This window comes from Haematobia irritans, chromosome 1 (assembly GCF_050003625.1).
Source record: "Haematobia irritans isolate KBUSLIRL chromosome 1, ASM5000362v1, whole genome shotgun sequence".
NCBI lineage: Eukaryota > Metazoa > Arthropoda > Insecta > Diptera > Muscidae > Haematobia > Haematobia irritans.
In genome coordinates, this window is record NC_134397.1 from 79,750,847 (window position 1) to 79,817,283 (window position 66,437).

The window sequence follows — 66,437 nt, forward strand, 5'->3', positions numbered from 1 at the left end:
TAAAAGGTCAGAACCTTTCATAGACCTATTGACCGAAACTTAAATTTCACATTTTAACCTATCTTATATAGATTATTCAGTGTAAATGATGTCAAATGATATCACGAGCACAAGGATGGAATGGCTGATCACATTGGAACGAGACTCACCTTGTACAAGTTGTTGTTATTGATGGCTATAAATTGTTCACGACACAATTGACCCATCCGTTAGCCAGTATCCAAGACACCAATTCAACCGGAGGAATTTCTTTATATCATCCGCGGACAAGGGATTTATAGTGGCTATTTGGTTTTCAATTGGAGTTTTAGGTTATTTGTGCCTTTTATTTATTGATTCGTTTTGGGTAGAATTTATTGTGGTGTGTTGTGCCGGTTTTTTTAAAATAATGTTTAGTTTTATTTGACAGGATCATATGTTGGATAGTGTTGGTTAACGTGTTTTCAAACATGCTATCTATAATCATCTGTTAGTGAACAGATGAAATTTATAGTACGCATGTGAACAAGGATTCTGTATGGAAAAGAGTAATAAAGATATGTAGAACCGACTAAGTATGATATCCCAACATACTAAGTCCCTACATGTATTTATAATGGTAAACCACCGGATCAACAATGTCTCTACTAATTTTCTAAAACTTGTCATTTAGGGATACAGATCGCCACCTGTCGGGAGTTTGGAGAACTTGAAATGTATACAACTTTCGAGACTCCAAAGTCGTTTTACGGCGGACCGTATTTAATCCTGAAGTAGTTTGTGTGACCTATATCAGAGGACACCACTACAGGGACAAATTGGTAAAATAGATGGCACTATATATATAGTTACGACTGCAAAAAGTGGCGTGATTATTCATAGTCTTGCCATTCGATAGTGAAGTTTATAACCTTTGAGAAGTACAGTGAAAAGTAATAAGAAGTGAAATCTGTGAAGGCTACATGTACTGTTACCAAGAGTGCTTGTTTCCCTGATATATATTTGATGTGAGGCATTGATATTGCATGAAAGGTTTTCCATAAGTGTGAGAGAAATTCATACTTTGGGATATTGTGGCAGTAGGAACAAAAGGGAAACGATTGTGGCACCATCTACACATATTCCGGGGGAAGCTATATTATATTATTGAGAGAAACTGTGAGTACACAAACCACAGGAAACTTGCTATAAAACAATAGTTAGCCAAAAGTACAATAGGTGGTAGCACGAATGGTAACGGAAAAACAACGTTTAAATGAAAATTGCAAGAAAAAGACATAAAATTGAGTTATAAACGACTAAAATTAGTAAAAAAAAAAATTATTTTTGAAATCATGGAAGACCACGTGGATACTTCAAAAAAAAATTAACTTAAATGCGTGAACATAAAATATTAAAGATATTAATCTAAATAAGAAACGATTATTACACTACAATTGCAACTAAACCTACAAATAATTGTTACTAAAAAAAACAAAGAAGCATAAGGAAGTAAAATCCTCAATAATAGTAAATAGTTAAAAAAAAATCACTTTTTTTTATATAAAGTATACGAAAAACCATATCCAACAAATATTCTACACAAATATCTAAAATACCATTTAGATTCTATTGCCTTCCTTTTTTTTGTTGTTAAAAGAAAAGAACAAAATTGATTTGAAATTTAAAACAATAATGTTTTGATTCCGTTAAAGGGTTGAGTAGGTAGTTGTAGAAGAAAAGGAGAATAATAGTATATTTTGGGAGATGTCTACAAAAGTAAGACAGGGCAATAGGCATCTCATAAGGATGGCCATTTTGGGTCATATTGTGGGCGGGCTGCCCAAGAGTCATCATCAACTGACTCTCAACTCGTTGTCAAATCTCTGTAACAAAATGTTGAATGTTTTGGTTGCTTAGCTCGTTTGAGGAATGTCCGTCCGTCACACTTTCCTTCGTTGTGAAGATTCAAATTCCAAATGTACCCGTCAACTGTTATTTGTGAAAAGTAAGAAACGTTATTATCGACCACCTTGGCACAAGAATTTATTTGTAAGTGGATATGAGCGGAAACGAATCCACGAATCCGGCGAGTTCAAGCCGCAACAAAATACAAAAGGTGCCACCGCTCTATCAACAAACCTTGTCCCTTAAAATTGTGCACATTATAAGTTAAGTCCGAAGGCATAATCGATACTCCTGCATGTTTATGGGATCGATAACACATTTACCGATTATTTAGTCATCGCCGACAAGTCGTATCGATCCGACACACTGTAAGATTCTTTACAAACACCGACATTCCGTCCGGAATAACTGATAATCTGTAAAGCGCATAAGATTCTTTACAAACACAAATAAAACAAGTTTATTTCATCTTTTTTCTCGACGTTTCGTCGGCTTTTTTCCGACATTTTCCAGAGAATTTTTTTATTTGAAATATCTGTAGAGGAAAATTCTATTTAGATTTCAGTAATTGTGGATTTTAGTTCTTACTTACAATTGTTTTACATTTGTTTCATTTATAAATTATTAAAACTGGACATCACAAACAATAATAATAACTAAATAAATAAATAAAATGTAAATATTGCAGCAAAACTTTATATCACAGAACTATGTATGTTTACTCTTTAAATTATTGCAATGGAATACTGTAAGTTGGTGTTATCTTTGTCTTCCTTAGTGTTCATTGACGTCTCTGTTCATTGACGTCTCTGTTCATTGACGTCTCTGTTCATTGACGTCTCTGTTCATTGACGTCTCTATTCTCTGTTGAAAATTGTTCACCAATACCCTGCTAACATTTCTTGAATTTGGGGCGCTTCTGAGAATCCCCACTACGTCGAAAACAGTCGTATCCCAATAAACACAGGATGAGCGTTTTTCAAATGCAACAACTTTTCAGTTTAAGGGTAAATATAATTTTCAACATAAATTCAACTTGACTTGAAATAGCTCATCTTCAATACATCTTCAAATTGTTTGCGAATTACTTCCAATTTGCCAAAATGTTGACGAAATCTTTGAAAAGGTGTTGAAGATAATATGAGAAAACTTTGACAAAACACTACCCTAAAATGCAACGAAAAAACCATGTGGTTTTCAATACTTATTTGTGCAACGAAGTTCGTGGTCAATTGCAAGAAATAAAAAAATGGAAAATTTTAAACAAATAACCAAATAGTTTATAAAAATAGGTAAGTGAAAATAAAAAATGAAATAAAACTTTAAGGAAGTCACTAAATGTATATCTCTTTGCAGAAAACTAAAATTATGGATTCTACGTTCTTGAAAACATTAAAAAGCTGACCGATGAAAAAATGGTGGACAATTAACTGGAACTGCTTCAAATAGTTTATAATAATGGGTACGTCAATATGAAAAATTAAATCAACACTTTAGAGAAGTCACTAAATTTAAATCTCTTTGCAGAAAACTAAAATCTTTGGATGCTACATTCTTGCAAACATGAAGAAGCTGACCAATGAAAAATGAGTGGCTTATCGTCAAGAAAAAGTTTCCAGAAACATTACAAGTGCAACCAATTAATATTGTTAAAAACAACAAATTGTTGAAATCAACAACTTCTGGATGAAAATGTGCATCACATCGTCAGTTTAATTCATATGATATTATCAGTTTAAAATGGATATTTTGTAAATTCCTTCTGCTGGAAATCAATTCTAACACGCGGTCCAGTACGTTCCTAATTTCAAATTGCCCGCATGTTAATAAATTTTAATGCTGTTTTATGGCACCAAAAGGAAGGAAATCGAATTATCAATGCAAAAGTGTTTGTTGTTTGTTTTTTTTTCTTATTTGTTGATATGTTTAATAAGATTATTATTTATCAATTGGTATTGTAGTGTATTATGTAGTGTAGTGTATTAATATATATTTTGTCTTGATGAAAATGAATAAATTATACAAAATTCATAGAATTTTGGCTTTGACTTTCTATTTGAAGTGGGGATATCATTCATACAAATTTAGGTTGAAAAGTATTTGCAACGATGTTCATTTTGAATTTGACTCGCATCGAAAATTGTTTGACAAATTATTGAGTAGCGATGCATTTCAATTTGAGGATAACACTTGAGATATTGTTGCTAATGTGTTGAATTTCACTGTTGAGGGTAATGTCTGTTTTTTGTTGAGAACGCGATTTTCCCAACAATTTCTCAACTTGAATATTACCCTAATCCTTTGAAAAAATGGTTGAAAAATTGTTGAAATTTAGCATTTTTCAAACGTTTGTGTTTATTGGGATAGTTATGATATCCAAAACTCCTCGGAAAAGCGCTGTCACTATTGAGAAGTTGTAACACGCAAAGTTACTACAAAAAAGTATCGCATGAGTGAATTTATTAGGTGCCCTTGTGGATATATTTAGAAGGACACCAATAAGAGCCCCTTCAAACAATCAGAGAAAGTGAATTTTAAGATAGTTGTAAAAGAATCATTGTGATCAAGTAAAACACGATTATTTAGATTAATTTTATTAAACATTTATAAATTTTCATAAATATAACATTTATACCACTATCACATTTAACATATTTTTATGCATTAATAAAAGATTGATGTTGAGTTACATGTTGTAGCGTCTATAAGTCAGTGCTTTTATTCCCAATGGAGGCAGCGTGTCAGGAAAAATATTTGAAAAACTATCACTTTATTCCATTTGGAAAGTCAAAAATTGTTCACCAATATACCTTTTACAATTTTAAGCGAAATAACTATGTTTTAAGCCCTTCATTTTCGTTTTTATTTAAATAAATTATAACAGTTGCGCTTGGCGTTTCACAAAATATAAAATGGCTCTTGTAACAACAGTGATGGCAAAATACTTTCATGCGAATAGTGATGGCAAAATACTATCACAGTTGGCGATTATTGCAGTGTCACTTACGAGTCTGTGATTGCGATGAGGATGAAATGGAACTTTGAAATGCTGGCAGGATATAACTTTCACAATTTTAAGCGTAATAGCTATGTTTTCAGCACTTCATTATCGTTTTTATTTGTATAAATTATAATAAGCTAGTTGTGCTTGGTGTTTCTCAAAATATAAAATGGCTCTTGTAACAATAGTGATGGCAAAGTACATGTACATTTTGTATTTTTTGATATGCTTCCCCCATCACAGTTGTTGTGTCCTTTACGAGTCTGTGGTAGCGATGAGTGTGAAGTAAGTATATTGTTACGAATTTGATATTTCTAGATGTAAGTTTATTTAAATTAGTTTCCGTTAATATAAATTCCAAATTGTAACGATAAGATTACGTCATAACTTGTTAGAGTCATTTCTTTATTTTCTAGTACTTTCCTAAACATCTTTTGTGTTCTTAGTTTTCCAATCGTTCATTGTAAAAGTAACGCCTTTTGTTTTACTGTTATAATCCCTTATGCCTCCACGACATCTACCAGATGGTAGAATGCACTAGCCAAGATGAGAATAAAGGTTGAGAATTAAAGGTTGCTTCTTAATCCATTTTTTTTATAAAAGGTTGACTTAGCACCTTTACACATTAAGCTAACGATATATATCTCATACATATCAATAAAAAAACATAATTTTTAAAAATTTTTACATCGAAAATTCGACTTTCTTCAGGATATTCGTGTATCAAAATTATATCAAAATGCATTACTTTACGGGCATTAGAACACATTTTCAGCAATACGAGTAGGATTTCACAAAATAATAAATTAAACTGATGGTGGGATGACAATTGAACTGACGTTAAATCCATAGTTAGTAGATATGGAAAAAGATATATGAATTATCCATTGGTTGTACTTTGAAAGATTTGTGGAAAATTTCACTTGTCGATAAGACACCATATTTTTCAAGCTTGACGAACTTAGAGGTTTTCTTAATGATGGAACATTTAGTCTATTTGCAGTTTCGGAATCGTGGCTTACTAGTGAGATCTCTATAGCTGGCTATAAGATCTTTAGGAATGGGCGCCAATTTGGTAGTAGAGGAGGTGGGGTATGCATATACATTGCAAACCGTTTACCGTTTCTGCTTGTTTTTAAGATATCTGAAACCTATTGTGAATCTCTGTTTTTAGAATTTTCTTTTTGTACTAATATGTTGCTATTTGGTGTAGTGTATCTGCCCACGGGGAATATAGAGCAATTTGAAATTCACCATTTTAACCTATTTCGTAGGTACAGCAATATTGTGATGATTGGTGACTTTAATTGTAATATATTTAATTCTATGCGATCTAACATACTTCGGCCCTTTTGTGCTAGTTATAGTTAATCCGTTGTTCATAACTCGTTACCTACGCATTTCGATATAGGGAGAGGTACTACGTTTCTTATTGACTTTATGTTAGTTAGTGACATTTCTTTGTGTAATTTCTCAAGTCAAGTTCAATGTCCATCTATATCCGACCATGTTCTAATTTTTGGAAGCCTTTCTTATGATTTTTTAATGGACCTATTTACGTTGAATACAGGGATTATAGAAATATTGACTGGGATGGTCTTTTTTCATATTTACAATCTTTTAACCATGATCTTGTCTTTAATGCTTCTGAAGTGAATAAGAAATGTCTCCATGTGTCTTCTCTTATTTGTCGTTTATTTTGTTATGTGCCTGTTGTGAGGAGAAAAATAGCAAGGGATGAGAATTGGATTGAGTCCAGGGAGGTTTGCTAGATCCATACGTGATTTGCTTACTCGGCCTTTGCTACTGATCGGTCGCCTAGAACTGCCGTGTGTATTGCTGATACCCCAATAGGGCGAATACTGTTATTCGTAGGTCGAAGCGTTGACATTTTTTTGCATTGTTTCGTAATTTGGATAGCTCTGGATTACGGAGTGTTCTTCGAGGTTCAGGATGTGTTGGTGGTGATACCGTATAGATTGACTTGGATGTTGACATTCTTAATAACTATCACCATCTATGGGCACTGATATTGATTTTGCGCTTTACGAAGGTTGATTCATCCTCTCGTTCCGTTGTGTGAGTGAAACTGAATTTATCGATGAGATGAACAAGGTTACGTCTAAATCGGTCGGTATAGATGAAATTCCAATTAAATTTATAAAGCCAATTAAATTTATACAGATGTAAAATTATCCACAAGCCTGGGGGGAGTAGTGCCTCGCTTGTCTTGACTACTGGCGAGAAAAGGGAAATCGGTCTGTACAATTCACTCTTGCTCGAGTCTTTTCCTGGTTTCAATAGTGGAATCACCCTACCCATTTTCCAGACATCGGGTATAATGAGCGATTCTAGGGACACATTGAGGAGTCTGGTCAAGTATTTCCAGATGCTTCAGCATTAGCATAGAGATTCCGTCAGGGCCCAGCGCTTTGGATGGTTTCGCGCTGTTGATGACTTCGGAATTGTGGTGTATAGTCGGCTCGGAGACCACGGATGCGACGAAAGGCTCTCCTTTTCGCTCTATCACTCTCGGGCTGCTCGACAAACAGTCGGTTGAATGATGTGGCGCACCTCTTCAGATCAGTCACTGTCACGTCGCCAAAGGTGACTGAAATACCATCATTCTTAGTAGCGGGGTTCGAGAGGGCTCTCGTCGACTATCTTACTAATCTCTAGATTCAGTTCCCTGATTCTAGGATCAGCAGGGTTAGCACGACGGCGTTCATCACTCTCGTCTGCGAGTCCCGCGGCTTCGGCTGGGAAGTTGGGCCTCACATCAAGCAGCCTTTAGATTAAGCAACGTACCAGGCAGTTTTGAACACGATTCATGAGGATACTGTAGCTAAAGCGGTGAGAAGCTACAAGGCTAATCCTGTCTCGGAGTCCGACCACCGCCCATAGCACCGGAGGAAAGAGAGCTCCCACGGCAGACTAGGCTAGTTTTAGCCCATTTAAGATCAGGCAAGTGCAGCCGCCTCAATTCCTACTTATCAGTGATAGCAGCAATGCAAAAAAATAGCAGCGTAGCTGACGTATGTCCAATTTGCAACCAAGCGCCACATGACACGCGTCATCTTTCCTCTTTCCCAGCTAAACCAACCCGACTTACCACCAGATCACTCAGGACACACCCCACCTTAGTTCGCAGAGTTCCTCGATATGGCTACAAGCTGAAGTACCAAAGCGTATAACATAAAAATGGTTGAAATCACAATAAACTGTTACAACAATAACAGCCTATTTCTGATATCCGAACGAAAGCAATTGCGAACGAACGGTAGTCACTCATTTTCATCTAGATTTGGGTTTCTCTAACTTCCTTTCGTTCGTTGGCATGGCTTACGTTACTGTCAAATACTAATATTACCAGATTTCAATTATTTCAATTACTTGAAAAAGGCCCATACATTTCACTCTGGCATCGCCGTTTATTTGGCAAACTTATCGCACTGTTGATATTTGGTTTAGCTTATTCGAAATGTATATGGTTTTTCGTTTTATGCGCCGTCCAGACAATAAGAATCTTACAGTGTGGCCAATCGATACGAATTGTCGGCGATGACTAAATAATCGATAAATGTGTTATCGAACCCATAAACAAGCAGCAATATCGATTATGTCTTCGAGCATATCTTATAGTGTAGCCAGTATTTGCACCCTCACAAAAAATCGCTTCTGTAACATATACTCCCAAACATAGTTTGCTTCAAGCATATACATTTTTGGGTATTGCCCAAACATTTATATGTCTGATCTCTACCAATACATAATATGTTTGAAAGCATATTGGTCTAAACAATATATGTTTGGGTAGTCTAAGTTCCAAACATTTTGTATTTTTGCATCCAAATTCAATAATGTTGTCTTCCAAAAAACAATATGTTATTATGTGACCATATAATATGTTTGGAAGCATTTTGCACCCAAAAATATTATATGCTTAAAAAAATTCTCCCAAACAATATTTTGCTCAAAATTTTATTTATTTATTTATATATTTACAATCATAATGAATTATGAAAATAAACAGGTAATATAGGTGCTAACAACATAGGTTTTCGACCTGAATGCCCAAAATTTTGTTTCTGCCCAATTGTATATTCCCCGACATCTTTCTCACTTCCACGAGATTTTTTAGTTCTTAGCACCTTTTTCTGTAATACAAACATTGTAGAAGAAATTATTCAATTTTATGATTTTTTTTATTTTAATTTTACCTTTTGCCGGACGGGGATTCGAACAGCGGACCACACAGTTTGTAAGGATCAAAGAAGTAGCTGATCAATTGCCCAAGGAAAAATAAAATGTTAATTTTGTAATAACAAGCAACAACCACCAACTTAATTCAATATCGCTCCCTGTTAAATAGCGCTCCAAGCTACTAAACACATATATGTTTATAGGCTATTTCTAAATTAATATATGTTTGCATCCAAGCATATTATATTTACAAACATTTTATGTCCCAAACATAATATGTTCTAACATATTAACATATATGTCCCAAACATGTTATGCTAGTTTATGAACATTATATGCTTGCACTCAAAAATATTGTGTTTAAAAATTTGTGTTCCAAACATATAATGTTTATAGCCAAACATATGAAAAACAGTCTTTTTCATCCGTGTGGGATATGTGCGACACAAACACTGTCGTCCGGATAAACTTATAGTCTGACGGCGCATTAGACTTACCCTTAAACGGTCAATATGGCGGTTATAAAGAAAACCACTTTTATCACATATTTGCACTAAAAGTATTTATCAATTAATCAAGCAGAAGCAGTTCTTGTTGTTCGTTTTGATGCATCTCCATTGGAACACTTCTAAATTGAAGCTGATTCATTTACCCCCTCTTAAGAGACGTCGGACGATGTTGAGCTCTATGATGATTTATAGATTCGGAATTGATATCTAGGATTATAATTAATATTCCTTTCAGGGCTTTGTGACGACTACTATTTAATTCCTTTTTATTATTTTCTTTAAAATTATTTTTGAGTTCCCATTGCATTTTCGGTTGAACTATTAGTTGCTTTTTTGAACAGTAACATTAAGTATAGCCATCGATAGCAGCACAACGGTAACGGCTAGATTTTGACAAGCGACGACGTTCGCATGGGACAGGGATGGTTTTCTTATTATAAGAGAGTCGAGTTGGGGACAGCTTTACCGTTGTGCCACTTTAGTGGCAAATTTGCCGCTTTTTTTGGCCGGTGCCACTAAATGTGATACTTTTTACGATTTTGCGCCACTTTCAAAAGTTATGGGAAGTTAACACCATAAATAGATGCGCTATTCAGAAAATTGGATATTGTGTACCAACCATAAACAGATGTCGTCCGTTAATTCTTAATATATGTGAGCGGCTATGATTCAATGTTGGTTATGTCAAATTTATTGATAAATATCGTTTTTATGATTATATGATAATTATGATAACGTTTAAGGTTTGTAGTGCAACCGCAAAGAATAATTGATGATGGATTAAATGGACTCCATCATTTGAGATGCCCTTGATATTAGCAATTTCACGCACTTTTATTCGTCGATCATTTAATACCATATCATGTACTTTGGCTATAATTTCTGTTGTTGTTGCTGTTTTTTGGACGTACACTACGTGGTTCATCTTCAATGCTTGTACGACACGTTTAAATTCAGCAACCCAATTTTTTACTGTTGCATATGAAGGAGCATTTTCACCTAACATATTCACACATATCATTATGAATTTCTTGTCCCGATAAACCTTTTTTATGTAAATATTTAATGACAGCACGCATTTCTATTTTTTCCATTGTAAAAAAATTGCGGATGCGTCTTTTTTGAACACCTGTTTCTATATGAATTTTTGTAATGATCGAATTGCAACTAACCATAACCCAGGGAGGGTGTGTTTAATTATTGAAATAAATTTCATATAAAAAGCGGAAAATAGTTTTTAAAGAATCGTAGGCCCACTTCATCGACGATCCTGCCAGGAGCATTTTACCTGTAATAAAGATCCATATATCAACAGAAAACGTTAAAGTCAAAACTCACCAAGCCTATTACAAATATCTGCAATTTGTGATATTAATTGGAAATAGTAATGTTGTTGTTGTTGTAACAGTTTTTAATGTAGTTTCATCCATTTTGTTCTTTGCTTGTGTAGTTCAGCTGGTAGCCAGATCAAGGAACTCTGCAACTAGGATGGGTGTGTCCAGAGTTGGTAGGCTTAGCTGGGCAAGCAAAAAGGTGACGAGTGTCATGTGGCCCTTGATTACAGATGGAACACACGTCAGCTACGCTGCTATCAATCACTGATAAGTATGAATTGAGACGGCTGCACTGATCTTAGTTGGGCCAAAACTACCCTTGTCTGCCGTGGGAGGTCTCTCTCCTCCGGTGCTATGGGCGGCGGTCGGACTCCGAGAACAGGATTAACTTTTTAGCTTATCACCGCTTCAGCTACAGTATCCTCATGAATCCTGTTCAGACTTGTCTGGTATGCTGCCTGATCTAGAGGCTCTCTTTTGTAACGCTGGATCTCGGGTTCTAGAAGATGAAGATCAACCCTTACATTCCTGGGTGGAGGTTGTCTATCCACAAGATGGTGATTCGGATGACAACTTCGATGGCAACCCAAGAGGTACTGCTTTGACAACATGTAGTTGTGTCGACGCACTGGGATGATCTTGGTCTCCGCATAAAGGTGATCCAGGGGTATACTGCGGAGACATCCTGTTGCGGTTCTAAGGGCAGCGTTCTGACAGGTCTGTGTGTTATTCCACTGTTCTCGCTCGTTTGAGGTGTCCACACTGGCGCTGCATAGTTTACCACTGACCGGCCAATTGCCTTATATGTAGTTAACAAGGTTTCTTTGTCCGCACCCCAAGTGCTGCCGGCAAGCGACTCGAGTCACATCAGTGTACGTGTACGTGTTGGAAATAGTAATTCCAACAAACGGTAAGAAAACACTTCCACCGCTAACGATGATCAATATATCTCTTGGCGTATAATAGTCTTACATTATATTCAAATTCTGCTTTATGGTATATGAATAATCTGGATTACACGAGGCACTTGAATTATTCAAAGTCCTGATTCTCAAAACATAAATGTTGCACTGATGTAAAGGAAATATCAACACAACTTGACCGTGTAATTGTATTCCAAATCAAAGCAAAATATCAACCAATATAAGAAGACAATCATACGGGCTATTCACTAAACAGTTTTAGATTAATTTAAATAATTTAGTTATGTATCTTATTGTTACGAATGTGATAATTCTAGATATAAGTTTATTTAAATTAGTTTCCGTTAATTTAAATTTCAAAATGTAACGATAAAATTACGCCATAACTTGTTAGAGTCATTTCTTTATTTTCTAGTACTTTCCTAAACATCTTTTGTGTTCTTAGTTTTCCAATCGTTCATTGTAAAAGTAACGCCTTTTGTTTTACTTATTGTTATAATTGTGGTAATATGACCATAATCATTTATGCCTGCACGACATCTACCAGATAGTAGAATGCACTAGATTATTAGCCAAGACAATGAGCATAAGCCTAAAAGTATGTGTGCCATATCACCTGTACAATAACGCCCGATAGAATGTTCTAGATAGCCAAGACAATGAACATAAGCCGATAAATATGTGCGTACCAGATAGTAGTAGATTAATCTAGAAGGTTGTAGGCCAATTGGCGAGAACATTCGAAATCGTCATATCTCGGTATATAAACCCCTAGCGGAGAGAGCTGTCATGTCAGTCGTAAGCTGAAGTTTATAAAGTACACATCGTAGAGCAAATAAGTGAAACCAATCAGTTAAACAAATAAACCGTCGTTATTTGAAAAGAACTGTGTTTTAATTATCGGGTAATTAAATACGCCTCAATATAAAAACGTAACATTATTATTTTACAATATCCACCTAAACCCTTGCTGTATCACATTTAATGGTACTCGCGTTCTCTTCTCTCAGAAACGAACAAACAACACCTACCACGTCAACTGAATTAACTAATTCCCATTACAACGCCATGATGGAAACTAACACAAACCAACCAATGAAGGCCCAAACCATGAATGTCCCGAAACTTGGTTTGTGCAAGTTGAAATCCATTTTGCATTAAAAGGAAAAACGGATGATTTAATCAAGTATCAATTAATAGTAACATCACTCTCTGAAGAGATTTTAATGAAAATAATCGATGTGATTTACTGCCCTCCTTCGGAAAATCGATATTCTCACATAAAAAAAGACAATTCTTGAGCATTTTCAATGAGTGAAGAGAGACGACTTGAAATTCTCATCAATCATTCAGAAATTGCTAACATCTCAAAGTTCTAACCACCAATGACTCTTTGATAAGTGAGGAATTGCTTATAAAGTCGTGGATGCATAAACTATCTCTCACTTGACATAGAAGAAATCAAAGAAAGGTATGGACAATGACATTGTGTTGGTACCATCGTAATTTTGGTAACAAAGCCTTGAAGTGCATTTCACCATGCGATTTCAGTACCAGACATAGAACCAATAGTTTAAACTAATAAGCCCCTCTAATAAGACGGCCAACGAGGGGACAGGTGATCAAAATTCAAGCCGTCTATTTATTATTGACTCTATTAATAACAACATTTTTGATGGACACTGGAGCTGCGGTGTCCGTGTTACCTGAATCATCATTTAAGGGATCAGAGGACACATGCGATATCAATTTGCCTGCAGCTAACGGTACAACTAGTGACACATAAAGGATAAAGACACTTACTATTGATTTAGGACTAGATCGCCCTTTTACATTCACTTTTATTGTAGCTAAAGGTGGGTATTAAGTTCGAGTATAGCCGCTAAAGTGAAAACTAAATCAGCAAAAAAGGCATAAAATTATACATATTTGTTGCAAAATTTATTATAACTTGATGGGGAATAGCCCAAAGCAAATTTGCACAAAGTTTGTATTCCTTAAAATGGATTATTAAAGAAAAGTAATCGTGAAAAAATGACGATTTTTGCGGTTAAACTCTAACTTAATACCCAAACCAAATTTGCACAAATTTTGTATTCCTTAAAATGGATTATTAACGAAAAGTAATCGTGAAAAAATGACGATTTTAGCGGTTAAGGGTGGGTACTACGTTTGTTGACTCGAAAAGAACTTCCCTTAACCATTCTTTCGCGTTGAAAAATGAGAGTGTTGACAACAGATTTCGAAGGAAGAAAACAGCCATTTTGGAACTATTCCGCGTTTATTTCTCCGTAATTTAATTGACAACATCGCCAAACGTCATAAAATTATTACATATGCATACGCAGCAGCTGATTAGATTTTTTACACACACGCATTCATGATAATTGTTTTGAAAAGTTTTTTCTACCAGTTTTTAAATTGTTTTGCAACCAAACGTCACACAGCACTGGACACCAATAATTGTTAAGAATAAAACGCCAGCCGCTCTACTCCTGGTGTCTTACCACATTCGGCAACAGCTTTAACGGCATGTGGTACACTGTCGTCTTCTTCAGCTTTTCCAAATGGATACCGTCAATTTGTAACACCCATCTAACAAACATATAATTCCGGTGTTAGGCTAACTTTTACATCATGCGCAGCAATGGACTCATTCATCAACAAACTTAATTCGTTGGTGTCCACAATATCCACACAATCGCATTGCAATACCAGCGGACAAGAGTGTACTTATGCCCATGCTGTTTCCGCCTTACTAGGTTAGGTTAGGTTAGGTGACAGCCCGATGTATCAGGCTCACTTCCATTGTGATACCTCACCTCATCTCACACTCCATTGTGATACCACATTGGTGAACTTCTCTCTTATCACTGAGTGCTGCCCGATTCCATGTTAAGCTCAATGACAAGGGACCTCCTTTTTATAGCCGAGTCCGAACGGCGTTCCACATTGCTGTGAAACCACTTAGAGGTGGGATAATCCACTGCTGAAAAACTTTTTGGTGTTCGGTCGAAGCAGGAATCGAACCCACGACCTTGTGTATGCAAGCCGGGCATGCTAATCATTGCACCACGGTGGCTACCTGCCGCCTCACTAGCAATTTCAAATCCAGTGGTCACCACCACGGTTCCCACAAAGGGTAATAACGTCATTTCATTTGCCAATGTTGTAACCCAGGGGGAACAACATCATGGAGTGACCAGTTAAAACACGCACACCATACAATAACTATAGTCAAAGTGAAACTTTTTGTTCAATCAACATAAGCCTATAACTCACGTTCAAGGGTATTTCTTAAGCAAAAGTCACTGTTCCCGACTTATATTTCGCAATATAATGGATAATTTTATAACTATTTCAGTCACGTTATAAAATTCAACCAGTGTTTTGAATCGATAAAATGAAAGATATATGCATAATTAATTTTTTGCATTTTATTTTTGGAACATAGCAATTTATTCTTGTGATTCCATTCGTAGCTACCATAGTACTGCAACATCAATCGCACTGCCTTCTTTATAATTACGATGCACGGCCAGCATTTGTGTTTATTATCCCTATACCCTGTAAAAAGAAACGATTGTAAAACGAAATTCACTAAATAAAACTTTATTTTGTTAACACTTTTCTATAAATTTCATGTTATGTACATTATTTCTATTCTATCATGTAGTAGGGATCGGCTAGATGGTGACTTTATTACGAAAACACCACTCCAAGTTATTTTTATTTTGTCAATCGATCTTATTGGATTTTTAAATAACAATGCGAACCACATTTGTATTGTAATTTCACACAAATCATTTGAATAAATAAATTATTTCTTAATTCACATTGCAAATTGCTCCATGTTTTGAAACTAACTAATCTCAACGTATGGAAGGATTTAACACTATCTAATTAGGGACTATGCGCTTTACGTCAGTTTTTCAACTCGAAAAAAAACAAAGTACCATAAATGAAAAAATATTTCGGTAGTTTTTCGCATTTTTCGTTTTGTATGGGATTTCGTTGGGGAAACCGAACATAGTACCTACCTTAAACTCGAACTTAATACCCACCTTAAAGTAAGCCATGCAAATTTGGGTGCTGATTTTTTGCCAAATTTAATATTATCGTTGACATAAAACACAAAACGGTCACACTGAACAAAAAAAGATCGCAAACTAAACAGTGTCACAGTTCCTGACAGATACCCACTGCCTCATATCCAAGACCTGTCAATGGAATTTCGTGGAAAACGGGTATTCTCGAGACTAGACATAACTAAAGCATGTCACCAAATACCTATGGCCGAGTAAGACATTCTGAAAACATCCACTACAACACCCTTCGGAATGTTTGAGTTCGTACGCGTGCCTTTTGAATTGAGAAACTGTTCTCAAACTTTCCAAAGGTTTATAAATGAAGTTTTCTTTGGGATCGACTTCGTATTTACTTACATCGATGATGTTCTGGTCGCGAGTGAGAACGTAGACCAACATTTAGAAAATCTAAAAAATGTCTTTACTCGACTAGAGAAATACGGTTTATCGCAGAAGTCTTCAAAATATTTGCTGGGTGTCTCTAACCTTGATTTCTTAGGTTATCAAATCACCGCGGAATGAATTAAACCAGCTAATGATATAACTGAAGCGATCACTTCATATCCTCGGCCAGAATAGATAACAAAGCTACAAAAGTTCATTGGTATGGTAAACTATTCCCATAGATATATGCCAATGGTGGCAAAATATTTAGCACCACTTCATCTATTATAGCGGCAGCCTCGGCAAACAAGTCAAAGATAATAATATGGTGCAAAGAAGCTGAGGAATCCTTTGAGAGTATAAAGAAAAAGTTTTCAGGGCGAACTCTATTAACACATTGCAATAAAGCTTCAGAATTGAGTTTGGCAATCGATGCGTCAAACACCGCTATAGGTGCAGTATTGCAGAAAGGAATAGGGAAGGACATCGAACGTAAGCTTTCGTATTTTTCCCGAAAGCTTACGTAAACTGAACGCAAATATTCTACTTTTTACCTTGCTATGTATTCCGCTGTCAAACACTTCAGACATTTCGACATTTCTTATGCGCTTTACAGACTATCAGTTATTCCTGAAGGAATTTTGGTGTTTGTAAAGAATTTTACAGTGTGTTGGATCGATACGACTTGTCGGCGATGACAAAGTAATCGGTAAATGTGTTATCGATCCCATAAACACGCAGAAGCATCGATTAGGCCTTCGGACTTGACTTATCATGTGCACAATATATGAGATATCCCAATAAACACAGGATTAGCGTTTTTCAAATGCAACAACTTTTCAGTTTGAGGGTAAATATAATTTTCAACATAAATTCAACTTGACTTGAAATAGCTCATCTTCAATACATCTTCAAATAGTTTGCGAATTACTTCCAATTTGCCAAAATGTTGACGAAATCTTTAAAAAGGTGTTGAAGATAATATGAGAAAACTTTGACAAAACACTACCCTGAAATGCAACGAAAAAACCACATGGTTTTCAATACTACTTTGGACAACTAAGTTCGTGGAAGAAATACAAAAATGTGGAAATTTTTTAATAATCAATTGAAATTGCTTATAATAATTGGTAAGTAAAATTAAAACACGAAATGAAAACTTTAAGGAAGTCACTAAAATCAAATCTCTTTACAGACAACTAAAATATTTGGATGCTGATTCTTGGACACATTAAGAGGCTGGCCGATGAAAAATGACAGTGGCTTATCGAGAAGAGAAAGTTTCCATAAATCAAAGTGCAACCAAAAAAACTTGGTATTTATGCTTTTCCATATCAACAACTACTGGATGATAATTCGCATCACATCGATAGTTTAATTTACATCGCATCATCGGTTTAATTTGTTATTTTGTGAATTGAAATTGCTGCAAATTTATTCCAATTATCTGGTCATCAAGTTCCTGAAAATTGCCAGTATTTTAATAACAACAATTTTGTAACACCAACGTTCTTGAGGAAATCACGAAGTACAGTCAGTTGGAAGAAATACAAATTGGTAAGTCAAAATAAAAAGTGAAATGAAAACATAATGGAAATCACAAAACTCGATTGTTTTGCAGAAAACTAAAATCATTGGATGGTATATTCTTGGAAGATGTTGGCCGATGAAAAACCGATGAAGGGAACAACAAAGAAAAGTTTTCAGAAAACTTACAAAGTGCAACCAATTAAAACAAAGTGCAACAATTCCTATATCAAGAACTTCTGGATGAAAATGTGCATTACATCAATTTACATCCCGTCATCAGTTTGATATTTTGTGATTTCCTCTTTCTGGAATCTATTCTAACACACAAGCCAGCAAGTTCCTCGATAGTAATTATTTCAAATTGCCAGGATATTAATTAATAGTTATTTGACACCAACATTATGGAGGAAATGGAATTATACATGTAAAAATGTTTAAGATATTTAAAGTTGTATTCATAGTTTTATTTATTAATACGTTTAATAAGATAATTACATTTTGATTGGTATTATATTATTATTTTTATATATTATTAATGTTATTTTTAAGATTATTATATTTGTTAACGAAAAAAATAATAAAATTTACAAAATCTCTAGAAATTTAGTATTGACTTTCAGTTAGAACTAGGATTGACTTTCATACAAATTGTGGTTTGAAAGTATTCGCAACAATGCTAATTTTTTATTTTTATCACATTGAAAACTGTTTGAGAAATTATTGAGTAGCGATGCATTTCAATTTGAGGATTACAATTGAGAAATTATTGCTATTGTGTTGAATTTTACTGTTGAGGGTAATGTCTGTTTTTTGTTGAGAACGCGATTTTCTCAACAATTTCTCAACTTGAATATTACCCTAATCCTTTGAAAAAATGTTTGAAAAATTATTGAATTTTAGTATTTTTCAAACGTTTGTGTTTATTGGGATGTTCGACACGAGCACTGTCCTCCGGAATAACTGATAGCCTGTAAAGCGCATTAGAGGGCAGGGATGTTACAATTTACACCGATCACAAGCCTCTTACATTTTGTTTGTCGTCAAGTACGGAAAGATCTCCTCGCCAAACGAGACACTTGGAATACATAGCGCAATTCACATTGTGAATCGAATACATTAGGGGTAAAGATAATGTAGTCGAAGATACATTATCCAGATTTACCGAAACGGACTCAGTATCTCCTTGAGATATTAATCTCGAAATGCTACGAGAGGAACAAAATAAAGATTATGAACTCAAGGAAATAATATTTAATAGAGCCTCGACAAACAATTTGCGAGAAATTTTGACGCCCGGAACCAACGGTAATATTTGGTGTGACGGTTCTGGAAATAAACCAAGACCGTTTATTCCCCAATCAATGCGCAGGATGGCGTTCGAAAATCTGCATTCATTTTCGCACCCGGGCATGCGCGCTACCAGGAAATTGTTGCAACACAAATATTATTGGCCACACGCAGAGAAGAAACATGATTCTCACAATCATATTCGAAGAGCAAAATAATATGATAGGAGCTTTTTGGGGCGACCATGTAAAATTTTCACCTGTAAATATGTTGGCTCAGTGAACATGGTTCTAAGAAAAATAAAATTGTCCTCATCTAATAGGACAATTTTATTTTTCTTAGAACCATAAGATAAAAAGAATTTTGTTTGAATCAAAATACAATGGTCACGATCTAAAATGTTATGGTATTCGTAAAAATTGTTTTTCTTCCAGTTAAAAGAACATGGTCAAAACCAAAAATGTTTTGATCTTTATGAAAAAACTTTTTTCGTCGTCACGTCGACGCCACTTGAGAAAATAAAACACAAAATTAACTTTATTTGTTTTTATTTATTTATAAACTAATTCATTGTTTATTTGTATTTATAATGTCGTGCAAGCAAACATCACATATTTTTACACACTCTATTTTTGTTCAATTTCAACAATAAGTAATCATTCCATATTTACTTCGTGCCCATCAAATGTACAAATGCAGGCATCGTGTAACTGCAAATAAAAATAAATTATATCATAAGCAAAATGCAGAACAAAAAACAGGTACATTTTTTCAATTACACTTCCCTGTTTTGTTCACATAAAACCACGTGCCACTTCTGAATAAATAAATTAACACAAAATACAGTAATTCCGTATTCTCCGTCCATTCCAAGAAAAATCAACACACGACTTACGCGCAAAATGAAAATCGTGTGTACCTGCTCAATGTTTTTATAAAATTATTTTCGTTGCAAAAAATTAGAAAAGTAAATGGTCACGAAGACAATGAACAGGGTCTTTATGGCCATGTAATGGTTCTAGACATGTCTATACGTAACCTTTAAAATACTTTTTTCCCTGCAAAAAAGTAAAGAAATTGAATGGTCAGGTACATGATTTGCCCGACAATGCAATGGTCTCAAATTCTATTATTTAAATAGTAGAACCTGTTTGCGGCATTTGAGTACCATTTAAATGTTTATTGCCAACATATATTTTTCTCCGCTCGAAAATTATTTTTACAAAGACAAAATACGTGGTTTTCGCGACAATTACATACTCCAGATAAGAATTAAATGGATGCGGCAACCATGTCCAAACAAGTTTTTTTCTGTGTGTGTAGGAGAAACAAATACATTTTAACAATCATTGATCGCTTCAAGTGATGGCCAGAAGCATATCCAATCCGGAACATTTCGTCAGAGACAATATCACACACATTCGTAAACAATTACATACCACGATTTGGGATACCGCTAAAGGTAACTGTCGACCAAGGAAGTCAATTCACCTCGACATTGTTCAAGGAGATAACAAGATTGATCGGATGCCATTAAATCCATACATCTTGCTATCATCCACAGGCAAAAAGGATGGTAGAACGCTTCCACCGACAACTTAAGGACGCTTTGAGAGCTAGTGGTACCATCAAAAACTGGTCCGATGTTCTACCAAGTCACTTTTGGGAGTACGATCAAATATTAAAGAAGATTTGAAACAGTCCGGCTGAGTTAGCATATGGACAAGGTTTAAAATCACCCGGGGAATTAGTAGCGCCTGTAAACAATTGCTGTGACAACACTGACATAATGATAAGAAAACTACGAGATTACTTCTCTTCAGTCAGGAGTAAGGTTATGCATCACAATAAAAATATTCCACACTACATGCCGGAAAGTCTTTTTAATTGTGAGTATGTCTTTCTGAAAGTTCAAAGACCTAGTGGCTTACACCCACCTTACGAAGGTCCGTTCAATATACTAGAGCGTGGGAACAATACATTCAACATATCATATGACGATATAATAAAGAATGTTCATGATAATTGTGACAATCCACCACTCGGGTTCCTTCTCCTTTGAACATGGCTACCTTCTGGTCCCGGATGTGTTCAATCTTGGGACAGTTCTTGTTCATCGGAGAAGGAATCGGATGCGACTCCATAAAAGAAAACTTAAGGTAGCTCTTAGTATAGGGAGGAAATAAAGAACAAACATAGAAAATAGAAAGAGAGGGAGAAAGAGAGAGAAGAAAATGGAATACAATCCTAATGGCTTACTTTTAAATTACATAATTACCACTGACCCGATGGTAAATATTATTATTACATCCCGTCGAAGACTCATTTACCTTTCGTGGAAAATACTAAAACGAATTAGTTTTTCATTTATAAATTAAATTAAATTAACTTGCATATATTTTATGGAACTCAATGAGAAATTAATGCGAATATATATGGATGGTATAAAAATGAATTGTAGCATAGAATAATAAATTATAATTAAGTATTAAAATGAATAGGTAAATAAAGTAATATGTATGTTAATAGACTATTTACATTGAAATTGAATTAGTGGTTATTGATGGTAATTGTTTATTCAAGAGCTGTCGCAAATGTACGTATTTAATATTAAAATTAATATTAAACAGGCCTGTTTCTTGATGTGAGTTCTATGTATTCATTTCATTGACAAGTAGTAATCTCAACATGGATAGCTCTGTACATAATAGTGTTGATGTAAGACGTTTTGTTATGGTAATTAATTTAAATAAAATATGATCCATTATTAATTCTTTGTGGCAATCGTATTGCGGTTTCGGTATAATCTCAATTGTGGTACAAATATTAGAACCGGGTTTAGCGTGAGGGATAACCTCTATTTTTATATAATATTTGATCCGGGTTTAGCTTTGGATATTATTAGTTAGTTGATCACATAGATGTAATAATTAGAGTTTACAACACTATTCCCGATGAGAACAATGCATGGGATACGTCGTATATAAGGAGTGACGGTAAAATTCGGGTTGTATTCGTCCGAATGTTCAGCCTAATTAAAAGTCATAATTATATTTAACTGACGTAAATAATTTAAATAGAACTTACCACTCCTTATCTTTACAAAATCTTTTTCGAAGATTAAAATATTGTTCTCGCTAGAAGTAAAAATCTTATTTGGAGATTAAAATATTGTTCTAGCTTGGAGATATGCGAAATCCTTGACTTAGGGGAGTTTCGTGGTCACTTCTTCTTTTTATTATGTATATATCCGTTAAAAACTGAATTTTACAATCACAAACTAATATTGTCTCTATCCGTTGAAAAATTTCAAATGAATCAAATTTAAAATTTTATTTATTTTTCAAGTTCCTATGGGAACAAAATTCCTATAGAAACCCTTTTCATTGGAAAGCTACTTAAACATAACTGCAGTAAAACAAGGTAGATGTATTGTTCCCCACTCCACACACACACTTACGTTAATTAATTATTGAATTTGAATGTATTTTATTAACTGAAAAAATTTATTTGTATATAAATACATATTTCTAACAGGAAAATCAAAAACATAATAATTAAATTTCTTATAAAACAATTTCAACACTTCCCCTTGTTTTATAAGTTAAAACAAATTGATTTCTTTACAAAGACTTGCCAAACGAACCTTCGGCAACGCCTAGTCATCATATCTCCAATTTGCATTTGCGTAGATATTTTAGATACTTGAATTTTTCCTTCAGAAATTTTTTCTCTGATGAAAAAGTGTTTGGTTCTTTGGTGATATTCTTGATTTTGAGTTAAGCGTAATGCAGCGTGTTGTGTTTTTACCGCTCAAAATCCATTTATGAAATAATGATGAACACGTAATGTCATATTAAAAACATAACTATTACTTTATTAAACAATAAAAAGACAATATGATCAATTAGGTAACGACGCTAGCTGATTGAGTGTTAAACATATACTGTAACGATTTAAAAATGGCTGCTATGTAACGCGAAGTTTAGTACTTAAAATGGATATTAATAAAAGTATATAAAAAGGATGAAGTGATGACAGATTGAAACCTGTATAACAAATAGAGATTCAAATGCAGATGTGAAAGACACTACAGTCTCCCACGCTAATAAAGGACATGCCCCCTTAGTTGTGGAGGCGGTCTCCTGATGCGGGCTGATCTTCTAAGTGGTGTTGACATTGTTTGCTGCTGTTCTCGACCTTGAGGGTTGTTTTGAGTTGGACCAGTACGTCGTTGTATTATTATCTGTTCTAGTTGAGGTTGCTTATGTTGTGAGCTGTGTGTGTTAGAAGTATTTTCAAAAGAATGTTGCACTGAAGTCTTATATAGTTGATTGATGTGGCGTTTAATAACGTAACCGTTGTCTAACTTTACTTGATAATGGCAATTACCAAATTTTTTCTGCACCATCTCACCTGTACCCTTTCTCCCACGCTAAGTTGGCGAATAGCAGGTTTGGAACTTTGTTTCTTAGCTTGATACTTCATTGGGCGTATAGCATCTAGTTTGATTCGAATGTCTCGTCCCAAATATAATTTTGCTGGAGTTTCGCCACATGATAATGGGGTTGCACGGTATTTCATCAGGATTTCTTGCACTTTTACTTGTAGTGGAACGTTTTCTTCTTCCATTGCCATTAGTTTTGTTTTTAAAATTTGAACATATCTCTCGGCTAATCCATTTGTTGCCGGGTGATCTGGAGCTATAAATTTTTGAATTATTCCATTTTCACTGCAATATCGCTTAAAAGTAGAGCTTTGAAATATTGTCGCGTTATCAGACACAATTATTCCATTTGCTGGAAAAATTGAATTTAATAATCGTATGGTGTTTTCTGGCGATTCTTTAATTACTCGTATTTCTGGCCACTTTGATTTCGCATCTACCAGTACTAAAAAATGATGATTTAAAAATGGACCAGCGTAGTCTATATGTACACGCTCAAAATTTTCTGTAGGCTCATCCCAATGATGTTGTTCAACTTTTGGAGGATTATTTCTCACCATCGCACAGTTTTGACATTGCTTCACCATATGCTCAATGTCTTTATCGGTCCCTTTCCAGAAACAATACCTTCTTGCTAATTGTTTCATTTTAACAATACCAATATGAGTCCTATGTAGTTCCTGTAGAATTTCGTCGCGGAGACTAGCGGGTATGACAACCCTATTGTCTCTGAATAAGACGCCATTTTGAATTGAGTATTCTGGATCTGAAACTTATCCATTATTTAATAACTTTTTTAACTGCGATAGTTCCATATCACGGTCTGTCTCATCTGCTATGGACACCGCTGTAATTGATAAGGTAGAAATTTCATTAATTTTTTGATCTTGAATTGCTTCTGTTTCTTTGTCCAGATAATGTTTCTTGATTGGTGGACTTTCAATAGGAGATCTTGATAGGCAATCGACGTGTACAATTTGATCAGCTTTTCTATGCTCTATTTTATAATTAAAACCTTGAAGGAATGATGCGTATCGTAATAATCGCGCAGATGTCATTGCTGGCGTTTTTGCTTCCGGGTGAAATATTCTTGATAATGGCCTATTATCTGTAATTAAGGTAAATTCTCTGCCATGAAGATACATAAAAAATTTATCGAGGGCAAAAACTATAGCCAATGCTTCGCGGTCGAGCTGGCTGTAATTTTGTTCTGCAGCTGTTAATGCCCTAGAAATAAATGCAATTGGGCGATCTTCAGTTCCAATCACGTGTGATAGGACAGCTGCCACTCCCGTGGGACTAGCATCACAAACTAAAGTGATAGGTTTCGTTTCGTCATAAGGTGTTAAAACTCGATCGGCTGGAATTTCTTTTTTGAGTAATTGAAAAGACTTTTCGCAACTATTATTCCAATAAAATTTTTGACCCTTTTCTAATAATTTTCGTAGCGCATACGTTTTCGTCGCCATATCAGGAATAAATCGGGAGTAATAGGTTATCATGCCAAGGAAACGACTAACTTCGTCTACGTTCTCAGGACGAGCGTGTCTTGAAATTGCTTCTGTTTTTGATGGGCATTTTGAAATGGTGTTATGGCTAATATTATAGCCCAAGTAATGAATTTGCTTCTTGAAATACTCACATTTCGATTTGTTTAGATGTAGTTGATATTTTTGTAGTCTTTCGCAACATTGGTTTAAACGTTGTTGACATTCATTTATAGTTGGTGCATGGACAATGATATCATCAAAATACGAAATTGTGCCTTTAAGACCTTGTAAAAGTTGATCCAGTATTCGGTTGAATTCGCTCGGAGCGGTTTTGATGCCAAATGACGGCCTGTTCATTCTATACGTTCCCCGGTGTGTTGATATGGTTTGCACATCTTTGCTTTCTTCATCAACGTCAACATGCAGGTATGCTTTGTAAAGATCCAATTTACAAAAATATTTTGAATTTTTCAAAGAGTTGAAAATTTCATCAATTCTTGTAATGGGGTAGTGTGCTGACTCCAATTGCGGGCTTAATGCAATTTTGTAATCGACACAGAGTCGTACATTACCATCTGGTTTCGGTATAACTATCGATTCGGTATAACTGGCGATCCCCAGTTACTTGTATTGATTTTTGAAATTATACCATCACGTTCCAAGTTGTCAAGTTCATGTTCAACCTTCTCTCGAAGAGCAAAAGGAACTTGTCTTTCCCGTATAAATACTGGTTTCGATCCATCCTGTAATTTAAGAGAGCAAATTAAATTTGGTATACAACCGACTTTCTGTTCAAATATGTCGGCATATTTTTCTACTAATTCTGTTACCATTTGATCTGTGTTTATTTCTTTGCAGCTGTTTACCTCAGTTCCATTGCAATCCAGGTCATTTAAATTGATTTTCAGATGCCTTATCCACACTCTTCCTAATAACGGCGTATGCTTCGGAGGCACAATGTACATTTGTTCCGTTGAACATTTACCTTTGTAAACAACTTTTACGTTGACAACTCCAATTGTCACAAAAATATCACCTGTATACGAACGGAATGCAATTGATGTTTTTTCGGAATGCAATTGATGTTTTCACTGTTGTGAAAAATTTCTTTAATTCTGGTGATGGTATTATTGTTTTATTATAAATGTCGATTATTTGATTAATACCATCGTCATCCGATGAATACGATTCGACATATGATGTTGTATATGAATTCTGTTTACGTTGCTGCAATTTTGTTGTTATGCACACTTCTTTAACATGGCCTACCTTCTTACATATGGAACATCGAATTTTGTTTTTATCGATTTTGCACTCGTTGAATAGGTGATTACCTTTACCACATCGTAGATATAACCCTTCTATTCCCAAATCCTTGTAATTGACTTTAGTGCTAAGTGGCAACGCCGACCGCTTATTTTGATATCGATTACCACTCTTCTGATGATCGATTGTCGATTGCCGATTGCCGCATATGATGCACATCACTGGTTGTATTTGATATTTCGTTGTTATTTATTTTTGCAGCTTCTAAAATTTTTGTTTTTTCCACTATTTGTCTGAAAGAGTCCCCCTGTTTTTGAAGCAACTGTTCCCGTATTGTATTGTCGCGTAGACCTCTGATGAACTGTGCTCTTGAAAAAATATCTGCAACCGACTTCTGACACACACACAAACTCACATGTTGATGCTCTTTTCTGCAATGTTGTAACAAAATCAGCAATTGTCTGGTTCTCGTTCTGCACCTCAGAAAGAAAATGATGTTGCTCAACAAGAATGTTTCTCCTCGGACAAAATTGTTGCTCTAGAAGTGAAATTATTTCCTCATACTTCATATCCGATACGGATATGAAGTATGAAATTGAAAATGTATTTCCAGTCGTTCTTTATAGGTTTGAAATGTCTCTGTATTTGGGTTGAACGGCTCAAAGTTAGAAATTATGTTGATGCTTGTGCTGGTCGTTGCTTGCTGTTGTGCCAATGCAGAAGTCATAGATGTTATTGCTTCTATCTGTGATCTATGAATTAAGCACTCCGGGTTTCAAACTTTTGCATAATACCGGTAACGATATAAATCGAGCATGTATAATTGCTAAAAACGAACTAAACTTGTTTCTGCTTCCTTCATTGAGCAATGCAGACACTGTCGTAGCAAGTCTAGAGATATCCACATGCAAATATTGGGTATCTTCGGTCTACATGGGACACGATAGGGAGATGCCACCCTGTGCCGTTAAGACCTTAGTTGAGGAGTCACTAAAAACAAAGACAAAACTCATTATGGGAAGCGATGCAAATGCACATCATAGTATTTGGGGAAGTAGTGATACTAATGCAAGGAGAGTCGCTAATAGAGTTTATTTTGCGTACTAACCTGGTAGTTTGCAATAAGGGAGATGCACCAACCTTCGTTACCAGGAACAGACAAGAGGTTTTGGACGTCACGTTGACCTCTCCGGAACTGAATGATAAGATATCTGAGTGGCAAGTTTTGAGGGAACATAGCTTCTCAGATCATCGCTACATCAGTTTCAGATTGGCTGTTCGTACTTCAAAGACCATATTTCCGCCAAATGTTAGGAAAGCTGATTGGAATAGGTATAGGGAATCGTTCAATTTAATGATACCGGAAATGCCGGAGACAAATATGAGTACTGTGCAAGATATCGAACACGCAGTGGAGCGGATTACTAAGGTCTTCAACATTTCACTGAAAGCTGCTTGCCCTAGAGAAAAGCCAAGGGGAAAAATCGGCCGCCATGGTGGACTACGGAGTTAAGTAATATGAGGAAATCCTGCAGGAAGCTCTTTAACAAAGCAAAGTCCACAAGAGCTCCGGAGGATTGGGACACTTACAAGATGAATCTGAGAGAATATAAACGAGAACTGAGAAGGTCTCAACAAAACTCTTGGGATGATTACTGTAGCAGCATTGAGAATACGTCAGAGGCTTCCAGACTACGGAGGGTACTAGCATCCACTAACACCGCTCCAGGTTTCATTAAAACATCGGAGGGAAATTGGACAACGTCCACTGAGGAGACGTTGGAGGTACTTTTGGATACACACTTCCCTGGAAATCAGACGGTTGAACAATGTTCCGGCGGTGTAACAGAGGCTCAGCGATCATTTCCTATCGAGGAAATTGTGTCGGAATCTAGAATAAAATGGGCTTTAAATAGCTTTGGATCATTCAAATCCCCCGGACCTGATGGAATTACTCCGGCGGAGTTACAGGCAGTGGCTGAAAGAATTATCCCCTGGTTGACGGTGATATATAAACGATGTGTAAACTTAGCATATATTCCAGAAAAGTGGAGGGAAACAAAAGTCGTCTTCATACCCAATGCAGGAAAAGCCTCTCACTCGAGTGCGAAGGATTTCCGACCAATCAGCTTATTCCTACTTAAGACCCTGGAGAGAATGATAGACATGTATCTTAGAACTAGCGTGGATTCAAGTTTGCTCTCGAAACGACAGCATGCATACTCGAAGGCCAGGTCGACTGGGACCGCATTGCATGAACTAGTCAGCTTTATTGAAAGCTCACTATCTGTCAAAGAATACACAATCGTGGCGTTTCTAGACATCGAAGGGGCGTTCAATAATGTCCATCCGAGCTCGATATTAAATGGACTGACAACTCTGAATGTTGATCCAGGTATACTTAGGCTGTTAGACGAGCTTCTAAGGAAGAGACGCATTTCAGCCACACTAGGACAAGCAAACATACAAAGGTATGTGAACAGAGGCACTCCTCAAGGAGGAGTTCTATCACCTCTTCTTTGGAATGTTGCTATAAACAACCTTCTGGTTTCCCTAGAAAAAGAAAGGATAAAAGTGGTGGCATACGCAGATGATGTGGCGCTAGCAGTCAGGGGAAAATTCCCATCTACAATCAGAGATATTATACAGAGAGCTCTCCGGATGACTGAGAAATGGGCGAAAGATAATGGTCTTGGTGTAAATCCAGCAAAGACAGAACTAGTCATGTACTGCAAAGATCGCAAAACTCCCACGGTTAGGCCCATTTCCTTGGGGGGTACTGAAATTCCCTTTGGTGAGTGTGCAAAATACCTTGGCGTTATTTTGGACAGGAAGCTGAATTTTAGGCTTAATATTGAAGAGAGGGCGAGAAAAGCCACGGTAGCTTTGTACTCCTGCAAAAAGGCAATAGGGAAAAAGTGGGGACTAAAACCAAAAATTGTGCATTGGCTATACACGGCAGTAGTTAGACCTATAATGCTATATGGTGTTGTAGTCTGGTGGCCGGCACTTCAGAAACCGACTTGTTTAGATAAAGTTCGAGCTTATGTATCTCAGGCGCATTTAGTAAGACAGGAACAGACTCCCTTAATGTCATGCTACATCTATTGCCTTTAGACATTTTGGCCAAACAGTCAGCTGTAACAACGGCTGTGTGGTTGCGCGAGCTATCGCCGTGGTCGGAAAAAATGTACGGTCATAGTTCGGTCCTCAAAGTAATGCCAGATGTACCTAACGTAGTGGATTACACCTTGGCAAAACCACTTTTCGACAAAAAGTATGAAACTCTAATTCCCAACAGTGAGGCGTGGTGTACACAGACCCCGGGGAATAAAAGATATATAGATTTCTATACTGATGGTTCCAAATTGAATGGACAAGTGGGGTTCGGAGTATATTCTAAAGATCTGGAAATTCGAATAGCGAAAAGATTACCTAATCACTGTAGTGTTTTTCAGGCTGAAATATTGGCAATAAGAGAGGTGGTGAATTGGCTGAGAAGTAATGTTCCAACAAATATTGGCATTAATATATCTCAGGCAGTCAACCTGCAATAAAATCCTTGGACTCTGTGTTCCTTAACTCGAAAACGGCCATAGACTGCCGCAAATCTCTCAACGAGATGGCTGAGCAGTACAATATTCACCTAATATGGGTGCCTGGCCATAGGAACATACCGGGGAACTGCGAAGCAGATGTGTTAGCAAGGCTAGGAACTACCTTACATATTCCAGGGGAACTGGAATCTGTTGGTATGCCTCTGGCCACCTGCAAGCTCTTACTGCGTGAGAGGGCTGTTAAGATGGCCAATGTTCGATGGGAAAATTGCAAGGGTTGTAGCGACACCAAGAAAATATGGCCCCATTTAAACTTAAACCGCACACTAGATATGCTAGTGTTCTCAAGGCGTCAGATAGCACTCCTGATATCTGCTATAACGGGTCGCTGCCTGATAGGCGAATTTGCAAAAACTATAAGTGCGAAGTATAATGACTATTGTATGAGTTGTCATGATGTGGAGGAAAAGGAATCAATTAAACACCTCTTGTGTGAGTGTCCTGCTTTTTGTGTAAGGCGTAAGCGAATTTTAGGAGCATATAGCTTTAGATTACTGGCTGACCTGGAAAACGTTAACTTAAGCAGATTGTTAATGTTTTTGGAGCAATCTGGTTGGTTCCACAAAAGTAAATAATAGAGAAGGTTCAGTGGTTAAGACTAGAAGTGCCCATATGTAATAGGTACTTTTAGTTAAATGTGGTATCACAATGGACTGAATAGTCTAAGTGAGCCTGAAATTTAATCGGGCTGCCACTTTAACCTAACCTAACCTATTGCTTCTAGAATTTTTTTCATTTGTTCGTCAGCCACTGTTATTTGATTTTATTAATTTTGATGAATTCGAAATGCACTTGATTATACGGTTTTATCCTCGTCGCCAATTGTTGTGTTTTTACCGCTCAAAATCCATTTATGAAATAATGATGAAGACGTAATGTCATATTAAAAACATAACTATTACTTTATTAAACAATAAAAAGACAATATGATCAATTACGTAACGACGCTAGCTGATTGAGTGTCAAACATATACTGTAACGATTTAAAAATGGCTGCTATGTAACGCGAAGTTTAGTACTTAAAATGGATATTAATAAAAGTATATAAAAAGGATGAAGTGATGACAGATTGAAACCTGTATAACAAAAAGAGATTCAAATGCAGATGTGAAAGACACTACACCGCGTTATTGTCAATATATAATATTTTAAAATCGTCTAAGCCAAATTAATTCTTTGCACGCTGCATTTGTTGATACTAGACTGATAGAACACCCGAAGTAGACCTCCTTATCTCCACCAAGAAAAAAGTGCCTTCGGAACTAAAGGAAAAAATGTTCATCAATTTATTTTAGCCAATTTATTTCCATTAAGTTAAATTTTTGTTTAAAATGATGACAGATTGAAACCTGTATAACAAAAAGAGATTCAAATGCAGATGTGAAAGACACTACACCGCGTTATTGTCAATATATAATATTTTAAACAATCGTCTAAGCCAAATTAATTCTTTGCACGCTGCATTTGCAGCTATAATTTCCGCTTCTGTAGTAGATGTTGATACTAGACTGATAGAACACCCGAAGTAGACCTCCTTATCTCCACCAAGAAAAAAGTGCCTTCGGAACTAAAGGAAAAAATGTTCATCAATTTATTTTAGCCAATTTATTTCCATTAAGTTAAATTTTTGTTTAAAATAATAAAATTTACTTGCTTCAGTAAAAAAATCCTAAACTTAAAGCAGTTAGGAATAGTTCATTAACTAGAATAAGGCATGGAATTTTTCTAATACTGTTTTCTTCGCTGGGTATAAGAATTTACTACTGAACAAGAAAATTTTTTTCACTGATAACAAAGCATTCGTAAAAATAAACAAAATATGAACTAAAACCAAGTTTCCTCAAATTTAGTAAAATTTCTTATAAAATGACAATTCTGACTTTCTTTATTATAGAAAGCTTATCATACATACGAATAACACTTGGCATAGAAAAATATTTTAGTTCATTCGTACTAAGAAGTATTCGATCCTTTTAAAACTTAAGGAGACACACTTGTTAGAATATAGGAAATTTTCCTATATTTCTTTTATCTACCTGCAATCGATAACTGTCATCGATGTAATCGGTATGTTTGCGCGTGGGTTGGTTTTTTAGTTGGAATCGCGTTGTTATGGTATACGGAGGAATTGTTAAAAAATAATATAGTAAAATAAATAAAATATATAAAATATTTGTTATTTTAAATTAGTGAGAAAAAACTATGTTCGTGATGGTGCATAAAGAAAGAAAACAGAATAAAAACCCTTTCATTCGTCTTCATTTTGGAATCTTCAATTAACAGGTAACATTCAGTGACGCTAACCTTTTGTGAAAAAATTGGTTTATGCACTCAAAAAAAAGTGAACTCTCTATTTCACTAAAGCCAATTTAACTTTATTTTAGTTCATAGAATTATTATGTTTGGAGAAAGTTTTCTTTACTCTAATAATTTTTTATGTACGTTAGTTAAATTAACTAAACCCGAGGAAAAAAATATACTCAAATGATGCATAAAGATTAACTAAATTCGTGTCTTCCACAAAATAGTTCAGAATTTCTTTAAATTTGTAAATTTTACCAAAAATGTGTCCATCATGAACTTCGTATGTCACTAAAGACATTCTTGCAATTTTGAACTCCAAGTTTTTCCTTCAAACTACAAAATTTTCTTTAACAAGTGAAAAAACTTAGTTATGTCTAATAAATTTTCTTGAATTTGTCGAAAAATATTTACTTATTTTTATGACATCGGCGTGATGCCAACGTTTGTAATACTGTTTAGTTAAAATTTTCTACAAATATTCAAAATTTTCTAAAATTAAGCGAAAGTTTTCTTCCTGGTGGGTTCACTGTTTTTTCAGTGTGATTTTTTTTTTTTTATTGAAATTGTAAAAGGAAAAGTGAAATGTACAAGAAGAAGGAAAAATGCGGTTTACAGTTGATGACACTACATGGAAATTGGAAAAAGTGGAATAATAAACTAATATTTCAAGGCCAGTCGATGCTGTTGATTTCAAATAAGTATATTTAATATATTAATAAAACGTGTATTTTATAGAAGAAAAAATTGCTTATATAAATAAATAAAATTGTATTTAAAAACGAAGGTAAGCAGTTCTAAGTTTGAAGTAAAAAGGTTTACCACAAATATGTAAGATTTGTCCCAATGAATGAAAAAATTTCAATAAAATCATTCCATATATGAATTCAATTCAGTTAAATTTTTTCACTCTGTAGTATAGTGGTACATAAATATAGGGAAATGTTAACTAATATATGGAATGCATTCTACCTAATTTAAACGAAATTCACATCGTTCAAAAAAATAAAAATGTCTTTGGCGCTATACGAAGTTCAACTTTCTTCACAATTAGTTCATTTTAACTTAAAGAAGGGGTCACTTTTTTCTTGGTGCATTTGCCTCTGTTGATATGTCCTTGTTTTTCTCATCATTTTCCTCTTTGTTTAGGTTCTGACAATTTTGAATCTTTTCGTCAAATTTAACGTCTCTTGAAACATCTACACTTTTGTTTTCTGGTATGTATATTCTGTATCGCTCATCTCCATCATATCCCACTAAGTATTCTTTTAAAGCTTTCTTGCCCATCTTTAAGCGCTTCTCTTCAGGTACATGGACATAACACTTTGAACCAATTATACGTAAATGGTTTATTCTGGGTTTTTGTCCGAACCAAGCTTCAAAAGGACTTATACCTGCAATAGAGGATTTCGAAGTCCTGTTCAAAATATATATAGCCGATTTTACCAATTCTGCCCACATAGAAACGGGATAGTTTACTTCTAAATTCGCATATTTAAACGTTCTTGCCATTTCAACTGTATTCCTATTATCTCTTTCACACCGACCATTTTGCTCTGGAGTATATGGTGCCGTTAACTTGTGAGTTATTGCAAAACCTTTTAAAATTCTATTCACTTCTTTATTTTTAAATTCCAACTCATTGTCACTTAGAAAAGTTTTCACAGTGTGACCTTGTGTTTTTGCATGAACTAATATTTCTCTAAGTGTATCTACCACGTCGGATCTCTTTTTAACTATATACCCATACCTGAATTTCGAAAAATCATCCTTATATAGAATAAGATATTTGTACCCTTGGAAGGATTCATAGCATGGACCACAAACGTCATCTGAAATAAGTTCTCCACATGCGGTTACTGTTTTCCTGTTTCCAAACGGCATTCTTGACAGTTTTCCATAAGTACATAGCTCACAAATTTCTTGTTTCATTTTGACTTGTATATGAAAATAAGAGAGGTGGTGAATTGGCTGAGAAGTAATGTTCCAACAAATATTGGCATTAATATATACTCAGACAGTCAACCTGCAATAAAATCCTTGGACTCTGTGTTCCTTAACTCGAAAACGGCCATAGACTGCCGCAAATCTCTCAACGAGATGGCTGAGCAGTACAATATTCACCTAATATGGGTGCCTGGCCATAGGAACATACCAGGGAACTGCGAAGCAGATGTGTTAGCAAGGCTAGGAACTACCTTACATATTCCAGGGGAACTGGAATCTGTTGGTATGCCTCTGGCCACCTGCAACCTCTTACTGCGTGAGAGGGCTATTAAGATGGCCAATGTTCGATGGGAAAATTGCAAGGGTTGTAGCGACACCAAGAAAATATGGCCCCATTTAAACTTAAACCGCACACTAGATATGCTAGTGTTCTCAAGGCGTCAGATAGCACTCCTGATATCTGCTATAACGGGTCGCTGCCTGATAGGCGAATTTGCAAAAACTATAGGTGCGAAGTATAATGACTATTGTATGAGCTGTCATGATGTGGAGGAAAAGGAATCAATTAAACACCTCTTGTGTGAGTGTCCTGCTTTTTGTGTAAGGCGTAAGCGAATTTTAGAAGCATATAGCTTTAGATTACTGGCTGACCTGGAAAACGTTAACTTAAGCAGTTTGTTAATGTTTTTGGAGCAATCTGGTTGGTTCCACAAAAGTAAATAATAGAGAAGGTTCAGTGGTTAAGACTAGAAGTGCCCATATGTAAAAGGTACTTTTAGTTAAATGTGGTATCACAATGGACTGAATAGTCTAAGTGAGCCTGAAATTTAATCGGGCTGCCACTTTAACCTAACCTAACCTATTGCTTCTAGAAATTTTTTCATTTGTTCGTCAGCCATTGTTATTTGATTTTGTTAATTTTGATGAATTCGAAATGCACTTGATTATACGGTTTTATCCTCGTCGCCAATTGTTGTGTTTTTACCGCTCAAAATCCATTTATGAAATAATGATGAACACGTAATGTCATATTAAAAACATAACTATTACTTTATTAAACAATAAAAAGACAATATGATCAATTACGTAACGACGCAAGCTGATTGAGTGTTAAACATATACTGTAACGATTTAAAAATGGCTGCTATGTAACGCGAAGTTTAGTACTTAAAATGGATATTAATAAAACTGTATATAAAGGATGAAGTGATGGCAGATTGAAACCTGTATAACAAATAAAGATTCAAATGCAGATGTGAAAGACACTACACAGCGTTATTGTCAATATATAATACAGATGTATCTTCTAAATTTGTTATTTCTTTAAACAATCGTCTAAGCCAAATTAATTCTTTGCACGCTGCATTTGCAGCTATAATTTCCGCTTCTGTAGTAGATGTTGATACTAGACTGATACAACACCCGAAGTAGACCTTCCTATCTCCACCAAGAAAAAAGTGCCTTCGGAACTAAAGGGAAAAATGTTCATCAATTTATTTTAGCCAATTTATTTCCATTAAGTTAAATTTTTGTTTAAAATAATAAAATTTACTTGCTTCAGTAAAAAAATCCTAAACTTAAAGCAGTTAGGAATAGTTCATTAACTAGAATAAGGCATGGAATTTTTCTAATACTGTTTTCTTCGCTGGGTATAAGAATTTACTACTGAACAAGAAAATTTTATTCACTGATAACAAAGCATTCGTAAAAATAAACAAAATATGAACTAAAACCAAGTTTCCTCAAATTTAGTAAAATTTCTTATAAAATGACAATTCTGACTTTCTTTATTATAGAAAGCTTATCATACATACGAATAACACTTGGCATAGAAAAATATTTTAGTTCATTCGTACTAAGAAGTATTCGATCCTTTTAAAACTTAAGGAGACACACTTGTTAGAATATATTTCTTTTATCTACCTGCAATCGATAACTGTCATCGATGTAATCGGTATGTTTGCGCGTGGGTTGGTTTTTTAGTTGGAATCGCGTTGTTATGGTATACGGAGGAATTGTTAAAAAATAAGATAGTAAAATAAATAAAATATATAAAATATTTGTTATTTTAAATTAGTGAGAAAAAACTATGTTCGTGATGGTGCATAAAGAAAGAAAACAGAATAAAAACCCCTTCATTCGTCTTCATTTTGGAATCTTCAATTAACAGGTAACATTCAGTGACGCTAACCTTTTGTGAAAAAATTGGTTTTTGATTTTTTTATTTGTAGGTATTGAAATTGTAAAAGGAAAAGTGAAATGTACAAGAAGAAGGAAAAATGCGGTTTACAGTTGATGATATTACATGGAAATTGGAAAAAGTGGAATAATAAACTAATATTTCAAGGCCAGTCGATGCTGTTGATTTCAAATAAGTATATTTAATATATTAATAAAACGTGTATTTTATAGAAGAAAAAATTGCTTATATAAATAAATAAAATTGTATTTAAAAACGAAGGTAAGCAGTTCTAAGTTTGAAGTAAAAAGGTTTACCACAAATATGTAAGATTTGTCCCAATGAATGAAAAAATTTCAATAAAATCATTCCATATATGAATTCAATTCAGTTAAATTTTTTCATTCTGTAGTATAGTGGTACATAAATATAGGGAAATGTTAACTAATATATGGAATGCATTCTACCTAATTTAAACGAAATTCACATCGTTCAAAAAAATAAAAATGTCTTTGGCGCTATACGAAGTTTAACTTTCTTCACAATTAGTTCATTTTAACTTAAAGAAGGGGTCACTTTTTTCTTGGTGCATTTGCCTCTGTTGATATGTCCTTGTTTTTCTCATCATTTTCCTCTTTGTTTAGGTTCTGACAATTTTGAATCTTTTCGTCAAATTTAACGTCTCTTGAAACATCTACTCTTTTTTTTCTGGTATGTATATTCTGTATCGCTCATCTCCATCATATCCCACTAAGTATCCTTTTAAAGCTTTCTTGCCCATCTTTAAGCGCTTCTCTTCAGGTACATGGACATAACACTTTGAACCAATTATACGTAAATGGTTTATTCTGGGTTTTTGTCCGAACCAAGCTTCAAAAGGACTTATACCTGGAATAGAGGATTTCGAAGTCCTGTTCAAAATATATATAGCCGATTTTACCAATTCTGCCCACATAGAAACGGGATAGTTTACTTCTAAATTCGCATATTTAAACGTTCTTGCCATTTCAACTGTATTCCTATTATCTCTTTCACACCGACCATTTTGCTCTGGAGTATATGGTGCCGTTAACTTGTGAGTTATTGCAAAACCTTTTAAAATTCTATTCACTTCTTTATTATTAAATTCCAACTCATTGTCACTTAGAAAAGTTTTCACAGTGTGACCTTGTGTTTTTGCATGAACTAATATTTCTCTAAGTGTATCTACCACGTCGGATCTCTTTTTAACTATATACCCATACCTGAATTTCGAAAAATCATCCTTATATAGAATAAGATATTTGTACCCTTGGAAGGATTCATAGCATGGACCACAAACGTCATCTGAAATAAGTTCTCCACATGCGGTTACTGTTTTCCTGTTTCCAAACGGCATTCTTGACAGTTTTCCATAAGTACATAGCTCACAAATTTCTTGTTTCATTTTGACTTGTATATGAAAATCCTTTTCCAACTTTTCTTTCACATGGCGTATATCTTGGGTTCCCCTCTTTCATGATAAAGCTGAAGCATAGAGCTGTCTGAAACATCCAAACATATATTTTGTTTTACCTTTGGTATTATTGGTTGTATGGAGGCTTTATAAAGGCTTCCATTTCTTGAACGACTCCCATAAAGTACGGATTGATTATTTACTGATAGCCAGCATTCCGTTACTGTTGAGTTGAAACTTCTGTTTGGATTTCTATCTTGTGTTGCAAGTACTTGATATATCAGGTACTCACCAAACATACTTTTTGAAATTATTTGGATAGTTCCCTTACCATATGCTTTAATATATTCTTTTCCTGTTGCTTGAATAACTTGAGGCTCTATGAAACTATTAAATTCAGAAAATAATTCATTCGAATTTGTTACATGTTTCGTAGGCCCATTGTCAATCCACCAAGCTTCTTTAGACACTGATACACGTTCTACATTGCTTTCAGTATTTAATGTCAGGTTGATATTTGTGGTGGCAGTCTTCTTCGACGGTTTTCCATCTTCAATCCATTTTCGGCAATCTTTCAGCCAATGTCCCTTCTTTTTGCAATAATGGGACACGTCCTCCTTCTTTGACACATTGCTACTTACTTTTTGCTTGTAATTTTTCTTAGATTTCACCATTAAAGCTTCTGGATTGTTATTTGAATCTTGAATAGTTTTCTTAAAGTTTCTCTCAAAAAGACAGAATTGCATTATTAGCTATGGATTTGTCTGTATCCCTCGTGAGCATCATCCAACTAGACCGGAACATTTCATAGGATGGAGGAAGAATGTGGAGTATTTTGCAGATAAATGGCATATCTGGTAATATATTTTGCCCTATCAATCGCAAACCAGCATTCAATTCATCCCATAGGCTTCTTAGTTTTGCAATATGTGTTGATGCGTCTAGATTATCTTGCCATCCAAATGATAAAATGTCCGAACAAATTTTAAATAATTGATTCCTTTACGAGACTGGGCCTATTGAGTTTGAATGTATTTTATTAACTGAAAAAATGTATTTGTATATACATACATATTTCTAACAGGAAAATCAAAAACATAATAATTAATTTTCTTATAAAACAATTTCAACATTAATTATTTTTTATTATATAGTATGAATTGACAAAAATGTTTTTAAATATTGTCAGAAAATAAAAAAACTTTTGAAAAGAAAAGAAGTGCACTTTGGGTTAGCGTTAGCCTACTGTGGACCCTGTCCATAGGAGAAACGTCGATTTTCAAGGGTCGGTATGTCGAAAGCTACGCTCTTCCGACAAAATTTTTACTTAATATTTTGTCTTTAAAATGTACTATTTTTACCAAAAATAAAAAAAAAAAACAATTTCATTCATTTCATGCTGCCAGAATTAACAAAAAATAAAGAGAAATACCGATTTTCAGGTGTCGATATCTCGAAACTAGCAGAATCTTTGGCCCACTTCAGTAATATACCAATTTTTGCCGGAAAGGCCTATTTTCGGAGTTACGGGCCCCTAAAGTTTTCATTATCACGTATATTGGATTTAGTATCCATGGCACATAATCATCCTAAAAGTAATGTCGAAAGCTACGCTCTTCCGACAAAATTTTTACTTAATATTTTGTCTTTAAAATGTACTATTTTTACCAAAAATAAAAAAAAAACAATTTCATTCATTTCATGCTGCCAGAATTAACAAAAAATAAAGAGAAATACCGATTTTCAGGTGTCGATATCTCGAAAACTAGGCTTTTGCAACAAATTTTTTACTTAACATTTTCGCTTTAAAATCTCTTCTCCTACACTGAAAAACATTTGTTTGTTTTTAACAACTTTTGCTAAAGTAGATTTGTTCCATTATTTTAAAAAAGTAATCCCGAAAATGAATTTGTTTTCAACTCGAAAATCGAGCATATATGTAGTGCCGACTAGAGTGATCAAAACCGGTCAGTGAAAATCGGTGGACCGGTTTTTCGTTTTGTACCGATAGTCGGTTTTGTATAAAATCCCATTTTCGGTGGACCGGTAGAACCGGTGTTTTTAATACAATAAAAACCGGTTTTCGGATTTTTTATTTTTAATGTAAAATGAATTAAGAAAACATCCCGAATGTATTTTCTGCGCTGTTTCAACCCGTTTCTGAACACTTTTAAAATAGTATTCGTCCAAGATGTAAAATAAAATACGTTGGTTTTCTAAAAAATCCCAGAGATATTTCAATGAAATATAAGCAAATCGTGCTTGTTCAATTAGGAGCGTACATTTTGTCAACAAAATCTATGATATTTCTTACGTTATTATTATTCCACTTAATTTGGTGTACATTTCTGAGCTCTGTTTGTGAATATTTTGAAAAGCATCAAAATGAAAGCCAACATTTTTGGTTGTTCAGACTCTTCAACACCGTCTTTAATATAACATTTCAGAAATATTCACAAAAAGCAAATGGAACCAAAAAAGAAAAAAATCCAACATTTTAATGTTTATCTTCAGTATTGTTATCGCAATCACAATTTTTACATTAAAACATTGAAATATTTTTCCTCCATTTATATTAAATTTAGCGTTTGTACTATTTTTGGGGAAAACCCGGTTAGACCGGTTATTTAATTTTCAAAACACCGCCCACCGGTTTTAAAAAATGGTCCGGTTTTTTAGAACCGAGAAAAACCGACTTTCAAAAAAAACCTGTTTTATGCTCACTCTAGTGCCGACCTTTATCAACGAATACTGCCCGATTCTATATGACAATGACAAGGGATTCCTAACTAGAGGTGTGCGCGTGACTGAAATTTCACTCACACTCACGCACATTCCCGAAGCAAAATATTTATTCACGCACGCTCACGCACGATACGTGTGGTAGCCAATCCCACTCACGCAGTTTCACGAAATGAAAACCAGTACTCACGCACGAATTACTTTTAAAGACTCACGTTCACGCACGATTCACGACAGTTCACGTGTTTCACGACAAATTCACGAGACTCACGATATTTTCCAAACGGAAATCAGCAAAGGTAACAAAATTCAAAAATATAATATAGTTCGAGAGGCAAATTAATTTCAGTTAACATACGAGTGTGAATTAAATCTTGATTATTTTCGTGAGCGTGATTTTGCAGAAATTTTATTCACGCACATTCACGAACCGATTTTGTTTCTCACGCACGCTCACGCACAAAATATTTATTTTAGTCCCATTCAAGCACATTCACGAGAGTTGCTTTGGATTTTGTTCACGACTCACGTGATTCACGCGTCTTCGTGTCACGCGCACACCTCTATTCCTAACACGTTTCACATTACGGTGAAACCACTTTACTACCCAATTGAATCAAACCGTACAATTCCCAAAATATGCCCTACGTGTATTACCAGCTCGTAGGGTATATGACTCGAAATCTAATAAATATTGGGTAACTAAATTCGTCTTTCATAAGAGAAAATCGAAAATGTCCTCGGTAACTTTTCCTTACTATGCTATTTTAAGGGAAGAAAACTTATTGAATTGATTGCTCCCTGTTTTTGTTTGAAAATTCTGTTTTTTATTATCAAAATTAACATGAAAAATATTCTAATGTCTCGCAAGATTCACCAGAAGAATTTTATAACAACATCATGCTGGCTTCCCAATCCGTCTATTGTTACCATGTCACTGACAAAAGAACCACTACCGGAATTTTGGGATTAGCCTACAATTGATTAAATTGATTTAAATTTATTCATTCATTCAGTCGTGCTTTTGAACATGGGTTCGCTACAATTGGGTACATCGTGTATACAACGAGATGGAAGTCATGTCTATATCATAGCTGAAATAGGACAAAATCATCAGGGTAGTTTGGAAATTGCAAAACGTATGATATTGGAAGCATGGGTAATTTTCAAATAAATGTAATATCTAGATATTTTTATATTTATGTATATTAAAACCACTTACTGCTTTGGAGACAATCTTCTAATTTGCACATTTATTGCAGTTAGCATAAATATAAATCTTATCATGTTTTGGTAGATCTAACCTAAGTTATTTTTATAATTAATGTACATTTCATAATAGTTTATTATTTATTTTATGCTTCCTGACCGCAGTAATTTCTCGCAATTTTCAAACTATCGGCACATGTGAAGAGCTCGAGAGTATTTTCTCAACTCTTCAGGATGGAAAGGGGACAACGTATCCCCGAGTTCGCAAAATTTTGCATTGCCGAAAACTAGTAAACAATTGCATTTTCTCTGCGAACTCTTTGTATTGTATTTCTTGTCCATCCGAAAAGCAACGTTAAAATTTTGTGGAGATACAAATTTTATGTTAAAAATGAATATTCGTGTGCAAACTTGAACATTAAAAAAAACAACTAAAATGCTAGTATTGGAATATATTAAGATACTACATAAATTAAAATAGCACTTATATATAAATTACTATACCAATTAATTCCGTATTTTGGTAGACTTGATCTGTATATGCATAAGCGTGGGAAGGCCTCTGGGGAGGAGGCTTAGACCCCCCCAGAAAAATTTTAGCCCCCCCCCCAGAATTTGAAACTCTATTTATGATTTTCCATTTTTCAATAAATGTCAATAGTTTTTTTTAATTTTTATAAAAATTAAACAAGTATATACAATCGCACAAATTTCCGCTAAAGACTTTCATGAACAATCGAATCGAAAAAGCGTTGCCAAAAAAGTAGTGAAAATGTTCTTTTTGGGTCTAGAAGTGGTGCAAAATTGGCGGAGAAGCAATGAATGTAATATGAGCTTGTCATAGGACAAATGTCCACCGTTTCAACAGCCGTTGCAATGAATTTGCATCACTTCTTAAGGTGAGATCCGAATTCAGTGTTTATTTTTATTTTATTTTATTTATTTATTTAGCATAACATGCTACTGATTTTAAACAATACTTCGTTAAATTATTAAATTGGATTGGGTAATTTTGACATTACATAACTTTTCAAAAATTTTCTTTTACATATGAAATGAGCGATTTTTTAAAGGAATGTATGTTATTTTCATTTTTTAATTCAATTGGCAGTTCATTAAATAATTTAAGCCCATTATATAACAATAAGTTTTGATAAAAATTGGTTCTACTTAAATTTAATCGAAAATCTTGAATATTTCGTAAATTGTACGGTTGAACGTCTGCTACATACGTTATATAACTGCATATACTTTGGAACTAAGTCGTGCTTTATTTTAAATATATATATCAATGCGTTCATTGTAAGTCTTTGGTTAACTGACATCCATTTTAGTTTATTCAACATGCTGATTGTATGCGTTAAATGATGACATTTTAGAATCGCTCGCATTGCTTTATTTTGTAACTTCTGAAGTCTGGCTTTCATAGCTTGATTTCCCATAAACATGATTGTTGAACAGTACTCAAAGTGAGGTTTAATAATCGTATTAAATATATTGATTGCTGTTGGAAGAGAAACTTTGTTTCGTATTCTTTTTAAAAAAGCAACTTTTTTTGAGATCTTTTTGCAGATATAGTTGTAATGTGCATCAAACTTCAATTTTTTGTCAATTACAATACCTAAGTACTTTATTTTCTCAACTTGATTCACTTCTTGTTCATCGATTAGAATATTTCCTTCAATGACTCCATTGACAACCATTACGTTAGTTTTGTTTATGTTGAGCTTCAGTTTGTTCATTTTTAAATACTTTTCCACTGCTCTTAGATCTTCATTAAGCTTTGATATACATTCGTTTGTATTTTTTCCACTTATGTACAACAAAGCATCATCAGCAAACAAGCATAATTTAGTATTTCTTAATATGTTTTTTAGATCGTTAATATATATTAAAAATAGCAGTGTTCCTAATATTGCTCCCTGCGGTACACCGATTCCTACAGTACTCCCTGATGAAACATAAAGGCCACATTTTGTTCTTTGTGTTCTCTCCTCCAGGTAACTTTTAAACCATTTACTTTCAACTCCTTTTACTCCATATTTTTCAATTTTCTGTACCAATAATTCTCTATCGACGGTTTCAAATGCACGTTTTAAGTCCAAGAAAACTGCTACGATGCAATTTTTATTCGTGACTTCAGATTTCCATTGAGTAATAACGAGATTCAAAAGGGACTCACAGTTGTGATTATGTCTGAATCCTGATTGCGTTTCGATAAATACATTATTTGATTCAAAATAGCTATTCAGTTGCGTGTATATTACTTTTTTCAATATTTTACTTAGAATCGGAAGCATATTTACTGGTCTTATTTCATTGGGGTTATCCGTATTTTTGATTTTCGGTATGGGTATTACATATGACTCTTTTAGACATTTAGGGAAAATTCCCCATCGCATAGATTCATTTATTAAACGTTTTATTGCTTCACCAAGCAAGTCAAAGTTATTTAATAGAATTTTTACTGACAGAAAATGTTGATCTTTTTTTGTATTCATTCCCTTTAATAAAGATTTCAAATCATTGGTATTTATAAATTTGAATTTGAAGTTCTCCTTTGGAATGTGTGTAATATTATTTTCATAAATGATCGGAGGTATACTGCTGACTATTTCTTCTACACTCTCTATAAAAAATTTGTTCATTTCTTCAGCTATGCGTTTCTCATCAGATATGAGGGATCCATTTACTTTTATTTTCTTAATATGGGTATCATCTTTCTTAAGTACAAATTCTTTTGAATGTGAATTAAAAAATTTGTTCCCAAATAAATAATTTTTATATTGTTTTTATGATTTTTAATGCATTCTGACGCTTGTTTGAAACGTTTTTCTGGAATAATTTCAAAAATTATCGATTTTTCTATAATGGATTTAGCAGTTTTGTGGCAAAATTTGAATAATTTGTACCAATTTATTTATTCTTACTCTTTTTTTAAACTATTTGAAAAAAAAGAAAACAAAAAATTACACATTAAAATATGAAAAAAAAAATTAAGTAAAAAAACTTCCTGTGTAGTTAAAATAATTGAGGACATTTTTGGAAGTACTTTTAAAGTTGTTCCTTTAGAACAACTCACAATTTTTTTGCTGGGAAAAGTGTGGAACGACTTTTAGTTGCTTTATTATAAATTGTTTGTCGAGTTATTTTGATGTCTAATTTTTTATTCAATTTTATGAAATAAAACATTAATTGAACCTATAAGTTCAGTCTACAAATTTTAGCTAGGGGGGCTATAGCCCCCCCTAGGCAAATTGTCTAGCTACGCTAATGTGTATATGTACATCTTATTATTAACCCCTTTTGTAGAAAGCCGGTTGTAGTTGTGTAAAATTCCAAAAATCATGCCTTGCGGAAAAATTTACAGAATCTGCTCTGCGGCGCAAATATGATGGTGCCAACTCTTGGGGAAGAACATACGGAGAACACAAGGCATTCTTAGAATTCTCTTTGGAACAATATTTAGAACTTCAACAATACAGCAATTCTCTTGGCATAGATTTTACAGCATCAGCAATGGATGAAGTAAGGATTTGAAAGACATACTTTTTAATCATAATTAACAATTATTTAAGGTTTCGCTAGCCCAATTAAATGATATGGACGTGCCATTTATAAAAATTGGTTCTGGAGATTCGAATAATTTCTTGTTACTGGAGAAAGCTGCCAAACTGAAAATACCCATTTTGATTTCAACAGGAATGCAAACATCCAAATGTATTGAACGAATTGTGCAGATAATGAGAAAAGCTAAGAAAACTAACTACGGAATATTACATTGCGTATCTTCGTATCCAACGAAACCAGAAGATTGTCAATTAAAGAGAATATCGTTATTAAGAGCACAATATCCACATGTAGTAATAGGATACTCAGGTCATGAAATTGGTTTGGAGATATCTAAAGCGGCAGTTCTCATGGGAGCAAGAATTATAGAGAGACATTTTACATTGGACAATACTCTTAAGGGATCAGACCACAAGTGTTCACTGCAGCCTAAGGATATGTCTATACTCGTTTCTGATATAAAAGAGTTGATGTCAAATTCTATTACCAAAACTGCATTTAGTAGTTTTGAAATTATCTCTATCCTTGGTGATTCATCAGATGTGAAGGACTCATTGAATGATTGCGACGAATACAAAGTTTTAGCACCCTGCGAAATAAGCTGCAGAAATAAATTGGGAAAGTCCTTGGTAGCAAAACGTATACTCAATACTGGGCATGTTATATCCGCAGACGATATAAAAGTAAAGGTATCTGAACCACACGGGATATGGGCAGAACATTTGGACGATGTCATTGGTAAACAACTCTTAATACAAATCGAAGCGGATGAACCTTTACAATGGGAACATATAAGCAATTTTAGCACTTCCTAAACTTCCAATATATCGACGAACAAAAATGTGTAAGATATGTCCACATGTATTTAACATTTTCAATAAAACTATTTCAGATATTTATCCAATTCAGTCAACTTTTTTCTGTAGTATAGTGGTACATAAATGTAAGACAATGTTAATATAGTGTTATGTTACAGGGGCGCCTCAAAGAAGTGTACTAACATATTATTTTATTCTCGGAAAATGATCCCGACAAACCTATTCTCAAACTATTTTACCAAAATTCACCAAAACACTTTTTAAAATTGACCACCTAGAGGTTTATGACATAAAAGTGTTAAATGACTGCAAACTTTTTTCATATTGAAGCTAATTCACAAAAGCCTTAATAGACTTCGCTAGGTGTTTCTAAAATTTGGTTTAGTACGTACTGAAATAAATGTTTGTATATATGTAAACTGTAAGAATTTAAATTATGTTATGCGCATGTCCTAAATTCAGTATGCATTTAGTTTTGATGATACATATATAAAATATTTTACCCAGCACGTCACAACAAAACATCGTATTGTAAAAGATACATAAACTTAATTCGTTGCTTCGTCAAGTGAAGATATTGGATATTAAAATGAAATCTTTTGAAAACACTTTCATTCGTGGGCCTTCGCCATCCTACTCAGAGGAAGTGAATTCCGATCATGTAACACTTCCCATTGGTCATTTTCTTGTCGACAAAGGACACTTACAAAAGGAAAAATTGACACCAACCAAAAGTGAAGGCCGTCGCCATGATTGCAACAGCAAACCAATGACCCGAGGTCGAAACACATTTGCCTTTTGGTCAATCGTCACCATATTATTGGTGTTGACGCTTGGTAATCTATTGCTAACACTTTCTATTATTGGAGTGCTACACTTGGGAAAAGGTATATATGGCATGGAATTGATTCCCGAAGACATTGTAAAGTTTTATGGTGAAACAGATTTGGATAAAATATTCTCAAAGAATGTGGGACAATTGGAGGGATTTTTAGATGAACCCGTTGTCATAGAAGGTGAAAGTGCTCCAGTATACGTGCGTCTGCACCATCGAAACAGTCATGGCTCAAATCGACTAATTGTAGATAACGGAGGTGTGCAATTACGTGGCGTAAACAATTTTGAACTAAAAGACCCAAAAACTTCGGAAACAATTTTTACAACACACCGACCACATTACACCATCCCGAATGGGGCCAGTGTTTTAATATCCAAAGTCAACAGTGCAAGTAGAATTGTTAGTCCTGCTGATAAAAGTTTCGTTTTATCTTCGGTAGACAATCGTATAGCTGTAAGAGGTTCCGAAGGCATTGTGATAGATTCCGCAGTTGTTTCCATGAAAACTGAACTAAATGTCTCAATAAATTCTACACAGGGTGCTACACATCTGGATGGAGGTTCTTCAGGCATATTTCTCGACATGAATAAAATTCCAATAGTAAACACAGACATGGGATTACGAACCGGTAATTTGCAATACAAATTATGTGTATGTATGCCGCAAGGAAAATTATTTCGTATTGAAATACCACAGGAACACAATGGATCAAAAGTTTCTTGTGGACATTTTAGTTCAAAGTATGATCCATGCGGAATAAATTAAGTTCAGAATCATATAATATTATACACCCTTATGAAGTAATGGTAAACAATTTATTGAAAAATAAAGAAATTTGATCTTTGTTTAACTTATGATCTTTGCACTATGTATACACGAGTCAACAAAAGCCTACAAAAAATATCTACTGAAAACGGAAAGGAATGTCTGTCAAAAAACCCTTCGTTGAACTGATGCAAATTTTTTAAGTATATGTATCTTTATTACTAATTTAATCTCAAAGAAATTTTCCTTATCCTAAGTATGTCTGAAATATATAAGTAAACGTGGGTATAAAATGAATTGGACGTACAATAACGTGAAATATAAATTAAAAGTTGGTACTATGGTCGGTTTCGGCGACGAAAACTATGTGGTTTTCCCGTTTACTTTTTGGAATCAATTGATTTATTAAAATAAAATTTTACGCAATTAGTGTCCTTATCTTTTCCATCTATGATTTGATAAAAATATATCATCCACTTCCATTTTTAAATTAGAGTTTTGATGGAAAACCTGAACATAGTACCCATTGCATGGTTTTTGTGATCTTGATTTTTTTATGAGACGTATAAATGATTTTTTTATGAGACGTATAATGCCAAAGATAATTGAGTATAACACGATTGAGCATTGTGCTCTTATCAAGAGAAGACAAATGTCAAGGTGTAGAGGACTATGAGAAAAAAATTGTTTTATTTGTCAATTTTTTCCAAAGTAGCTCTGCCCAAGAATAAATTTAAACGGCAATATTCACATAAAACCATAATGAATATTTACTTTAAAATACACATACGTTTTATTTTAATTGTCTACAATCGTTTTGGTACTGCTTTTGTGGGTTTTTATTCAGAAATTTATGAAAAACACAAATGTTATATTTTCCGACGCAAACGGCAGTACATTTGAGAGACACGTCGACGCAAACTTTATGATATTTTGTTGGCAGAGTCCTCTGGTGCTTCAGTTTTGCTATGACAAGACTGCATCTTCTTCTCAATTATCTTTGATAATGCTTTTAACCAGTGATGCCAGGAAGTTTTTTGAAAATTCCCTACGCGGCTCCTAAAAATTCCCTTTTTTCCCTACGTTCAAAATTTGTTTTCCCTACGGTACTAAATTCAAACAAATTTGGCAAGAAAAAGACAAATATTTTATATTGAATTCAATTTCTTTAAAATTACTATTCAGGGATTATATCCTTCAATAAAGGGACCAAATGTTCAATAATATGAATATTGACATTTTTATTCGGATTTCGAACATTGCAACATCATTGCTCATTTTTAACACTACCAACATTTTTCTTGTGGACTTTAATGGCCGCGTGTTTCTTCAGGTCTGATTTCTACAATTTACGAACTTTCCACAAACAATGCATTGGTATTTAAAATCGTCTTTTTCGACCGCCTCTAGCCAACGCTTTAATTCAACAATGAGCCAATTTGGTCAAAAGGCTATTTTCTAAATTTTGTCGGAATGGTTTTATTTTCTTCGCTAGACGACATTTTTCTAAAACATTAAAAACTGTTGTGAATGTAACAGTTGTAAAACAGTTTTTGAAGATATTCCGGAAAAAAATCCTACATTTACTATTTTTATGTTAGCCTGACACCAATGCAGGCCGGCTTAATGTCCTAGTCTTTAAATTAAATATTATTACAATACTTATTCGAGCTTATTGAACAAGTTCTTTTCAGTAATAGTACTAACTCCCTTATGGCCAGTTTCTCATCCTCCGATTAATTTTAACCGGTGGATAGACCTCCGTTTAGTAAAATTTTTGTATGGGATCAGCTGTTTTATCGACACGATAAATAATAACAAGACAATGAGAAACTGGCCCTTAATCTTCTTGTCCAATAGGCTCGAATAAGTATTGTAATAATATTTTATCCTACATTTATGCACACGAATCCGCGTACGCACTGCAAGTGATCTTTGTATTAGAAAATATTGAGTGGCACCAAGTTGAGGAAGCCATCACCTGTTTATGAACCTTAATGGAAGCGTTCATTCCGCAAATGAAATCTATTTACGCATTTGTAATTAAATACCAATGCAAAACATCTTTTATGCGCTTTACAGACTATCAGTTATTCCGGACGACAGTGCTCGTGTCGAACATATCCCATATATTGTGCAAAGTATAAGTGAAGTCCGACGGCATAATCGATACTGCTGCATGTTTATGGGATCGATAACACATTTACCGATTATTTAGTCATCGCCGACAAGTCGTATCGATCCGACACACTGTAAGATTCTTTACAAACACCGACATTCCGTCCGGAATAACTGATAGTCTGTAAAGCGCATTAACGTTACCGCTGTACTTTTCTAAATAAAATCATTACAATAACATCGTTAACGGTGAATTGCGTATTCCATTCGTTGAAGCTACCATATATTTTGGATCTTCAAATATTTGGAATATTAAGGAAAAGTACTCTTCTTGTTGCAAAATGTAGTAAACTCTGGATATTGGAAAAATTCCCTACATTTGTAGAAAATATGAAAAATCTGTCCTTTTTTCCCTACAGATGTAATTTTAGGAAAAAATCCCTACAAAAAAGGATTTTTCCCTACGCATGGCATCACTGCTTTTAACTGGTATTAACGTATAATTTCGGAAATGGTAGTGGTACTCACCTTAAACTTGAACTTAATACTCACCTTAAATCTGTACATAGCACATATCTTTTTAGGTGGTTATTGGGCTTTGTAATTGAAGACATAGCAAGCAAAGCTCTTGTATCTTGTGCACCCTGTGTCTTTAAAGCAGCTGATCTATCATCTTTGTCATTTTGATCATTAAGAGATATCACGTTGAGAGAGTGACTGTGAGTTTGATTAAGAACGTGAGTTAGTTTAAATTCTGTGTGTGCTGGTTATCTTCGTGATCTTGATTTTCGAAAAATGTGTAATCACCCACATATACACTCATAGAAAAAAAGAGAGCAAACACGACTGTTTCTGCTGATCCGAATAAAATTATAAATTGACTCGGATTAAAAGAAAATTGATGTTGCAGTAAACATAGTCGCATTGTAAACATAAAGAACTTCAAACTTTAAAACACAATTGGTAATATACTTTTTGGAAGTTACTCCTTTATCCATTGATGTAAATAAAATAATTTCAATTGCATGTTTCCCCACGTTTCGTCGATGTTTGTCGATATTATCAAGGGATTTTTTATTCGAGTATGTTCTGGGTTTCACATGAAAGACTTGCGGGGAATTTTTCCCGTAGCCCAATAAACACAGGATGAGCGTTTTTCAAATGCAACACCTCTTCAGTTTGAGGGTAAATATCATTTTCAACATAAATTCAACTTGACTTGAAAAAGCTCATCTTCAATTCATCTTCAAATTGTTTGCGAATTACAACCAATTTGGCAAAATGTTGACGAAAACTTTGAAAATGTGTTGAAGATAATTGGAGAAAACTTTGACAAAACACTACCCTGAAATGCAACGAAAAAACCACATGGTTTTCAATACTACTTTGGACAACAAAGTTCGTGGAAGAAATACAAAAATGTGGAAATTTTTTAATAATCAATTGAAATTGCTTATAATAATTGGTAAGTAAAACTAAAACACGAAATGAAAACTTGAAGGAAGTCACTAAACTCAAATCTCTTTGCAGACAACTAAAATATTTGGATGCTGATTCTTGGACACATTAAGAGGCTGGCCGATGAAAAATGGTAGTGGCTTATCGAGAAGAGAAAGTTTCCATAAATCAAAGTGCAACCAAAAAAACTTGGTATTTATGCTTTTCCATATCAACAACTACTGGATGATAATTCGCATCACATCGATAGTTTAATTTATATCGCATCATCGGTTTAATTTGTTATTTTGTGAATTGAAATTGCTGGAAATTTATTCCAATTATCTGGCCATCAAGTTCCTGAAAATTGCCAGTATTTTAATAACAACAATTTTGTAATACCAACGTTCTTGAGGAAATCACGAAGTACCTGGTCAGTTGGAAGAAATACAAATTGGTAAGTCAAAATAAAAAGTGAAATGAAAACATAATGGAAATCACAAAACTCGATTGTTTTGCAGAAAACTAAAATCATTGAATGGTATATTCTTGGAAGATGTTGGCCGATGAAAAACCGATGAAGGAAACAACAAAGAAAAGTTTTCAGAAAACTTACAAAGTGCAACCAACTAAAACAAAGTGCAACAATTCCTATATCAAGAACTTCTGGATGAAAATGTGCATCATCGGTTTAATTTGTTATTTTGTGAATTGAAATTGCTGGAAATTCATTCCAATTATCTGGTCATCAAGTTCCTGAAAATTGCCAGTATTTTAATAACAACAATTTTGTAACACCAACGTTCTTGAGGAAATCACGAAGTACCTGGTCAGTTGGAAGAAATACAAATTGGTAAGTCAAAATAAAAAGTGAAATGAAAACATAATGGAAATCACAAAACTCGATTGTTTTGCAGAAAATTAAAATCATTGAATGGTATATTCTTGGAAGATGTTGGCCGATGAAAAACCGATGAAGGAAACAACAAAGAAAAGTTTTCAGAAAACTTACAAAGTGCAACCAATTAAAACAAAGTGCAACAATTCCTATATCAAGAACTTCTGGATGAAAATGTGCATTACATCAATTTACATCCCGTCATCAGTTTGATATTTTGTGATTTCCTCTTGCTGGAATCTATTCTAACACACAAGCCAGCAAGTTCCTCGATAGTAATTATTTCAAATTGCCAGCATATTAATGACACCAACATTATGGAGGAAATGGAATTATACATGTAAAAATGTTTAAGATATTTAAAGTTGTATTCATAGTTTTATTTATTAATACGTTTAATAAGATAATTACATTTTGATTGGTATAATATTATTATTTTCATATATTATTAATGTTATTTTTAAGATTATTATATTTGTTAACGAAAAAATAATAAAATTTACAAAATCCCTAGAAATTTAGTATTGACTTTCAGTTAGAACTAGGATTGACTTTCATACAAATTGTGGTTTGAAAGTATTCGCAACAATGCTAGTTTTTTATTTTTCTCACATTGAAAACTGTTTGAGAAATTATTGAGTAGCGATGCATTTCAATTTGAGGATTACAATTGAGAAATTATTGCTATTGTGTTGAATTTTACTGTTGAGGGTAATGTCTGTTTTTTGTTGAGAACGCGATTTTCTCAACAATTTCTCAACTTGAATATTACCCTAATCCTTTGAAAAAATGTTTGAAAAATTATTGAATTTTAATATTTTTCAAACGTTTGTGTTTATTGGGAGGGGTTGTTCTGTGAGACGGGAAAAATTTTCACGGATTTTTTTAATGAAATCTCTCGTATTTCTCAAAAAGAAGGATTTGAAACCGAAGAAAAATTGATTCCCCTTTCACTTGTTGCAAAGAAATTACCGTTGCATAAAAGCTGCTGATTTTATGTATGTACGAAACGAGAGTATTGTAAGATTTTGAGAAAACGCATTGAAACTATTGTAATTGAAAATATGTGTGTTAATGCTTTTTAGTTTACAACGAAGTATGCATGAATATGATTATACTTAAATTTTAAATTAAAACAAATACATTTTTTACCCAGATAAGACAAATTAAAACAATATTTTTGATCACAAAATTGCTATAAACGATTGGGCAACTTAACTTCTGCAAAGCGTTACACACAAGAGTCAGTCAATTATAATAAACTGCGTTAAGAGTCGTCGCCGTCGGTAGAAAAAATGTCTGCTTCACAAAATTATTTGCTTTTTTTATTCAAAGAAGCATAAAATAGAAAAAAATCTGCAATATTGGATTTAAAGTAAATGAAAATTCATAAATTACATTTGCAATATATATTAGTGCGAATATCAATATTTTTTTCTAAAGGCGTTAAATGTTTTGCGTATAGTCCTCAAATTTGGAGCTTGGATCTGAACTCTTACAATAGTAACTCAGAACAACCAAAAATTGTATGGGGAAATCAAATTGAAAGGGGAAATCTATTTGAAGGGAAATCCAGAAAATACCCAGTTGTAATAATTATTAAATGTATGCGCCTTACTACTGCACTTTTTATATGGGAGTTATTTTAATGTTTTTTTATATAGAAGTGTAATAATATTTTGTTAATTCATAAATTACATATTAAAAATATACTTGTAACAATAATAATTCAATAATCATAACAAACAAATATTTTTTAGAAATATTTCGTTGAAAAAATGGAACACAATTTTCTTTGGCTTATAGAGAATATTAAAATATTAAAAAGAGGGGGTATTTGACCTTGAATAGGGTAAAAAATGAATTTTTATAAACTTTTCGAAATGTGACCATTCACGATTTTGTCCTGGTATGACGACTTCATTATGATTCAATTAGTTATAAAAAGTAAGATATTCATGTTCCAAATAGTTAAACTTCCAAGAGCTTTAATTTTGAGAATGATTTCAATATGCGAAGAAGAAAATTTAAACTGAGATATAAATATTCCTCCGTTGAGTATAGATATTGACAGAGCTTAAATCTAGGAGTTTGAGAGTTTTTCATCTTATCTTTCTCTATACATGGGTTATCGATGACAACCCTTTTGGGGGTTGTCGATAACCCATTATCCTCAAAATCAAATTTGAAGGAAACAAAATAGACTCAAGCACAACTCTCGTTATATATTCAAATGTGACCCATGTGCCAGTCACCATTACTACGGTCACGTACACATCTCTACCAACAACGTTACTTTGTCAGAAGTAATATTGATCGCGATATTATATTTTGCAATATCGCTATGGATTTTTTAAAAAGATTATTTCCGAATCATTCCGGAAAGTCGCAGCAAGTGCCTAATGGTTATACAGAGAAAGACGCAGCCCCCGTGGCTCCAGATGATTCAACAATTGGTGTTGTTAGAAGTATTCCTGGCCATCAACAAGTCAATGAGACAGCATTAGTGCAATCCCATCAAAATACCGATATACAAAACACATTAAACATTAACAACGCAAATCAACAAATTTGCATGCAAATTTCAAATGTGAATTCATTACACTTGGGATCTGTTTATAACATAAACAACAACAGATCATCCAACTGCAAACCGAATAAAATTGGCAAAGAAAAGAAATTCAACAAGAAAACTACAACCATTGATGTTATGATGAACTCGTTCGCTGAACCAAACCATAGAATGTTAGATACAGTTTCTACTCATCTTGGAGGAGGTTGGAAACAAGTAATGAGGGTTCTTGGTTTCTCCGAAGGACAAATCTCACAATCCGAATTGGATAACCAAGTACATGGGACAAAGGAGATAATTTATCAACTTCTTCTAGATTGGGTTAGTAACGCAGATGATGAAATAAGAACATTGGGCTATCTTACAAAAGTGCTTTGGAATTGTGGTCAACATGAATGTGTGTACAGAATGAAAAGTACATGGAAGCAAGAAATGGAATCCAATAAATGTTAAATTTATACAATATTATTCAAGGCCCTTTTCGGAATATTTCTGATAATGGTCATTTATGAAAAAAAAAAGAATGTAAACATTGTGGTCGATACTAATGTTATGTTCAAAGTGAAAATCATATTTATTATTTTCGTTATTTATTAAAAATAAGGGGCAATTTTTAAATTATTGATACGTAATAATGAGTTTTAGCAAGCAAATGAAAACTTTTATCCCTTTTTGGTATTTTTAGTTTTGATTTTCATTTTGTAAACAAGATTTTAGTAATGGCTTTATTTATAAACACTATGTTAATATGTACATAATAAATTTATTTTTATTTCGTAATAGAGAGTTTAATTAGTAAGTCTGCGAATTTGAGATGAAGTTCAAAATATTTGGGAATGAACGCAAATTATTACGTTCACTCATGAGTGGCTGCTCAAATATTTACATCCGGTCTTACTTCCAATGTATATTAAGAGAATAAAAGAAAAATATAATTCAGCATGAAGGGGAATTTTCTCATTTCAATTATTGAAATAGAATATAATCGGGCAGCAGTTATTTTTTGATCGGCTTCATGCCCATCGCGTAGGGAGCGTATCCACAATACCATATGAATGCCGAAATTGAGAACTTCAAATAGAACAATGACGAAACCCCCCTTTACTAATATTTGTTATAAGCCAAAATTCTAAATTTTATAAGTATCAACTTTTATTGAACTGGGATTCAGTGTTGGTTATAACTCGTCCTATTACTGATTCGTTAAAATACGGTTTAAGTTTTATATGTATAGCAACCATGACTGGTTCCTGTTTATGAATTAAATGCAAGCAAAATACATACATATTTTTAATCCGAAATATTCGGATTGATTTTCTTAAAACTACTGAGATATCTTTTGCTAATTATTCAGAACTATTAGCAAGTTGTTCATCTAAGACGGTATTGTCTGCCTGTGTGGATTGAATGTTTTCTGAAGAATCTGTTTGCTGGTTAGCTGAATTAATATTCAGTTCTAATTTGGCATCTCCATTTGGTGAATTTTTGCTTTGAACTTCGTTGAGTAAGTCGGGATTAATGTTCTTAATAATGTCTGTTAAACGCTGGATTTCCATACGTGCATCTTCCAATTCATTCTGCAAATATGCTATATTATCAGCTTGTAAGCGAGCATCACCTAAATTATTCAACAGGTATTGAGTAGGATCTTCAGGGCGTTCTTTTAAAATGCGGACAAAAATCTTTGTTAAGGATTCTATTATACCACCACGCTCCAAATAGCGACGATATTCATCCCGCTTGGGATCAATTGGCTGTAAATGAAAGGGTACATTAGGATTTTCAACAAAATTTCCGAATATCTACTTACTTTGAATGCCATATTGTTTAAACTTGTCTTAGCTTAATGGACGGATGCAAGTGAACCCAAACCACCACAATTTAATTTTTCATCAGAAAACTAACTGTTCTATATAGAGCTGTGAATATGATGTTCGGGTACTCGTATGAAAAATAACCAATATTTTGCTGGAATCTTGCCAGATTGGATAATAATTTTGGATTTATCGACATAACACTGGCGACGAGTAAAGGGCACCTTATACGGTCGGATAAACCCTGAAACACAACACGTTGTGGCGACAAATCCGATAGTATAAGGTCGTGTTCGGCTGTCGCGGGGACGTGTTGGCATAAAATCAAAACAACTTTGATTTTTTCTGGTTGGGTGGTACAAATCAATGAGTGTAAGGGGATGTTCGACAAACATTATCAAAGACAAAATTATTTTTACATTAAAAACAGGCATTTCTGCAATGAAATTAATGATGGATCGCCAATTCTGGTTGAAAATTAAAGAAATATATAAATCTAAACCAGTATTGTGGCAAAAACGTGGAAAAATTCCACTTCCAATCAATGGAAAACCAGGCGACAAGTATTTTGAAATTCATCAAGTAATTTGTAATGTATTAAATGTGGATTACTTCAGGAATCATTGTTTTGACACATATACCAAATTTTTTTTTATTATTTTCTTCCATTTTTTCAGTAAAAAATGGTTTCACCCATAAATCTTCATACAACTTCATTGTTGTCATCACATTTGTTCGTGCAGTGTAAGGGGAAAACTTCAACGAACACACAACAAATAGACGAACCTCTGTCGGAGTGTTTATCCGACCGTCTAAGGTCCGCTTAATGCGCTTTACAGACTATCAGTTATTCCGGACGATAGTGCTCGTGTCGAACATATCCCATATATTGTGCACACTATAAGTTAAGTCCGAAGGCATAATCGATACTGCTGCATGTTTATGGGATCGATAACACATTTACCGATTAGTTAGTCATCGCCGACAAGTCGTATCGATCCGACACACTGTAAGATTCCTTACAAACGCCGACATTCCGTCCGGAATAACAGATAGTCTGTAAAGCGCATAAAAATTAAAATACATGAATTTAGTTCATATACACCCGCAACGACATTTTGATATGGGAATCATATACACCCGCAACGACATTTTGATATGGGACCCTGCCAAAATTTTTTGAATTTGCCGCTACTTCTCAGAATAATGATGTTAACCACCTGATTGCATTCTCTAAACATAGATTTCATCCACGCTTCGCATGAGTGCAATTATTGGGTGCAATTATTAGGAGCCTCTTCAAATTGTTAGACAAAGTGCATTTTAAGATAGTTGTAAAAGAATCATTAGGGCTGTTTTCTTTTTGCACTGGATGCAACATTTGTATTGGCTATCCAGAACATCGTTGCACTGGTGTTCTATCCAGAACATCTCATCCCAATAAACACAGGATAAACGTTTTTCAAATGCAACAACTTTTCAGTTTGAGGGTAAATATAATTTTCAACATAAATTCAACTTGACTTGAAATAGCTCATCTTCAATACATCTTCAAATTGTTTGCGAATTACTTCCAATTTGCCAAAATGTTGACGAAATCTTTGAAAAGGTGTTGAAGATAATATGAGAAAACTTTGACAAAACACTACGCTAAAATGCAACGAAAAAACCATGTGGTTTTCAATACTTATTTGTGCAACGAAGTTCGTGGTCAATTGCAAGAAATAAAAAAATGGAAAATTTTAGACAAATAACCAAATAGTTTATAAAAATAGGTAAGCGAAAATAGAAAATGAAATAAAACTTTAAGGAAGTCACTAAATGTATATCTCTTTGCAGAAAACTAAAATTATGGATTCTACGTTCTTAAAAACATTAAAATGCTGACCGATGAAAAAATGGTGGACAATTAACTGGAACTGCTTAAAATAGTTTATAATAATGGGTACGACAATATGAAAAATTAAATCAACGCTTTAGAGAAGTCACTAAATTTAAATCTCTTTGCAGAAAACTAAAATCTTTGGATGCTACATTCTTGCAAACATTAAGAAGTTGACCAATGAAAATGATTGGCTTATCGACAAGAAAAAGTTTCCAGAAACATTACAAGTGTAACCAATTAAAATTGTTAAAAACAACAAATTGTTGAAATCAACAACTTATGGATGAAAATGTGCATCACATCGTCAGTTTAGTTCATATGCTATTATCAGTTTAAAATGGATATTTTGTGAATTCCTTCTGCTGGAAATCAATTCTAACACGCGGTCCAGTACGTTCCTAATTCCAAATTGCCCGCATGTTAATACATTTTAATGCTGTTTTATAACACCAACAGGAAGGAAATCGAATGATCAATGCAAAAGTGTTTACTAATAATGTTTAAGATATTTAAAGTTTTGTTGTTTGTTTTTTTTTTTGTTCTTATTTGTTGATATGTTTAGTAAGATTATTATTTATCAATTGATATTGTAGTGTATTATGTAGTGTAGTGTATTATTATATATTTTATTTTGATGAAAATGAATAAATTATACAAAATTCATAGAATTTTGGCTTTGACTTTCAATTTGAAGTGGGGATATCATTCATACAAATTTAGGTTGAAAAGTATTTGCAACGATGTTAATTTTGAATTTGACTCGCATCGAAAATTGTTTGACAAATTATTGAGTAGCGATGCATTTCAATTTGAGGATAACAGTTGAGATATTATTGCTAATGTGTTGAATTTCACTGTTGAGGGTAATGTCTGTTTTTTGTTGAGAAAGCGATTTTCTCAACAATTTCTCAACTTGAATATTACCCTAATCCTTTGAAAAAATGTTTGACAAATTGTTGAAATTTAGCATTTTTCAAACGTTTGTGTTTATTGGGATCAGTGCAAGTCGCGCCGATGTTGCCAGATTGTATTTGGATAAAGTGACGCTTCTTCGATCCACAATAGCAATTTATTGTGACTATTTTATCGAAAAACATGAAATTCAAAGTGATACAGTGTCATAAATAATCGCAGCAGTAAATATTTATTAATAATTGGCGCATTTCATACATTAAAAATGCAAGATTTCACTTCTTTTCTGTGATTGCTTTTAAACAGCTGATGACAGTGTTGCATATTTTTGGAGATGTCCTGGATAGTCTTTAACGGCTTAGCATATCCAGTGCTAAAAGAAAACAGCCCTATTGTTGTCAAGTAAACTACGATTGTTTAGATGTTTATTATTTTGAATAAAAATTTATTGACGGACGGAACGTCGGTGTTCCCTGCCAACATTTTTTGAATTTGGGGGCGCTTCAGAGAATCTCCACTACGTCGAAAACAGTCGTATACGATATCCAAAACTCCTCGGAAAAGCGCCGTCACTATTGAGAAGTTGTACCACGCCAAGTTACTACAAAAAAGTATCGCATGAGTGCAATTATTAGGAGCCCTTCTGGATACATTTAGAAGGACGCCAAAAAGAGCCTCTTCAAACAATCAGACAAAGTGCATTTTAAGATAGTTGTAAAAGAATCATTGTGGTCAAGTAAAACACGATTGTTTAGATGTTTATTAATTTTATGAAACATTTATAAATTCTCATAAATATAACATTTATACGGCTATCACATCACATTTAACACATTTTTATGCATTAATAAGAGATTGATGTTGAGTTACAAGTTGTAAGTTAAATGTTGTAGCGTCTATCAGCCAGTACTTTTATTCCCAATGGAGGCAGCGTGTCTGGAAAAATATTTGAAAAACTATCACTTTATTCCATTTGGAAAGTCAAAAATTGTTCACCAATTTACTTCTTACAATTTTAAGCGTAATAACAAAATACTTTCATGCGAATAGTGATGGCAAAATACTATCACAGTTGGCGATTGTTGCAGTGTCACTTACGAGTCTGTGGTAGCGATGAGGATGAAATGGAACATTGAAATGCTGGCAGGGTTTGTAAAGAATCTGTGTCGGATCAATACGACTTGTCGGTGATGACTGTCCGGAATAACTGATAGTCTGTAACGCGCATTACAGACTATCAATAATTCCGGACGACAGTGCTCGTGTCGAACATATCCCATATATTGGCCTCATTATAAGTTAAGTTCGAATGCATAATCGATACTACTGCATGTTTATGGGATCGATAACACATTTACCGATTATCTGTCATCGCCGACAAGTCGTGTCTACTCGACACACTAAAGGGCACCTTATACGGTCGGATAAACCCTGCGACACAACACGTTGCGGCGACAAATCCGATTGTATAAGGTCGTGTTCGGCTGTCGCGGGGATGTGTTGGCATAAAATCAAAACAACTTTGATTTTTTCTGGTTGGGTTGTACAAATCATTGAGTGTAAGGAGATGTTCGACAAACATTATCAAAGACAAATTTATTTTTACATTAAAAACAGGCATTTATGCAATGAAATTAATGATGGATCGCCAATTCTGGTTGAAAATTAAAGAAATATATAAATCTAAACCAGTATTGTGGCAAAAACGTGGAAAAAGTCCACTTCCAATCAATGGGAAACCAGGCGACAAGTATTTTGAAATTCAAGTAATTTGTAATATATTAAATGTGGATTACTTCAGGAATCATTATTTTGACACATATACCAGGATTTTTTTTATTATCTTCTTCCAGTTTTTCAGTAAAAAATGGTTTCACCCATAAATCTTCATACAACTTCATTGTTTGTTTATGCTTCTTCTTATTTGTTCATGTTGTCATCACATTTGTTCGTGCAGTGTAAGGGCAAAACTTGAACGAACACACAACAAATAGACGAACCTCTGTCGGAGTGTTTATCCGACCGTCTAAGGTCCGCTTAAATTTTAAATTTTCTTTACTGTACAATTCGCTTTTCCACAACTCATATTGGGATGTTATTATATTATAAGTGTATAGGTAAACGGTGTACGGTATCAGTAGTTCTGAATGGATAGACGATGATTGATAATTATTGTTACGAACGTGATAGTTATAGATTTAAGTTTATTTAAATTAGTTTCCGTCACTTGGAATCATCTATTCATTTTATGGTACTTTCCTAAATTTCTTTTATGTTCTTTTGTTTGCTTATTTTCATATCGAAATGTTAGTTCTTACTCTCTCATAGTATAGCAACCCCTTTGCTTTGTCATTTTGCATTCTCATTTCATCTCATTGTCTATTGTCATTGATATTGTTTTTGTAATAATGCGACCATATATCTATGTGAGTGTATATGTGTTTGGCAGCCACCAGATCTATAACTTAATGGTCGTAGATTCTTCTAGCGTTGTCACAGAATGTTCTGGCGTTGCCAGAATATGTAGTGATGCCAGAATATTCTCGCATTGCCAAACCGTCATATATAAAAGCGCTCGCATGCTGCTAACGAGTCAGTCTTAATTAAAGCGTCAAACGAATAACATCAGTGTGAACGAATTGTAAAGTGAATTAGTGTAAAGTCATAGTAAATAAATTGTAGATTAACGTTATTGAAATGAACAGTATTTTAACTGACGGGTAATTAAAAACGCCTAAATATAAAAACGTAACATTATGTTAAATGTTGTTGGAGTTTTTTAATGTATAACTTTAGGCTGATTATTAGTGTGTAAATATAACCATAGCGATAGGCGGTAGGCGAATACTTATTTACGTGTATTTCTTATGGGAAGCCCAAAATCCGCGACGGAATACCGTGACGGCTAAAATGTTTCGCCTACCGCCTATCGCTATGGTTATATTTACACACTTAAACTGTGAATGTGGTGACTTTGTGTGGTGAGTATTTAAACTCAACATATATTCAATTGTCAAACGTATCAGCTGTTATTTGTTATTACCATTAATAGACATAAATCGGTTTACATCCAAATTGTAAGATTCCAACGATGCAAAGATATAACTTATTTATTTATTTCTGCATGAATGTAACATAGTCGATCAGACCCTAAGACAGTTGCAGGTACAATACAATAGCATTACTACTAGAAACACTTAAATGTAAAAATATAGAAATAACAATTAAAAAATATATATATCTAATTTTTTTTTTTTAAGTAAATAATACAGAGTGAGAAGAAGAACAATATAAAACTAACTAATAATCATTTTAAATGCGAAAACTTGCCACTATTGCAACGATGGCCTGCACCCGATGAATATCACGGCTTCATCTTCGGAAATCTGCAGCCAGGAAACCACAGCAGACTGTATAGAATGGTCCAAGTAATGCGCTTTACAGACTATCAGTTATTCCGGACGGAATGTCGGTGTTTGTAAAGAATCTTACAGTGTGTCGGATCGATACTGTTACGAATTTGATAATTATAGATATAAGTTTATTTAAATTAGTTTCCGTTAATTTAAAATTTCAAATTGTAACGATAAAATTTCGGTATCACTTGTTGGAATCATCTATTCATTTTCTAGTATTTTCCTGAATTTCTTTTATGTTCTTTTGTTTGCTTATCGAAATGTTAGTTCTTACTCTCTCATAGAATAGCAACCCCTTTGCTTTGTTATTCTGCATTCTCATTTCATCTCATTGTCTATTGTCATTGTTGTTGTAGTAATGCGAGCATATATCTATGTGAGTGTGTATGTGTTTGGCAGCCACCAGATGAACATCTTAATGGTCGTAGATCCTTCTAGCATTGTCTAAGAATGTTCTGGCGTTGCCAGAATATTGTAGTGCTACCAGAATGTTCTCGTATTGCCACACCGTCATATATAAAAGCGCTCGCATGCTGCTAACGAGTCAGTCTTAATTAAAGCGTCAAACGAATAACTTCAGTGTGAACGAATTGTAAAGTGTGAAGTCATAGTAAAATAAATTGTAGATTGTCGTTATTTAAAAGAACTGTGTTTTAATTGTCGGGTAATTAAAAACGCCTAAATATAAAAACGTAACAATTGGTGTCAGAAGTGGGATAATGAAAAAAAATCTACAATGAAGTTTAATGAGCTTCGTGTGGAAGACTTAAAAAAGGAATTGAGCAAACTGGAGCTGCCGACAACAGGCAATAAGGCCCAGCTTCAAAAGCGTCTACTGGAAGAGTTTGAACGGCGTAATATGGACATTGCGACGCACGAATTTGATTATAAGGAAGACATTGATGAGTCAATACTCGTCAATACCAGCAGTGTAGAAACTCCGTCAGTGGCTTCGAGTGTTGTGGATTACACATCAATGCTCAATGTTCTGAGCAAAATGATGGAAGAAAATTCTCTAAAAATGCAAGAGAACTCTAGAAAAATGATGGAAGAAAATTCTCAAAAATGCACGAGAATTCTAGAAAAATGATGGAAGAAAACTCTCTAAAAATGCAAGAGAATTCTAGAAAATTGGAAGAAAAATTCGACGAAAATTCAAAAAAGATTGACGAAAATTCTAGAATTCTAAATGAGAATCTTCAACAAATTGCTGAAGGCATGGAAAAACGTGTGGACCATATCGAAAGCCAAATTGGGGAGCTGGATAAGAAGATTATTTCTGTGGATGAGAAAATTATGGTTCATGATGAGAGGTTTCTACACATTGAAAGAAAAATGTCAGAGCTGGAAATTAAAGGTGGACCAGTGCGCGTTATCGAGGGCTCGAAAACCAAACCTCCTGTTTTCGATGGCTCAACTTCATTTGATGTATTCAAATTCCAATTTGAAATGGTTGCTTCTAGAAATTTATGGAACGACAATGACAAAGCAATTGAACTTCTATTGGCATTAAAGGGCAACGCCTCAAGTTCACAAAGTACGTAAGGCGGAGACTGAGAATGACGAATCAAATTCCGTGATTGATTCTGTGAAAGAAGCCGTTAAGCAGGCAATGCAAGAAATGAAGCAAGAGGCAAATAAATCCCGGATCAAATGCTATAACTGTGATAAGCCGGGACATCTAGCTCGAGAATGCAAAGCACGATACAAAAAGTCAAGGTCCACATCACCATCTCCATTAAACAATAGCCATAAGGTGACCCCACAGTCAAGTGAGTCACCTTTAAACTAAATCGAGCTAGTTCAGCGTGGTAAGAGCTGGCTCCCACAGACGATGGCCCCACCATCTCCATAGCAATAGTTCAACGGAAAAATAACAATTTAACTATTGCGGGTGTTATTAATGGCGACAAGCGTACTTTGACGTTGGATACTGGTGCATCAAAGTCTATCATTAGATCTTATTTAGTAAAAGGAAAAGTTACACCACTGATTGGAGTCAAGCTACGCACGGCTACAGGGGAACCCGCAACCGTATATGGAAAGGTCGCCGTAAAATTAACTATTGCTAACAAATCCGTTACTTATGATTTCATTGTGGCCGATATAGTAGACGAAGTTATAATTGGAGCGGATTTCATGATTGCTTTTGGCCTCAATTTGGATATGAAGCGTCGTGTAGACATGGTGCGATGCCGAAATAACGGTAAACGTGGGATACGACGAGAATACACCTGTCAGACGTTTGACAACGAGCCAGTCAGAGTCTATACCACCGAATGCCGAAGCAATTATATGGGTTTCTATGGATGGAGATTGTGAAGTCGGCCAATTGTGGGTTGTTGAACCAGCAGAAAACAAAAGCAACAACATCTTGATAGCAAATGCCCTGGTAACAACGAACGAAGAGAGACTAATACCAGTTCGTGTCTTGAACTTGTCTGACAATCACGAGCAAATTGTAAAATTTTCTGACATTGGCAAATGTACACCAGCCGAGGCAATAGTCAATTTGGAGGGCAACTCATCAAAGACACATGGAGCAGTAAGAAAACATCTAGAAGCGTATGTCGAGGCTTGGACACGTCATCTATCGCCGTCAGAGAGGAATAAAGCCAAGCAATTGTTGTGGAAAAACGCCTCTGCTTTTGCTTCTGAAAAGGGAAATCAAGGAAGAACATCTGTAGTGAAACATGAAATTAAAACCGCAGAAGAAAGGCCCATAAAACAGGCACCACGAAGTGTTCCCCTGGCAAAAAGAGACGAAGTTCAAAAGCTCATAAAGGAAATGGCGGAGAGTGGAGTGATCGGGCCATCATCAAATCCTTGGTGTTCCCCAGTTGTGCTGGTCAAAAAGAAAGATGGAAGTACCCGATTCTGCGTGGACTACAGAAAACTGAATGATGTCACCAAAAAGGACAGTTATCCGCTTCCACGCATTGATGACACGTTGGACACACTAGCCGGAACAAAATGGTTTTCTACGCTTGATTTGCAGAGTGGATATTGGCAAGTAGAGATCGCCGAGAAAGACAAGGAAAAGACGGCTTTTGGCGTTAATGGCGGTCTCTGGCAATTCAATGTAATGCCGTTCGGGCTCTGCAACGCTCCGGCTACCTTCGAAAGATTGATGGAGCGGGTACTGAAGGGGTTGCACTGGAAATCGTGCTTCATATACTTGGATGACATCATAGTGATGGGCAAAACATTTGACGAGCACCTTAAGAACTTGAAAGGCGTTATCCAGCAATTGTCAGCCGCTGGTCTACGCCTTAACGCAAAGAAATGCTCCCTTTTCCAGCGGGAAGTTAAATACCTGAGTCATCATGTGACAGCAGAGGGCATATCCACCGATGAAGACTAAATCCAAGCTGTCAGAGATTGCCCACGATCCCGAAATCTCCACGAATTAAGAAGTTTCCTTGGGTTATGTACATATTACCGACGATTCGTCCCAAACTTCGCCAGCATCGCCGCTAGTCTCCATAAATTGACGCAAAAAGGTCAGAAGTTCCAGTGGAGCGACGAACAGGAGGATTCATTCCAACATTTAAAAGAACTTTTATGTTCAGCTCCTGTTCTAGCGTATCCTATTCCGGGCGAAAAATTTGTTTTGGATACAGATGCTAGCGCGCA

The 66,437-nt window shown here is 34.4% G+C and overlaps 4 protein-coding genes and 5 long non-coding RNA genes across 10 annotated transcripts; 8 read left to right on the top strand and 1 right to left on the bottom strand.

Annotated features, from left to right (window-relative positions):
- The first annotated feature begins 17,090 nt into the window (after positions 1–17,090).
- LOC142239431 (uncharacterized) lies at positions 17,091–18,440 on the top strand. The gene is made up of 4 exons (XR_012723028.1): positions 17,091–17,158; positions 17,228–17,438; positions 17,504–17,865; positions 17,930–18,440. It is a non-coding gene; the product is annotated as an uncharacterized LOC142239431 (long non-coding RNA).
- Positions 18,441–36,196: 17,756 nt separating this feature from the next.
- LOC142239438 (uncharacterized) lies at positions 36,197–36,653 on the top strand. The gene is made up of 2 exons (XR_012723029.1): positions 36,197–36,363; positions 36,425–36,653. It is a non-coding gene; the product is annotated as an uncharacterized LOC142239438 (long non-coding RNA).
- A 4,747-nt stretch (positions 36,654–41,400) lies between these two features.
- On the top strand, positions 41,401–46,232 carry NANS (N-acetylneuraminic acid synthase). 2 transcript variants are annotated; one of them, XM_075290919.1, is made up of 3 exons: positions 41,401–41,688; positions 45,129–45,286; positions 45,337–46,232. In XM_075290919.1, exons 1-3 carry the CDS (start codon positions 41,580–41,582, stop codon positions 46,141–46,143), a joined length of 1,074 nt encoding a protein of 357 aa, XP_075147034.1. In that variant the 5' UTR covers positions 41,401–41,579; the 3' UTR covers positions 46,144–46,232. The 2 variants fall into 2 exon arrangements, with proteins under 2 accessions (XP_075147034.1, XP_075147033.1); XM_075290918.1 differs by having other exon boundaries at positions 41,405–41,708; positions 45,071–45,286.
- A 388-nt stretch (positions 46,233–46,620) lies between these two features.
- Positions 46,621–47,834, top strand: Scgbeta (sarcoglycan beta). Its single transcript, XM_075290920.1, has one exon. The coding sequence runs from the start codon at positions 46,736–46,738 to the stop codon at positions 47,747–47,749; it is 1,014 nt and encodes a 337-aa protein (XP_075147035.1). The 5' UTR covers positions 46,621–46,735; the 3' UTR covers positions 47,750–47,834.
- A 3,165-nt stretch (positions 47,835–50,999) lies between these two features.
- LOC142221264 (uncharacterized) lies at positions 51,000–52,719 on the top strand. The gene is made up of 4 exons (XR_012717977.1): positions 51,000–51,332; positions 51,398–51,761; positions 51,826–52,157; positions 52,222–52,719. It is a non-coding gene; the product is annotated as an uncharacterized LOC142221264 (long non-coding RNA).
- A 1,692-nt stretch (positions 52,720–54,411) lies between these two features.
- Positions 54,412–55,720, top strand: imd (death domain-containing immune deficiency protein). Its single transcript, XM_075290921.1, has one exon. It carries the CDS (start codon positions 54,445–54,447, stop codon positions 55,225–55,227), a length of 783 nt encoding a protein of 260 aa, XP_075147036.1. The 5' UTR covers positions 54,412–54,444; the 3' UTR covers positions 55,228–55,720.
- A 181-nt stretch (positions 55,721–55,901) lies between these two features.
- On the bottom strand, positions 55,902–56,742 carry LOC142221263 (c-Myc-binding protein homolog). The gene is made up of 2 exons (XM_075290922.1): positions 56,585–56,742; positions 55,902–56,528 (listed from the first exon to the last, which is right to left on the bottom strand). Exons 1-2 carry the CDS (start codon positions 56,594–56,596, stop codon positions 56,121–56,123), a joined length of 420 nt encoding a protein of 139 aa, XP_075147037.1. The 5' UTR covers positions 56,597–56,742; the 3' UTR covers positions 55,902–56,120.
- A 1,390-nt stretch (positions 56,743–58,132) lies between these two features.
- Positions 58,133–58,961, top strand: LOC142239443 (uncharacterized). Its single transcript, XR_012723030.1, has 3 exons — positions 58,133–58,363; positions 58,428–58,533; positions 58,599–58,961. It is a non-coding gene; the product is annotated as an uncharacterized LOC142239443 (long non-coding RNA).
- Positions 58,962–62,438: 3,477 nt separating this feature from the next.
- Positions 62,439–63,005, top strand: LOC142239448 (uncharacterized). The gene is made up of 2 exons (XR_012723034.1): positions 62,439–62,550; positions 62,646–63,005. It is a non-coding gene; the product is annotated as an uncharacterized LOC142239448 (long non-coding RNA).
- Positions 63,006–66,437: the final 3,432 nt, after the last annotated feature.

Bases quoted from the DNA above. Each gene is read 5' to 3' on its own strand.
- NANS (XM_075290918.1), top strand. From the start codon at position 41,580: ATGGGTTCGCTACAATTGGGTACATCGTGTATACAACGAGATGGAAGT. The intron at 41,709-45,070 runs GTAATTTTCAAA...CCCCTTTTGTAG, and splicing joins GTATGATATTGGAAGCATGG to AAAGCCGGTTGTAGTTGTGT. The intron at 45,287-45,336 runs GTAAGGATTTGA...CAATTATTTAAG, and splicing joins CAGCATCAGCAATGGATGAA to GTTTCGCTAGCCCAATTAAA.
- Scgbeta (XM_075290920.1), top strand. From the start codon at position 46,736: ATGAAATCTTTTGAAAACACTTTCATTCGTGGGCCTTCGCCATCCTAC.
- imd (XM_075290921.1), top strand. From the start codon at position 54,445: ATGTGCCAGTCACCATTACTACGGTCACGTACACATCTCTACCAACAA.